The 72,089-nt window shown below is 40.9% G+C and overlaps 2 protein-coding genes across 5 annotated transcripts; both read left to right on the top strand.

The window, feature by feature from the left end:
- The first annotated feature begins 1,201 nt into the window (after nt 1-1,201).
- On the top strand, nt 1,202-5,322 carry ubiad1 (UbiA prenyltransferase domain containing 1). Of its 2 annotated transcripts, none has more exons than XM_041066402.1 (3): nt 1,202-1,376; nt 2,300-2,919; nt 4,375-5,322. In XM_041066402.1, the coding sequence occupies exons 2-3, from the start codon at nt 2,358-2,360 to the stop codon at nt 4,860-4,862; spliced, it is 1,050 nt and encodes a 349-aa protein (XP_040922336.1). In that variant the 5' UTR covers nt 1,202-1,376; nt 2,300-2,357; the 3' UTR covers nt 4,863-5,322. The 2 variants fall into 2 exon arrangements, with proteins under 2 accessions (XP_040922336.1, XP_040922337.1); XM_041066403.1 differs by lacking the exon at nt 1,202-1,376 and adding an exon at nt 1,421-1,780.
- A 2,181-nt stretch (nt 5,323-7,503) lies between these two features.
- Nucleotides 7,504-52,524, top strand: mib2 (MIB E3 ubiquitin protein ligase 2). 3 transcript variants are annotated; one of them, XM_041047306.1, is made up of 19 exons: nt 7,504-7,637; nt 20,206-20,601; nt 22,657-22,828; nt 30,595-30,701; nt 32,095-32,289; nt 32,737-32,879; nt 35,446-35,553; nt 35,720-35,824; nt 36,782-36,944; nt 37,618-37,751; nt 38,390-38,538; nt 39,137-39,293; nt 40,361-40,515; nt 46,636-46,762; nt 46,906-47,166; nt 49,695-49,873; nt 50,053-50,246; nt 50,561-50,626; nt 51,014-52,524. In XM_041047306.1, the coding sequence occupies exons 2-19, from the start codon at nt 20,379-20,381 to the stop codon at nt 51,253-51,255; spliced, it is 2,880 nt and encodes a 959-aa protein (XP_040903240.1). In that variant the 5' UTR covers nt 7,504-7,637; nt 20,206-20,378; the 3' UTR covers nt 51,256-52,524. The 3 variants fall into 3 exon arrangements, with proteins under 3 accessions (XP_040903240.1, XP_040903232.1, XP_040903224.1); XM_041047298.1 differs by lacking the exon at nt 7,504-7,637 and adding an exon at nt 8,701-8,843; XM_041047290.1 differs by lacking the exon at nt 7,504-7,637 and adding an exon at nt 13,284-13,608.
- The last annotated feature ends 19,565 nt before the right edge of the window (nt 52,525-72,089 follow it).

A 72,089-nucleotide genomic window follows, 5' to 3' on the forward strand; every position in this document is an offset into this window, starting at 1 on the left:
GACTGCCAGAGTAAGTGTGATCTTGGGAGCAAGATTATCAGAAAAACAAAACTGTACAGGAATTATAGGCCTGTATTTATAATATGAATGAAATGTGCGTTATTTGGAAGAAATTCGAGGTGACTTTAACCCACTAATTTCATTAGAGTATGTGTTTACATAACTTTGGTAAAATCTTTTGAAAGTGTTGACATCATGGCATATAAATGTAGACACTTTGTCATACGTTTTCTGTCCCAGTTGGCGCTTGGCCTGGTCTTGCTTTATAGACACACACAGCTCACAATGAATTACCCACAATGCCTGCCGCCCGTCCCTTCTGTCGCGGTCTTGCTTTATACACACACACAGCTCACCATGAATTACCCACAATGCCCGCCGCCCGTCCCTTCTGTCTACTGGTATTAGTGGTTTCTTGTTTCCCTGATAATGATAATGGGATGTGTAGTACACTGCTGGGTCCAAAATACCATGTTTCTCATTAAACATCTGTATGTTGGCAACTTTCACCCCGTCTTCAGAATGCAGGCGAGTGATTGCGACAGTTAACACCTCCACCTGCTCATCAGCATCTTCTGCCACATTCAGTTTGTTGCAGACAGAAACTTTCATTCCACATAAGACCTGGGAATGCACTGTAGGTGTTGGAATCATATACTCTGAATTGATTCACTTTTGGTAGCATCGTGACTGTGTTCAGCTTGGCCACATACAACTGGACCTGTCATTTACCCTTAACTCTGGTCCATAGCTTGGTTATTTAATTTGACTTCTTATTTTGGATTTACTACAGTAGGATTAGTGTCACTATGATCCTGTTGTCCCATTATTGTATTTTGTATTTGTATCAACTACTAAAGATTTTCAATGGCGTCTTAATGGGCCTTGTATGGACTGGGAATCATTGCTGTGGGCCCTTAAATCTCAGTGTGAGATTATCTGACCATGGCCCCAATATACAAAAAGACATGACTGAGAACATAATGTATGTGATTTTGATGGAGGTGGATTATATACATGGTCATTTTCTTTCTTTTTAATAGTGTCATTTCATGTTTTATTGTGTCATTGTACCTTTTTTATTTTTGTTTAACTTGATTAATTAATTAATTAAATTTTTACAAGAAAAATACAATGGTCGGAACCATCTGTAAGAGAGGCTGTTTCTTCGACTTTTGCGTGCTGTTGCACTTCAGGCGGAGGAAATGGCGCCCGTCAGGTGCAGCAGTGCTCACAGTTGCCAACCAGTCAAATACCCTCGAAGTTGACACGTAAGCTATCAAACTGCCTCTCAACGTAGCGGACTCGGCGGGCACAGAAATATGTTTTTAAGCGGAGAGGAGCTCGGTTTGTGTCGGAAACCGAAGACATAGCTGGTAAGAGCTGCTGTCCTCGTACAGAGATCATTAGCTTGGTGGCTAGCCTGTTAGCTCTAATCCCATAATCTCAGCAGTTAGCGTGAGGTTGTTCGCTCCTCTCGGGATCGGTGTCCTTATCTGGTTTCTCCCAAGAGTAGTTTCTTCCATCGTTTGAGAGTGGGTGGTATTTGCCGAAATGCCACGTGTGTTAAACAATTACTCACTGTTTGTTCAAGACCGAAGCCACCCACTTTACTTTGAATACGAAGTGTCTGGGAGTAACGTTACCGGTCAGCTTCTTTTACCGTTAGCGACTGTCACCGCTGTCTGCCCTCTCTAACGCTTGGGCCTGCTTTGAATCTCTAAATTAAAGGACGTGCTACAGAAACTATATTTGTGATGCAACTAATACTCAAACTAAAGTAAGTGTACTTTATAAACTAATTTGGACATGTAGGTGAGGGCGTATTCAAGTTCTGGAAAAGTCTTAACAGGTCTGATTATGTGTGTTAGGGGTAGGTTTTTATATTAGTGCATCTTTGCAATTTTAACATCAGTGCTAGTGTGATGGTTTCTTTGTTATATCACTGTGAAATATAAACACAGTGTGACCTTTCTTTTTAACAAAATATGCAGAGCTTCTGAATGCATCTGTGTTCATTAAAGTTTAATGCTATAAAATGCAAAATATAGTCCACGGTGTCCTGATTTTGTAACTTATAGAATTACCTTTTTAAAAACTAAGTGAACAAGCACCGGATTGATTCCGACCTATGGCATTTTTCCATATAAATTACTATATGCACATTTTAGATAGTCCTCAAAGTGTTTACATTTTCTGTGCTGTCCTGTTTTAAATAGGTGTGTATTTAACAGGGCTGTGGTGTGTTGTTACCTGTTACTTGTCTTGTAATTTTTCTGATTTGTTTTTATTGCTGCAGGAACTCCAGACTCTGACATTTGGGAATATTGCTGGTACTGTAGACACCTCTCAGAGGAATGGCCAAAGATCAGAAACAAAGCAGGGCAGAAACATTTGTTCTGGCTGGATCAAACGGTCACAATGGCCAGCAATGGCAGACGGGTATGAATAACTTGGTCAGCCACCCTCCAGTCACTAACCACATGTCGAGGATGGCCCGCGTTGCCTCAGATGTCAGGCATAAGTGTGCGGCATACGTGCTAGCACTGAGACCGTGGAGTTTCAGTGCCTCGCTCACGCCGGTGGCCCTCGGCAGTGCCTTGGCGTATAAACTGGAGGGCTCTGTGGACTTGGTCATCCTGATGGTGTGCGCGGTGGCTGTCCTCGTAGTCCACGGGGCAGGCAACCTTGTAAACACCTACTATGACTTCTCCAAAGGGATTGACCACAAGAAGAGTGATGATAGGACTCTTGTGGATGAAATATTGGCGCCGCAGGATGTTGTTATGTTTGGAGCATTGTTATATTCTTTGGGGTGCTTGTGTGCCACTCTGCTTTACTTCTTGTCTACACTTAGACTGGAGCACCTAGCCCTTATTTACTTTGGGGGACTCTCCAGCTCTTTTTTATACACTGGAGGTAAGTGGAATATTAACTTGAATATATTGGATTGGTACCTCACTGTTTATCAGCCACCTCAGTCCAGGTGTCAGCAAAAGGTTGTTGTTTGAAAAACAGGAGCTTGTGTTTGATGCCAGGAAAGTGCTCACAGCACATTCATGTCACTCTGTCTGTTTTATTACCAAAGAGCAAAAAAAAAAAAAAAAAAGACAGGTAAGTACACCTTTATGTGAACAGAGCAGTCTAATGGTCAGTTCACCCAGAACAGACTATTTCTAGCTTACTACTAGTGATTTCTAGCCACTAGATGATGTAAATAGTTTGGGTTTTATGGCCAAGGGTTTTGACATATTCACTTGTTTTCCTCCATCCTTAAAGCTTGGAGGTGACTTTCATTTTTGCTGCTCAAAGCAGTGAAAGTTATATTTGAAATGCGCAGGAGCAGCAGCGTGTCTTTGGTGCCTGAGAGATGCCTGAAAACCTGCACACACAGAACTGAAACTATTTGCACAACTAGATAGAAAACGAGAAAATGTTACTACTTGGCAGACACTGCTGTCTGCCAAGTAGCAGACAAGCATCAACCATCATCCTTACATTTCATGGCTGACTTTCTCTACCGACCGAGGTACAGCCGTCTGTTTTTTCTTTTTACAATTTGGATGAACTGGACCTTTAAGGCAGTTGGTGTCCTGGTCAAACATGACACCGATGTGTTACTTCATGAAGAAAAGTACACATCTGAAAGGGGTTAAAATGCCACTTCATCACTCCCTATGAGTGGAGAGTGCACACCTTCCATCAGAATTTCTTTTCGCAAAACAGGGAGAGCTGTGCAGCTTGTTTTAATGGGTGGGTGCTCTTTAATGTTGCAGCCTCGCTTTGTGATTCATGCTAATACTGGGGGTTTGATCTAAAAATATTTTCCTGATATAGATTTTCATTAAAGGGAGAACACTTGAAGGTCAGTTTAATTGTCAGGGTTAGTACTACTCACCTTGTGAAAACAATTGTACAGTTTTCTGTAGCTGTGGAGGAGCTTTGTCAAGTCTGAGAAAATAACCCTGATAATGTCATCAGGGTTATTTCAGATTGGGCTTTGAGATAACAAATATAAAACAAAAAACCTGTGTTACAACCTGGGGATGTGGAGGTTGAAAAACTGTTTACCAGGCAGGGAAGCTTTAATAAACTTGATATTTGTTACTTTATGAGAAGTGTGCGATCTAGTTTTCTGCAAATAAGGGAGTAAAAGTCATTATATCACAGATTCTGCAGCATTGATTCTGGCCATTCTTTGTATAAATGTCTAGTGTCCTTTGAGTCCCTGAACTTTATGAAAATACAGTGCTAAATTTTTGACTAAACACTGAAAACAGATGCTGTACTTCTTTACTTCGGGATTTAATGACAAGATGTTTAAAACCACTAATCAAAAGGTTAAATGTGGCTTCTTCTTACTGTCTTCCCCAGGCATTGGCCTCAAGTACGTGGCCCTGGGAGATGTTGTAATCCTCATTACATTCGGCCCTCTGGCAGTCATGTTTGCCCATGCGGTGCAGGTTGGCTACCTATCAGTGCTGCCGCTGGTGTACGCCGTCCCGCTGGCCCTCAACACAGAAGCCATCCTCCACAGCAACAACACCAGAGACATGGACTCTGACAAGCAGGCAGGCATCGTCACCCTGGCCATCCTCATAGGCCCCACACTCTCCTATGTCCTCTACAACCTCCTGCTATTTGTCCCCTACGTGCTTTTCTGCATCCTCGCCACCCGTTACACCATCAGCATGGCGCTGCCTCTGCTCACTCTGCCCATGGCCTTCCCCTTGGAGAGGCAGTTCCGCAGCCAATGCTACGCCAAGATCCCCCAAAAGACAGCGAAGCTCAACCTCCTCATGGGACTTTTCTACGTGTTTGGGATCATTTTGGCACCTCCTGGCAACTTGCCGTTACTGTGATTTATTAGCTTTGATAATACAAATTTTGATGTTTTAACACAGACTAGTTTATGTACCTCTTTGTATTTGTACAAAGTTATCTGAGAACTGTCACTGGCTTTAATTTATTGTTTAATTTATATGTTGAACAGAGATTTAGCTTAGATCCTCCTCTGTGACACTGACAGCATAATCAGATGTATTTTTTTTCTTTCAGTATTAAGCCCGCTGTAATGTGTTGGTAAAAGTATGAAGTGTTGGTGTCATTTTGTAGAGGTGGGCAACATTTTCATCAAGTAAGGCCAGACGAGAAACCTACAGTTGCCATATTTGTAGTTCTTCAGGACACATGTAACACTGATACCTGAAAACATCATTAAAACATTATCCTCAACATTGTGCTGTCTGTATGGTACATACTGCTAATTTTCTTTCTGGAGAGCCAAATAGTATTTGATCGGATTGTAATAAAACTCACTGATTCTGATGTTGCATGTTTTCGTTTTGTTTCAATGAGGTTCATCTTTCCTTAAACTGAAACTAATCTGAAAATTAAATATAACATGCAGGAGATACATTTTACTCTTGTAAGGACAAGTTGATGAAAAGTTTCTATTAAATACTTTTTGGTGTAAACAGTAAAAAAAATATATTGACACTGAGATTCCATTTGAGTTAATCTCAAATGGAATCTCAGTGTCAATATATTATTAAAATATGTAGTTTAAAGTGATAAGCTTTTTCTGCAGTCAGAGAGTTAAACATCAGGCATTGTAGATGGAACATGGACTGCAGAGTGGACACAGTGAATGAGAAAAGAACTGTATACTTCTGTACTGAAAACGAAGGCCCTTGTCCCTGCAGGTGTGGACACACAGTTACAGAGTATAATATATTCAGTGAAATAAAAATGTCCCTTTCTGTTGGTAGTGAGAGACATAAAGTTAGCAATGACAGTCAGCAGGATACACGCTTGTGTCACGTTGCAACATAAAAAGCTTCACAGTTTTAAGTGTTTTCATTGTTTCTGACCTTTGTCTCTTTGCTTCAAGTGACACTGAGAATGACACTTTGTGGTTACAAACACCACAGGAAAAGGGTTTCATTGCTTTGTTTCGTTTTGCCTGTGACTTGACACATAACTGGCCCCTTCCCTAATTTAAAAAAAAAATTAAGCTCTTGTACTTTCATTTGGTGTGAACAGTATTGTTTTTTCATGACCATAGATGGTGTGGATGGTTGAAGGATTTTAACATTTATTTTTCAGTCAAAGTTGCAGTTTAAAAAGAACAAATTTTCAAGAAAAAAAAAACCTTACTTAATTTGTGTGGTGGTGTGTCTGTCAGCAGGAGGCGGTATTGGACAACTGTTAAACCAACAGACACATGACTTACATGCATTGTGTAATTGCTGCTAATTTCCTTATCAACAGGGTCAGATACAAGAGTTCACCTGGTGGGTGCAGTGTTTAATTATTTGTACATTCTGTGTATTTGACAGTCAAACTCTCTGTTGGTACCACTTATTTTGATTTGACAGCATTCACAAGACCATGTTATTGTTTTTGTTATTTGTGTCTCTCAGAAACTCCTTAGATTCCTCCCCCTCAGAATAAAGTTATTTTGAAACGGCCAACAGTAGAAAGCACATACGGGATATCATCAACAGACATCAGAGTATGTATTTTAATAATAAGGACAATAATAACAGTCTTTGTGGTATGTCCTGTTATTTATTCTCTGTGTAGGTGCATGTGTTTGGCAAACATTTTCATCCCTTTTGTCTTTTCACATTAGTTACAGAGTTTGAATGCACTGAGACTCAAATTCTTCAATGGGGTTTTACTGAGAGGTTCGCCACAGGCTTCATTTAAATAATTACCTGGTCTCCCTCTGCATCTCTGTGGGTTGTCTGTTGGTGCTTTGGTTTCCATGTCTCTTAGAGTCCATGTCTCTAAGAGATGTGGAGCGGACAACTTGGAAACTGGAAAGTGCCACTCCCATTTTGTAAATGTTGTAAATAGCTAATTAAAATTCTTATAAACAAGCCTTTGACTGTGCTTCAGAATATACATATACAGTACAGTCATTTGGTTGTTTAGCTGTGTGGCTCCTAGCAGACATGAATGAAACACTTGGAGTGTTTATTTTACATGATGAGAAATGAGAAAGAGAAGCACACATATCAGGGCTGAGACATGATGCAACTCAGTGGCTGAGTGTTGAAGGCCCTTTGGCCACCAGGTATCTGACAGACCTAGGTACAAGTGAAGATTTGGGGAACTGTAATATTTCTTTGTGCTGTTTCCTTATTGGAACTGTCCACAAAAGGAGAACTGTACTGAACAGGTCACATGTTTTACACATTTAATTACCACTCACACCCTACTATTTTCCTACTGTTTTCCCATTCAAGTTCTATCTTATATCTATTGTATACAGTGGTCACTGCTGATGATGACTGTCTTCAAGTACTTTTAGTATCATTACTACAACAGTTTGTAGTGAAGGTTTGCATTTACACCAGTCAAGTTTTACTCAAAGACACCCCCGCCCCGTGGTTGGAAACTTGAAAATTAACCTGAAATCAGGATTTCTTATGTTAATTACGAGGAGCACGTGAAGGCACCATTAGTTGTGACGCAATGCATGGGCGTGTTGTCATGGCTGTGTGCTGCAGAACCGCTCAGTGTAGTAAACACTTATTTATCCTAAAACAAGTCATGTCAGTGTTGGTGGAGGACAGCGAACCGGAATTATATTTTGTCACAAAGTAAACATTCTTGACAAAGGCCCGGTAAGTAGCTACACCAATAGAGGAGCTGTGTTTTATACCGGTAAAGGATGGCCAAACATGAGTTAGCTAGCTAGCGTCAATGTTAGACAAGCTACTGGTACGCACAACCCCACCATCATCTCTTATTGTAAAGCCACGCAGGATTCAGTTCACAATCTTGCCAAATGAATGTTAAAGCGATTTTCGTTACATGCTACATCATATGACAGACTAAAGACACGTTTGCATGTGAGCCACCCTGCGGCGCTTCACTTCTGTAAGGATTAAACGTGTTCAGTGAATTTGTCCGTCAGAAATATTCCAGTCAGAAAAGCGATGTGTTATGGTGGGCGATAGGAGGCTGTTGATATGAACTTTGTTAACGTCAGCTGTTAATTTTAGCTACTGTCATGCAGGCTATTATAAGAAATGCTTCTGAGTGGTCACTGTAGGTGTTTGCCGATTACACCCATGAGTTTTCCATAAGGATTTGTCATAGGTCTGACCTTTTTATATCCTGTGGGTGCCTTTTCCAGTGTCCGAGATAACTAAATGGATTTTTTTGAACGATGTTTGGTTTAACATTGTCACCACACGAGAAAACTGAAAGCACCGGTTCTTTGTTTTTTCTTGACTAGCTGGAAAGCTAACTTAGGCTAGCTGACCACCGGAAGGTGTCGGCTGTTTTACAGTTTTACCTGCATTGGACAGATTATCAGTCTGTTACATTACATTGGGCTGGATGGTAGGAACAGCCGCTGTCACCTGACCTGAACTCAAAAAGACACAACTGAGAACATGGAGCACACCTATTTCAACTATGGTAGGAGCCCTGTGAGAGAAATTATATCGTCCTGCATTTGTTAACATGTGTTGCTGAACTCATATGTTAGGACTGTGACATTAAGGGCTGTAGCTGTTAAATGATACATAACCCTTTACACCTGTCATCCCTCTGGTTGTCTTGTAAAGATGAAGCCAAGCCCAGCTGCAACTGTACATAGTTAGGATTGCTGGCCACACCTACTTGGGCGAGAAGTTTCAGTCATCTGCTGTTTCGCTGTCTTGTTGTTCCTCCTTGGCTCCACAAATCTAAATCACAGTAATCAAGCTTGAAATGCTTTCTGACTTACATCACAGAAATCACTAGTGGCTCAGAGAAACAGAGGTGATCAGTTGATTTCAGCTGAGAAGAAATGGGGAAAATATTGTGTGGAAATTCTCAAGGTAAGACTTTCAACCACTTGAAATAACTTTTGGAAAGGGTTTCCCCCTGTGTTCATCTCTCTGTTGGTGATTTGAAGGCAACTAATGCAAAACTGGCCATTTAAGTTGTGATGGTTTAATGCGGCCTGTTTTTTTTGTTTTTGTTTTTGAATGCTTGGTCTCTAAATAGGTGCAAAATACCCACCTTGTGTATTATAGCCATCTTTTATTTCAGTGAGGAATGCTGACTGTGTTTCCGCGTCACTTCTTTATTAAGAAAATGATTAGACTGAAATGTAAACAAAAATGGCATTCCTGGCTGACAGACTGGAGTTGTATTGAAATGTGGAGCTCAACAGTTGTAGCTGTCACTACCTTGCAGTAACAGTTTTCACAGTGACCAGTATTGTGTGACTGAGGTTGCAGAACGCAGCATTTGTGCCAAATATTTGCTGGTTTTAAATGTAAAATCTTTGTATTCCTCAGTTTTGTAGTAGAATGTAATTCCTCTTGAAATGCGAACTAGAATGTCATCAACCTGAAGCATCTGTGTGAAGCAAAATGAAACATTGCCTTAGGATCAGAAAAGACTAAAGACTTCTGCTGGGCAACCAGTCATATTGATTCAGTTATGCAATATGTAATCAATAAAACTCCCTCATACCCATTATATCTCTACTGGATGACACTCTCCGACCAGTATCCTGCTGTGGACAGAAAGCATTTTTTGTTAGTTCAAAATATCAGCTTAAGCTTGTATATTACCAGTGTAGTTAGATTTATGCTGTTCACCAGTGAGATGCTGGGCTGTGGTTTGTTTAAGGTTAAGCAGGATGATGATCTGTCTATCAATAAAAATGTGCTGACCGTTTTGATTTATATCTGTTCCATTAATATCTTTGGTTGTATTAGACCATTGCCGACAATATATTTGAAACGAATGAGCTGGACTGCTGTGTGACAGTACCAGATATACAGTACTTTTAGATCAGTGTGATGAAGCACTTTGATCAGTCAGGCATCAAATTCTGTTGAAAGCAGATATCCTGTGAATCAATCAAAACAATCTGATTGAATTTCCATAAAATGTACCATATCATGATAGGGTTAGAAGGTTTTATCTATACCACTCACACCAAGCTTTGCTTAATGGCCAGAGGGGAAACTGCAAGTTTACTACTTCCCTACCAGGATCTTCCCAGCCAGACTGGGGGTTCAGACCACGAGCAATCTGCCCAAAAGGCCTGTAATAGTTAGACAGATGACTGTTTGAGTTGCAATCCTGATGTCCTTACAAAATCAGCACTTCAGAGTCATCCATTTTGATATAGACTGAATAAATGCCATTTATCTCTGTGAGAACGTCTGGTGCTCATGGCAGCAGTTTGTAGGATCCACTAATACAGACAGCAGAAGCAGCAGGTCCAGATTAGGAAACACTGACACCTTACTTCCTTAAAGGCTTATTATTCTTTCTTGAACTCTGTACAGTGTTGGACAGATATAATATTAAATATAAGTGATGTAAGGTTTGACATGCACAGATGGTATGGGCTTCAGTCTGCGCAGTAAGGATGGCTTCCTAAAGTAGATAAGGACAGATGTAGGGTAGTATTTGACTCGCTAATTGGATTTTGCAGCCTTAAACATGTTTCTTGTTCCCTCTTGTTTTTTATAATGTAGTAGAGGTTCGAAACAATGCTCTGTTACCTGCCAGAATGATTGGCTGATCAGACACACCTTGCAACCATATCCCAGCATCTGCGCTTTGTGTTTTTCCCCAGGCTGCAGCATGCCCATATTTCAGCTTTCCTCCTAGTCTAGTGACTGCCATGGTCATGTGTGTATGTGTGTGTGTGCCAGTGTCTGGTTGGAAGAGGAGCTGTGGGAATGAATGCTTCCTTTTTTATGATCTACACCAACAAGTCTATTACATGGACAGCAGCAGCTTTGTTTACAAGATGGGAGAGTGGTGTAATAAACTTCATTATGAGCCTGTGTCTCAACCACTTCCTAAGCCCCCATTCATTTGTTGTCTATTCATGTCCTGGCAGTGGCAGCTGTACGTTCATGTGTGTGTGTGCCAGCATCAACAGAGTGCTGTTTTGGCTGTTTTTTGGAACCATATTGCTGATGTCTCTCACAGCTGTGGCCACATTAAAGAGTATTGTTCGAGGCTCACAAACACACACACACACACACACACACACACACAAAATATATATGCCTCTCTCCTGCTACTTCTCTGTGTGAGCCTGGAGGAGACTCAGGCTTTGTATTGCCAGCTCACCAGCATCACTTACACAAACCAGTTTGCGACTGAAAATGAGCATCATGGCAGGTGCCCATTCATCAAAATCTCCGCCAACCCCACCCCTTTTCTTTCCCCTGAGCTCCCATCTCACCCCCCACCCCCTCCAAAAAAAAAAAAAAAAAAAAAAAAACAACATCCAGACCCTCCCCCTGAAATGTATGCCCCTCCCCCCTCCACTCTGTCCTCTGCTTTCCTCTCATTGGCAGTAGAGCGAATGGTGTCCCCGCGGGCTATGAAAGAGAGGGCTGTACATCCTTATGGAGAGCTTGATGCGCATGTTTTCATACATACTGATCTGTAAACAGTGTGTCGGCTTCACACGCGTGTTACTGAAGCTCACGTCTCCCCTGGTGATGGAATATAGCTTTAGAGAAGTCCTATGCGGGGCAGAGCCCATTGGCCTGCTTTTATGCGAGAGCAAGAGAACGTCGACCTGAATGCAGCGCTCGTCGGGCAGCCCCTCTCCCTGGCCATCCTCCTCCCTCTCCTCTCCTCCTCCTCCACGGTGGTAATCCTTGCTGACACAACGCACAAAGGACTAAATGCTGGCTGCATCCTCCTGCAGCAGGGCTCTCTCCTCTTCCTCTTCCAGCTCTGATCCTCTACAGCCAGGCTGTTTACCTTGTACAGCAGGACACTGTTTCTGTAAGACTACTTGCAACTGCATATCACATCTCTGGAATAACGGCCTGGCTGCCCTCCTCCTCTGCCCCCTGCATCCCGTTCTCCTCCTCGGCCGGTTCATTCAGGGAGTGCATCAGAGCACGGCTCCAGCCCTGAGGAGGCGTTTTTTTTTTTTTTCCCACTGGAAGCTGGTGGTACCACTGGTTACCTTATTTCTTTTTCATCATCTGATGTGTTCATGTAGCAGGAGGTAGGAGGTGCTTCCTCTCCTTCCCTAATTTTGTCGGCCTGTTTATTCACCCCGCTGCACCTCACAATACCAACAGGTAAATCAGCTAAACAGGACATGCTTTATTTAACAAGTAATGCATTTCAGCTTTGACTGTTTGGCTCGTATTTCTTTGAGACGGTGAAGACCATGTTGTTGCTGTTTATATTTTAAAGTAGAGCGAGAGAGTAGAATATATTCTTCTTGACAGCTTGAAGTTTTTGAAAATCAGTGACATTGGCATTTAAGAAATTAGGTTAGCCATACTGTGTCCTTCTTCTTTAGACAAAATATGGCTGCTTCTATTGTCATCAGTCTTTCATAGTGGACACATTTGCTGATCTCACTGTTTACTCCCTGGAAAGGTAAAACGATCATGTGCAAAGACAACATGCATGCAGCCGGTATGCGTCCGCGGCCACGTCATTACAGTTGTACCACATGTCACTGCAATCTGTAGTACAGCCAGTAGACGTGCTAAGCAGGCAGGAAGACACCTGGCTGGCCTGGCTGCTGCTAACACTATTTGTGTGACAGACTGGTGACAATCAAACAAGCAAAAAAAATGTCTTGTCCTGACCTGCAGACTCTGCATCACAATGATCTGACAGGGATCATGATGTCAAAGTTGTGCAAGCAGTTTTTGGTTTCAGTGTGTGGATTTTTATTTGCAGGCAGCCTGATCACAGAAGGTTTAGTTCGCAGGTTAGAGGTGTTTGAGTTTATTAGAAGTAGCTATTACAAAATCTGGTACTTGGTAGTTAACTGTATCGTATAGACAGTGGCAAGAGTGCTGTGAGAATCAATACCAAAAAGATTTTAATCACATAATGTAGGTGTAAGACTAGTTTAAGGAGGATGATTGTGTTGCTGAGAATAAGTGTATTAAATTTCATCTCTCAAGCACTGAATGAAATGATTCTATCTGGTGATAGCCTGGATAAGACTAAATGCTTTTAATGTTTGCTTCAGGCGAGGTTGGTCCATGTCGGTAGCTTAATGTGCAAGTAGCAACATGTGATTCAATATTGACTTTTGACATGACGTTTGAATTGAGGTCTAAGCTTGGACTGATAGAGCCTTGCAGTTTGGACTCAGAGTTGTGTGAATCTTGCTCATCCTAAAAGAGAGTAGCCTTAGCAAACACAGGAAATGATCAAAGCCTCCTCACACACAAAAAAAAAAACAGTCCCCTTGTAGGATCAGAACTGCTCTTTTGTAAGTCATTTCTTTGCCTTTACTCAGCTTGTTTTTTTCACGTAATGCAATAGGCTTCACTAGTCCTTGAGCAACATCTACCAGACCAAAAAAAAAAAAAAAAAAATCAAGCAAGCAGAGGGGAAAAAAACACACTGCGTGTTCGAAAACAAAGAGCAAAGTTCATATCAAACCAAATACTAAGAATGTGCCAAAAAAAGGTTCACTCCCCTGTTAGTAGGATGACTGCTTCATAGCACTCAGGATTTCAGATGGTCCTGCGGGTTGACCTGGGATAACAGCAGTGTAAGGCTCGTGGCGTCCTGACAAACTGGATCACACAGCAGCCAGCATGTTCAAAAGTGGGCTGAAGATCATGGGGAGTGAGTATGATAATTCACAATAATTTGATATGATAATCTCAGCACATTGTGTCCAAACATACAGTAAGTGTTCTTAGGGAGCATGCTTTGCTGCGGTAGAGTTTTTGTAGGAGGCTCCAGGGGTAAACTTTGCTGATAGGAAGAATTCTGCTGGTATCAAGTTGCTTTTTAAATATTTCGTTGCGGCCATCAAGCTTTGTAAGGATGGTTTTGGGCAAAGCTGACAAGACAAGAAATATTTAAAAATGGCAGTGTGTGTGTGTGCACTATGGATTTGTTGCAATAGTTGAGTGTTTACCTATAAATGATCACTATCAAAGGTTGCTTCTCTTAATGGAGAGATCTACTAGAATTATATGAAGAGTGAGATTTGTGAAAAGGTGGGTAGGCCAAACAGAAGCCTGAAATGGAGAGTTATTTTAGGCCTGTCGCCCACATTGAAGAAATCTTTGTAAATGTGTTATTTACTCAGGGTCCTTATTGATTTCCCTGAAAGCGTGTCCCCTGGCCACCAGATGTTTCTGACATGAACCAGTTGCAGCAGGCTGATATTAAGACTGATGTGGCTAAAGTCACGGAGCTTGTGTTTAGATTACACTTTGCTAAGCGTTCAGGCCCACTGGCTACAGCACAAAAAACAGTTCAGGCAAACAGCCTATTCTTATTAGACATTAGAGCGAGGATATAAGCCAGTCAGACCACGTGCCATAGGACGTACAGCCAAAGTAGGCCTTTGCTGCTTCACACAGCAGCACATATCTAATGGCACTGGTCTTTCCAATAATAATACTCCTGACTCATTTTCCATTTTGAAGCTGCTCTGTGATAATTGGTCCAGAACTGGGCCTGCTAGTGCTGGACAAAGAACTCCAAGTATGCTTATCCCCTCAGCTGTCGTTATGTGTGTCCCTGCTTGTAGTGAAACCATCAGTGTCTGAAGGTGCTCTGTCATGTCACCGGCCTGTTCTCCTGAGTCTTACATAAGACCGGCCGGCAGGGACAAGTGTGCCATTGCTATATTGATCGTAAAACATTTTGTGTGATCAAACCAACCAGATGGAAAAAAACTAACAGCAGAGTTCGGTGGTGGACTGTTTTTCAGCCCTGCACCTGCAGGATCTGCAATCATTAACGCCTACTCACACAGATCCACTGTCTCACTTCCGCTCGTTCAGCAGAGATTCTGATCACGTGGGACACGTGGGATCACAGTCCCGTCATTTGACTGTGTCTAGTCTACCAGCACTACACTACATTTTAAACTTTGTTCCACTTGGTAACACAGAGAGGAAATGTGCTGATCTGCTTTACAGCACAAAGGCAGGTTGCTGTAGAGCACAAATGGGAAGATGGTGCAGTTCAACAGATACAAATGGGCCTTAAGATTTTGCAGTGTGTGTCCTGATCGGACTCTACACGCCCACTGTGTTTTGGATATGCAATTGCATTACTCAGAGTTTCATATTAGTAACCCTGCTATTTTGCAGTTTGTTTAACATTTGTTGACCCAGCCTTGTTCATATCCGTTAGTACAATATGGTACAATAGACAAAACTGTTGAATATTAACACAGATGATTTCCAGCAATAGAGCTTTACATCATCTTCTTCACAGAAAGCACAGGGATTTATTGGAACTTTAGTTTGCTGATAATTTAATTCTGAAATACACTGGTTATCATTTCACCTTATTTATTTACAAAAAATTAAAATTATATCACAGTTATATCGTCAATTTTATGTTGATGTCTTAAGGGTGTCGCAGTTTTAAAAAGGGCTTTCAAGTTGTACCTTTAGTAGCATAATAAACCTACTTTATGGAAATTATGTAATATTCCTGAGCAGTTTTTGAGTGTGTGCATGTGTTGTTCTGATGGTGTGTGTATCGGTGTTGTGGCCAAACGCCTGGTTGTTTATGTGAAGGAGGTTGACGCTGCCCTCCCAGATTGGCCCTCAGCAGTGTGTGTGACGGAAGCCAGCCCATCTGTTATTGCAGGCAGAGAGCTGTAATCCTGCCTGTCTTAGCCCTCAGTCGCAGATTGGCAGCGACATTTCAGCAACACAGGTGGTCTGGTCATGGCCGCCTTCAACACACACGCGCACACACAGACGAAAGTAGGAAGAATGTACGCTGGGCAGCAAACCTCTGGAAGAACACTGCTCATGCTGCAGCTGCACCTGTTGTATCTAAATAAGTGTTAGCTGTTAGCCTGTATTGTTGGAACAAGAAATGAGGTGAAACTTCCAAATCAGACACCTGGAAACTCTAATCCATAATTTGCAAAGCTGGCGGTAACATTTGACTTTTGTGGATTTATTAATGACAGGGCCTGCCAAACTTTTTTTCATACAGCAAAATTTTAAAGGCTCATCCTTATAAAGCTGCCAGTCTTTGTCTGTTCTTCTTTTAACTGCCCATGACAAGCAAAATAATGGCTCTTTAATATACAGAAGACCAACTTGTTTGCCTGTTGTTGTGTCTTGCAGTCTACACAAGGTCATATAATTATCTCAAATCATTTTTCTGTGCTACTTGTACAAGCTACACTAAAAAAAACATGTAGTTTAATGTTGCAAACGGGATCTGATTTTGTACCAAAACAGAATGGAAAATGAATATGGTGACATTTAATAAAATATATTTAATTTTTTATTTTATTTTATTAATTTTTTTTAATTTAAGTTGAATCTGTTTAGTTTTGTAGCCTGTGACAGCTGAGTTACATATTTAACTTTGACACCCTCCTGTTGGACATTTGGATGCAGATGTATTCATTAGCAGATTGTATTTGATTTTAAATGATTACTTATCATTTATTAAAACAAAGTTTAGACTGTTATCTGGATATAAGTATTATCAGATATGTCAGATAAATCATCTGGCCTTATGTGTAATATTTGTTTATGTTTATTCATAATGGGTGCACTTTGAAAACTGTCTTTTTATTTATACAAGTGACAGTATTGGTAATTGCACTGGGCGCCTTCTTGCTTATTGCAGATTTCAGTGATTTTCAGTTCAGCATGTAATGTTCTCCTGATAGCTGGTGAACTAGAAAACATTCACAACGAATTTTGTCATCAAGTCCATGGGCACAGTCCTGGAATTTGGCCTGATGGTTGCTGCAGATAACGTTGCACACAAGATATGGAAGTGCCTAAGTAAACATGGAAGTGTAAATACCAAAAGTGAAGTCAGACTGCACGTTGTTCAGACCAGAAGCGTGTTTGTACAAACAGTGTTCTAAGAGAACTGTTGAACCCTGAGTTGTTTTTTCATCTGCATTTAAATTTTTTTTAGCTTTGCTCCTAGAACTTAAGCACCAGTCATTTTACAAACTTTCAAAGCTAGTGAGGCTGTTTTACTGTGAACTGATGGTCCCAAACTTCAACAAGAGGTAACCGTTTTGTTGTGAAGTACTGATTGCTCACTACTGTTAAAGATAATTTCTGTGCATAGAAGATTTTCTGGAAGGGACCATCTGTCAACACCAAAAAAAAAAACATGTATTGGGATTTAAAAAGATCGAAGATCTTTTTTTTTTTTAAGCTAAATTTTTTTTTGACAAATGCAGCTTGAACTGTGTATTCACTGTTTTTCTGGAGTGTACGTTTGCAATTATACAGGCAAAGATAAAACTCACAAGAAGAAATGATGTTTCTACAGATGTGGGATCGGAGCTTATTGTGTGGGTAGAGCCATCCTCTGAATCCCCCCGTGTTGCGTCTACTTGTCAGTACTAGTCCTGGTCTGTTTAATAATGATATCAGTGTGTTTAGCCTGAATTCTCTCTGGAGCACAAAGTGTGGGAGCAGTAGAGTGGGTGAGGTGGGAGGCGGTGGGTATGTGTGGGTAGCAGAACAGTTTTAAATGTAAAGTGGTAGGCTGATTTTTAAAAAAAAAAACAATTTTTTTTTTGTCTGTGTCTGTAAAACAGTTCCGCAACCCAGAATACAAGATCGTGGGCCTGCTGTACTGCAGATGTTTGTTTGTTTTTTAAAGTAAGGCTTTTCAGTGTCTTGGATTTATTGAACAAAATATGTTTCAGTGTGGGGTGTTTCAGGTCAGTGGAGGATTCATTGTGATTGTGCTCTCAGTTATTGGTAGATCTAGATCAACTTGGCATTTCCTGCATCCATCCACACCCAGCGTGCTGGGATCTGTGTGAAAGGCGTCCACTGTCCGTGACAGCTCCTCTGCTTGCATGCTCAAATGTTAAATGACAGGCTGGGATATTATTCCAGTGCATAAAAGAGGCTAAGCTGTCATTTTGGACAGAAAATGGAGTATAAGCAGCCTGCTTTCCCTCCTTTGATCCCCTACATCCCATATGTTTACATGCTTAAGCAGATGCTTTTAATACCTAAATGACATTGTAATCTTGATAAGCATGCAAGTGTAATCTCAGTCACATTACAGACACATCTGTCCGCCCTATTATTGAAAGATCTTTTTAAGTAAACCCTGTGGCTGAACTGTCAGGCTATAAACTAAAGAGCATGTTGGGTGAAAATTACCAGATGAATGGAGGGAGCTTAAGGATATTTTCATGCAAATGTGGATGAACTTTTAAACAGCATTGAAACATGTTGCAAGTTTCTTGTCTACACCACCACTTATAGATCATTTACTAAGCCTCTCTGTCCACAGAAAAGGCTTCATTGTGCTTCTAATTTAGTTTTGTGGTTCTTGTAAACAGGGAAATGATGGATTACCTCCACCATCTGTTAGGGAATGTGGTCAGATGTATGACCCTTTTGACAAACATGGCACTTGATTTCAGGACATGTGCTGTTATGTGACTTCAGACTATTTCTGTAATGACTTGTTTTGTGTTGCAGTATAGCTAGCCACACAGTATAGGTGCTGTCAGTGGGATTTTGCTGTCGTTTGTGAAATATCTTTCAAATTACAATCATACATCAGCGTTCTCAAAAAGTTAATTTTCTTCCTCTCCACCATAACACATGAGGCCTCTTAGGACATTAGTTATATGTTATATTGTTTGTATGGGGTGTTAATACAAAGCAGGACTTGTGAGTGTGAGCCCGTCCTTACAGTGAAAAGTCACAGCAATTAGGATGTGTGCTCCATTTTCTTCAGCGACTGTGTATTAGCCTAGTTTAACAGCACTTACCTGGGAGATTATTTATCATTGTTTGCCTTCCCCTCGTTGCGTATGTTAGATATCATCAGCAAACATCCCACTTTACTTATCTCTGTTCTAGGAAAAAAGAATGAACACACTGTGCATTCTGTGGGTTGTTATTCAGAGCTATAGTTAGATTGTTGGTAGCAGTATATGGACAAATGTTGCCTACTGTCCTTGAGTTTTACAGGTCCTGCAGTTTTTCCTTTCTGCTACCTCACAAATATTTTTTTTTTGTTGTGTGATTAGGCACAAATAGCACTGCAGTAGCAGCAAGGGACGCTACAAATTAGTTTTAAATCTTAATAACAATTATAAGGGTGGAGGTGTAGTGTATGAAAGAGTACCAGTGTATGAAAGAATATTTCTGATGTGTCACAAGTGATTAATGCACATGATTGGATAATTGCTGCTGGTCAGGCTTCTCAGCAAAAGTTCATTCCTATATTGCTGACTCAAGCTTCCATATAAACGCTGCCTCCTTCCTTTATTAGTTCTTGTTTCTAGCACCCGGCAGCATTCATTCAAACACTGCAGTCATCAGCCAAGGTCAAGGTTGTGAATCTGTGACTTCTCGTACATTTGTCCTTGCGATGAGATTCAGGAACGCTTTAGGATTCAAATTCCAGGTTTTCCGGGTTAATGTTTAAATTAGAATGAGATTCAGGAAGATCGGTACGAATCGATACCTGAGATGCGTACAGTGATGAGCATTTTTCACCTTTTCATATTGTTTTACTGTTGATAAATGGCCTCTGCTTTAGATGTTCGCTTCTCAATGAAAAATGCAAGTACAAAGTTTTGTGCAGAATTCCAGACTTATGTAAAAAACCGGTTTGTTTTGTTTCCTTTGGGACACTCACCTGGCTCGTTTACAGCTTGCGCATCATGATTTGCAAGTTTAAGGTTTGTTTTAAGGAGCTGTGTGTTATGATTGAGGTTTAGGCCGTGAACGAAGGCAACAGACTGCCCTGCTATGGATGTCAGTGCAAGTGTGTGTTTATGTGTATGTGTGTGTTTGTGTGTGTCAGGTCAAAGCTTGATTAGCTCAGCAGGGTGTAGCAGTTGAGTCCAGCTGCTCTCTCCAGAAGTGTGCCATGACACACAGCAAGGCCTCCAGTGAATGATCCACCAGCAAAGAGAAGAACACTGCTCTGAAATTAATGAGACATATGGCATGTTGCTTTATGAGTCCCTGAGCTGCCACTGACAGACACGTAGTCAGATAATACAACACAAAGCAGTGGAATGGACCCAAAGTTTGCTTAAGATACTACAACACCTGTGACATGAGCCCCATACAGGTTAGCTAGGATCAGCTATTTATGTGTATTACTAATGGGGTAAAAGAGGTGAAGTGAATGAAGATTTAGTTTATTCTAGTATTCTACTTTGACTTTGCTGTTTTCCCCAGTTTTTATTGAACTTTTATCTTCTCTTATCTCCAGTCACCCCTGATCTGTTCCCGGAAACACCCCTGGTGCCGTCGCTGCCCGCAATATCGTCGGCGCGAGCCGGCCCTGCCCCTCATAAGCCCCAGAGGCGCAGCAGCAGAAGTGACAGTGCTGCCAGGCCCCGCCCGTTGCGCTCAGCCCCCAGGCCAGGCCCCAACAGAGGCAGCATGGAGGTGGGCATGCGCGTGGTGCGCGGCCTGGACTGGAAATGGGGAAACCAGGATGATGGTGAGGGCCATGTGGGCACCGTGGTGGAGATCGGGCGGCAGGGCAGCACTACCACGCCAGACAAGACAGTGGTGGTGCAGTGGGACAGCGGCACACGGACCAACTACCGCACTGGCTACCAGGGTGCCTACGACCTGCTGCTTTATGATAATGCTCAAATAGGTAAGCACTCAGGACAAGGGTCATACTGAAATATTGGGTCAATTAGGTCTCATTTGAAATTTTACCAATACCAATATAATAACCAGATTTGGTATGATACCAAAACAATATATTTTTTCTATATGTTACAATAACAATAACTAACAAAAGTAATAAAAGTAACTAATAAAAATGTTGTTTGTTTGTACAAAATCTCTTTTCATCTTAACAAAATAAGCCAATTGTATTGTCGTTCAAGATTTATTTTGAAATGAAATGAAGTCCAAAACAAGCAAAATTATGTTTCAAATCAGGAAATATCTTATCAAAGAATAAATAAACAAGGCTCAGAATTTGACCAAGCATTCAATGATTCTTATTCTTATTCTTTTGGTGTTGAACAGTTTTTGATTTTTAGTGAGAACCTTGAACCTCACCTTAACATGAGAGGACTTCATCATCCCAGGCCTCTGTAGGGTTGTACAGCCCTACGGTCAGATTCACCAGTTAATTTTTAGCACAAAATATCAGCGTTTAACACATTTACAAAATGTGTTAAAGCTGAAACAAAGTTGGTTTCGGCTTTAAAAGCCCATATTCCTCAATGCAGACTGCTGGGGTTCACGATAATCAGTTCACTTAAAAAAAAAAGAACAGAAACAACAAAGGCATTTACATAAGTAAATAAGTACAAGATCCATCTTTCCCATATTTTCAAAAACATGTCCTTCTCCTGTCTAATGGAAAAGGTTGTTCTTTCCATTTTAAAGATCTAAATAATGTCAATCCAATCATCAGCTGTAGGTATTTCTGGTTTTACACTAATGGCTTTTCTGCCAGCAGCACTGTAACAGGTATCTGACCTCAGAGGCAACATTTTCTGAATGCAGGACTCCAAATAGAGTCAAATAGAGAGTTTCCAGTTTAAAGAGAATTTCAACCTGAAGGATTTTTTTTCTTCATGAAACCTCCTGCCAGACCAGAATGTATGTAAGGATTTGCCTCAGTGGACCCACAATGTCTCCAACAACTGGACAGTTTAGTATGATGAGTCCTTTGAACGGGAGTAATGAAGAACCTGCTGAGGTTTTTTCCAACAAATCGCTCTCCATAAAGCCGAACATGAAGTTTTCCATTGTGCCTCACATAAATTCTCCCTGTCCTCCTCTAAGTATATTTAGGGTTCCCTCCCTTTCCCATTTTTGTTTTACATACAATAAGTTACATTTTGTTTCTTGAAAAGCCTTATAAAGTTTAGAGTTTGAGTTCAAAACATATGCCTCTATGGAGACTTCTAGCAAAAAAAACCCCATGTAAATATTTTTATTTCCCTTTGTGAATTGCTCAATATAAAGCTGGAAATCACTAAACATCATCATTATTCTAGCCATACTTCATCCTCAGGTTTAGGAAGATTCTGCATAGACCTCTGATGGAGACAGGTATAGTTTGAGAAGCCCACCTCCTGAACCTAAAAGCTCACCTTATTCACTTCTCTATCAGCTGCGATGGTCACACGTTTCTGTTGAAAAGCCATTTCCACCTGTTTATCTTGCTTATTTGTGCCCGTTTGTCATTGTGGTGGCTCATGCAGCCTTCACAGTGCCCATTTTGAGTAAGTAATGGTACTGTAAAGACCGTTTCTCATCATCAGCCATCCAGCTCTATTTTGGACTTGAATGACACACACATTAATGTAGGACTCATTAGCATTTTGCTCCATTTAAAGTGACATTTTTCTGCCTCAGAAGCTGATCCTTCAATTAATGGAGCGAAAGAAGAGGAAGAGAAGGGGGGTGGGGGTATTTTTGTCAGGCTGTTTGTGCCTCAGTTCTTCCACATCTTATGATATTAGCCATTGTGATAAGTTATTTCAGTAAATTAATGACATATGCGTCAATGACTTGGATATCGGAGATACGTAGTACCTGCAATACAGGACATGACGAGTTCTGAAGAGAAGTGTATTTCTTTGCAACAGAAAAACAAAAGAGAAAAATAGAAATATGAACCTCAGACATGTTAAATTTATGACACCCCTTCACTTTTGTTCAACCACCTCTCCTTCCCCTCCAGGCGTGCGTCACTCCAACATCATCTGTGACAGCTGTAAAAAGCATGGCATCATGGGAATGCGATGGAAGTGCAAAGTGTGCTTCGACTACGACCTGTGCACCCAGTGTTACATGAACAACAAGCATGACCTGAGCCACGCTTTCGAGCGCTATGAGACAGCACACTCCCAGCCGTGAGTACTGCACTTCCACTTCCCCAGCACAGCCGATCCTCATTTACATTCTAATTACGGTGCCATCCATTACAACCTCTCTGTTCGAATGGCTCGCTCTGTTCAGATCCAGTTTGACTCATAGGAGGAAAGCCCTTATTAGTGTTGTTTCCTCCATTAAACTGTTATTAGTTCGAGGCTGGTCTTTCACAGAGAGATCTCCACTTTTGTTCAGTGGAGTTTCTGCTGGTAAACTAATATCTTGCTTGGCTGTTGTCAGGATCTGTTCTCGGGTAGCTGGCCAGATGCGGTGTTTCTGGTTTTATTTTCAGTAGACTGTATTTTTTAAATTAATGGCGTGCCTGCAGCAACATACTCTCCAACATTAGCCTGCAGTGTAAACATCAGTGGAATGGGATAACATTTCTGTTTATACAAAAGCAGAGCAGCTTCATTTCAGCCTAAAGCCTTGCTAATGGCCAGAGTCGCAGACTCGGGTCAAATAATGAGCGCTGAACCTTTGACACAACAAACACGGGTATTTCATGAGTCACTGCTTTATTTTGAAGGGGTTAAAGACGAGTGGCAGTGGTGCCTTGGTTTGGTTTTCTATTTTATTTATTTATTTATTTTTAATCTGCATTTTTCTGCACCCAGAGTACAACTTTCGACTAATAGCCATTATGTTGTCTGTGGTTACGTTGGGATTCACAGTAGCTAACAGACAGATGAGAGTAAGGGGTTTCCATCAGCTGTGATATTAACCAAAAGGTACTATTGTCTCTGTGTGTTAAGTTAGCTTAGTCAAAACCAGGCCTGGCCCTGCTGTGGGTAAATGTTTACTGAGCTGATTCCAAGTGTCCTATGCATCCAGATTTACTGGAGTGAGTTCTCCCTTCAGAATCCACTCTTCTGCATCAGTTCACAGTAAAGCTCCAAACTGCTTCAGGCACTGTCTGAATGTCAGCTGGATGGCCTGTTCTCATTTTAACGAGGTGATATGTATGACCCAGATTTCTTCTATAGTTTAGCCTGGTCCAGGTCCAACACAGTTCCATTTATTTTCCTGTGCCTCCTCCAATGAAGGCTGGAAATAGGTGTGTGAATCATGACTCGTTACTCTTTAGCTTCAGTGCGATTAAATCTGCACGTCAGCCACAGGGTTCAAGAGAGGTTATTTTTCTTCTCAAGAGTTTAAACTCCACTATTTGAATTGGCCAAAAGTGTATATTCATTAAAGTCCCTACGTGAAGGATCTGAGAAAAACAGCACTGTCACAGACAGAACAACAAATTCACAATTTTTATGTGTAATTGAAATAGTTTAATTTATGCAGCAGTGCATCAAATGAATTTTTACACCCCAGCTCCAAATCGCTCCAAATCTTGCTCTGGTCGTGACTTGAACCCAGTATCTTAGCCATCTCTCTGCTGTATTTATTTTCACTTCCTGCTATAATTTTCTGTGATCACGTTCTCAGTGAATAGGAAAGTCTCATTTTGGATTCAGGTCGGGTCCATGTTTGATTGTGTACCATTTGGACTCAAGATGGAAATGGAGCAGCAGACTTTGACTTTTTTTTAGGGAAACCTTGGCCTCTTCCAGGAAGATAAAATAGCACAGCGATCATTTAGCATTCTGACGGCAGTTGGAATCTCATTTCGTCTCCCTCCTCAGTTTCTCTTCAGAAGTATTGATTTGTCATTGAGGCCCAAATGTTGTTTGGCTCAGCAGCGTCCTTCATTAAGGTGATGTTTTATTGGTGTAGCAAACACCTTTACGTGACCCTCCAACCAGGTCACTGCTTCCCATCTGCGGATGCTGCACAAACACTGGCTCATTTTCACTGACAAGTCAATTTTAATTTTATTGAATTGGGAAAAATGTCTTTCTTTAATATTGTTGATAATTAAAATGATTTTTAACTATTTCAGTTTTAGGATACCTTTAATTTAAGTGGTTAAAAATTTAAATTGATTTGTTTGATCACTGTTGACACTCTGAAATATAGCAACCTGTCTTATTTGATAAATGTGTCAAACAGTGCCAGCATTGTGCCATCTGTATCTTTAATCTGAGTTATTTATAAGCTCTTTGTAATCCCACGCAGCTGTGGTACAAAACATCTGAGTGAGACAAAGCTTGATTTTCACTTTAATTGACTGCCTGGGCTGTGATGGTATTCATGATGGCTGCTAACCTGGTGTTCTGGGTGGTACCACAAATTACCTCTCTGAGTTTTCTAAATCTGTCTAAACTTAGAGAACTAAAGTACCTTAATATCAGTGCTACTGTTTAAGTAGTGTAATGTTATGTATTATTATGTGTTAATACCACAGCCAGAAGTGTTATAAAGACTCAGCCCTGCTGTTGTTTGGTAGTCCTACACTATAAGAAGCTTTTCTTCTGCTGTTAACCTTCGGTCATAATTGTCCTCCTGCTCAGTGTAATTAATAATACTTAAACTAACACTGGTAGAGATCACAAGTAAAATGTGGATCAAACTACAGTTACATAGCACATTTTATGTGTTTGTGGTAAACACACACAATAAACATTTAGAGAACTTTCAAGATTGAGATTTGTAAGACTATTGTAGGAGATTCATTGGAACAAGGTTGAATATGGCCTTTCGAAACACTGACATCCCTTTAATTAGTTTCACTAATCTGAATGATATTGAGAAAATTGAGCTCCATTCAAGAAGTTTGTCTGCAGAACTTCTGAATGACTTGACGTCACTGATAACGCACTGTGCCTCTCTTCTCAGTGGCTCTCAGGGAGATTATTTTTATGGAGTCTGAAACATGAATGGTATATTGATGTCCATAAGTGGCATAAAAGACTGTGACTCAGCTGAAGCCAGTCAGCCATGATGTGAATGATGTGGATGAAATGCTCAAACATCACTGGTCCTTAGCCTGTGAACAGAGCAGCTATGACTTTTTAGACTGTGTGTAGGATGTTAGTTTGGTGTTCATCACTGACCACTGTAAGTGTACAAGTTCCAGTATTAGGTAAGTGAGAGCATTGTTGTGAACTCATTTACATATACTTCATCATGATTTGTCATATTTTCAGCCACTTGGCTACAGCATTGCTCGTTCTGCTCCACTCAATGTTCTCATTCCTTTCATTTCTCCAGTCCGTGTCCCGTTTGCAATTATACACCCCCTAGAGGTGAAATGAAAATGAAGTTTCAGCTTTTTGAAAGCCTATTTCCATCAACTGTAACATGTTAGTGAATAAATTGTTTCACACTGTGGCGTTGAATTGGATCTAAATTTCACCCACAGAGTCAGCCTTTCTTGAAACTGCAGATTTTGGATGAAATGAAAATCCAAGAGCAAATTTTAAAGAACAATTTATAACGTTTTTTTTTTTTTTTTTACCCTGTGGCTTATTTAGCTTTTTGCAGATTTTAAAATGCAAGTGTTTTTAATTAGAAAAAGATTTCTTGCTGTTTTGCTGTCCTGTATAAAATGCCCATGTACCTGTGATGTGTGTGTCTGTGCTTAGGGTGCAATGTTAGATTTTACAGAGGAATTTCAGTCATGCATTTGTATTCAACACCGGTCAGCGCTGAACTCGCGTGGCAGTGATGAGGGAACAAATGAATGTCTGCAGATTTTGCACCACAACAAAGATAAATAAATCAAATGAGAGATTTTTTATCAATATAATTCACAAATTGCTTCTCATCATATTAACATGAAACTATCCATTCATAGCAGCACATCTCTGCTTTCTCTCTTCATCCTTTTATCAAAGACATCTTTGCATAATTTCAGTGAAAATGTAGTTGTGATTGTTGCCTGGCACTGGGACAGAGAGTATGTCTGGGAGAGCATCACATGAAAGTCATTTCTTTCCTCATCAGATGAATGAAAAAGAGGAACTCTGTACAGTGTGTGGTACTAAACACACAGCACTTCTTTATTTTCAGACCACACTGACCCATATTTCACTGACAGCATTTCAAAAGACTGATTTATAATCTGGCAGTCATGAGACACTCTGATATTTGCCTGGAAAGCGGAATTTAGCTTGGTTTCATAATGAGTGGGACTTCTTGTTGTGCCAGCAGTGATTTATGTGAGGAGACCAGGTTTGGGCTTAGCATAGTCAAGTGGACCAAACGTGTGAAGGTTTAGTGGAAACTTAAGCAGCGTAGATCTGTAGGCAGAAACTTTATTAGTGTCCTGAGGAAGCAACGGGAAGCTGTCGACACTGTAAAGTGCTGTAGGAAGCTGACACTCAAGCGGTACTTTCATGAACATGGTGTGAGAGACCTGAGCTGGATGTACTGTGCACGAATGTTCCATTGTAATTACAACAGATTTAACTGGATTAGCATGCTAACATTCTCAGATGCGCAGATTAGCATGTTAATATTTTCAACTTCCTAGAACAAACGAATTAGATAACAAGTGTTGGACACAGAGCAAATCAAGGTGTATTAAACTGTGTACCAGTGTTACGCTACGCGACTCTGTTGTGTTTCCTCAAAATTGCCTGAGGGCATTTTTTCTTACTCGAATCTTGAGGAAATGACTTTGATTAAACTATTGTTGCAGTGTCGTTATTCTGAACTGAATGCTGAGAGGTACTGTAGATGGCTGTTTACTGTGTTCGGTGTTCCTAATGGCTCGCTGTGTCGTGCATGTGGTTATGTCTCGTATGTTAAATAGTACAGCAAGACGTGTGTTCATGCTGACAGTGCTCAGGGCAGCATATGTGTGTGCCATATGTTTACGAGGAGATGGTTGGTATGCAGTTGGTTAATCGGCTCTTCAACACACAAACAACACACGTGCACTTTCTAGGGAACATATCGGGTCAACTAAATTCCTAATCCTTCCCTTGCACGTCAGGCCGCACTGCTCCAGCTGACCTCCTCAATTCCTCACCCTGTAGTCTTGTTTAAGATACATCCAACCTGTCACCACTACATTCGTGCACAGTTTTCCTATCCTCGTTCCTTATCTGAAATGTGTGTATGTAGATTTTTACACTTCTTCCTAATTACCACTCCCACCACAGAACTGCTGCCTTCACAAATGTATGTGAAAACGGTTTCAGAGCTTTGAGATGTAGGTGTGGACTAAAGCAAAGATGGTACAGATGATAAGTCAGTGTACTGATATGTTTTTTAAAAGCTGTGTCCAATTAGACATAGTCTGGTCTAGCCTGGATTTGTGTTTTTACAGTTACGTTTCCATTCACCCTTTAAGTACAGGGCAGACAGATCTAAGATTTGAAAACATAGCCATCTTACTTGGAGGTGAAATCTCTGAGCCATCATGCCACCCACACCTGTTATCATTACATAAACATATTAATACCTGGCTTCACTTTTTTTTCTGACGGCAGTCACTTTTTTCATGAATTCACATTTTCTTCATATTTTGTTGGTGCTTTTGATTCCTGTGAAGAAACCTGTGAATCTGTGTATCCCACTGCCTTAATTACAAAGAGTAAAGCTAACCCTTGGCTGACTGTTGACCTTGCTGTCAGTAGGTGTAGGTCTCCTGTCCTGATCCTGTCTGGGAGCAAGGGTGACATTTGGCTGAACAGGATTAGAAATCTTGATCCCTTGAAAGAGCTGTTGTGTTTCTCAGAGTAGCTTCACTAAGAAACAACATGCCAAATACTGAGGTCATGTTTGTTTGACATGAAACAGGGACATCTGACAGTTTACATCCCCTTCTGAAATAATTTTGGGTCAAGTTTTAGGAATAGGCTCTTGTCTTGCTGAACTAGCTCTCCTGTTATAAACAGTTTTCTTGGTTGTGCCATCAGGAAATTGGCACAGCTGGCTACATTCTCTCCATGGCCCTTAATACTATGAATTCAGGAAGTTTGTTTCTATAACCAACTTTGTTGTTGTTGACCTTATCACAGTTTTACCATATACATCCTGAATTTCTTGAAAAGCTCTAAAAACACATATTCATCAAAGTGGTATCTACAATATTTCTTCTTTTATCTCCATTCTGTAAATATAGAAACACAAATACACCCATGCACGCACTCATACATGTCAACACGTATGCTTTGCCCTGAGGTGGCCTGCTTTCTGATTGCTCTTCTGTCCGGGGATTAGGCTCAAAGCTCTGTACTCCATTCTCAGAACAGACCTGTCCAAGCTCCGTCCCGCACTAAGATTTACTGTTAGTTGGCTCAGAGAGCCAAATGTATGACTGTTTCCTGCTGTAGCACCCAGGAACCTGAAAAATCTGGCCAGTGACAGAGGATGAAGTTAGCCAAGGCTAACTTTACGCAAAACCCCAGTGTTAGAGAGACGTGTGGAGGCAGCCAAGCCTCTATGAGGCTCCCTGAGGACTACAGCTCTCGCAAGGCTCTTTTTCTTTTGATCATACTGGATTTCTTGTGATTTTGACTTCTTCCAAAAAAGCTGTTAGCTTGAAATGGAAGCTGGGGTTTGATCTCATCAAGAAAGTATGGGAATAGGCAGCTCCTTTGCCCCAAGATCCGATCAAATATTTACCATAAGGTATGTGGGATGACTGTCTCACCTGAATGTCTGAATCTGTGATTGCACTTGAGGCTGTTGTTCAGTGTGTTAGATATTAGGGTGTTGACTCTGGTGTTGGCGGCGATGTGTAGAAGGTTTCCTGAGTGTGTTTTTTGAGCTTATCTGTTCACAGTCCTGAAATACTATCAGGAAAAAAGACCTTGTCTCAAGTTGGATGTCCTTCTCATCTCTTAACTACTTGTGAAAGAGCTACCACAGAACAGACAGCATTCAGCACACTAATGTCGTCTTCCAGGCAGTGGAGGCTTGGAGACATATCAGTATCATTATTGATAGTTTGATATGAGAGTGGAAGTCATTGAGGATTTGGTTATCATTAAGTTCAGCGTGTGGTTTTTAGAGGCGGGACTGGCGTATCATGAACAACAGTGATCAATGTCAGCAGGTCCCTATATGTTCTACCAGCTTACCCAGTAGGGTGCACATATATGTCACTAATGAGTGAGAGAAGAAACCTGATGTTAACAATTGTCATGTCATGTCATTGTCATGTCAAAACATTCAAAAACCGATTTTGCAGGTTTTAATAAGGTCATGAAAACTCCACAAGATGCCTTTTTAGTTGTGAGGAGATCACAGCAGCCTGCTGTATTTTCAGCTCAGTGTACAGTAGTAATTCTATTTGAAAAATGAATGGGTTAGGCTTTAAGTGTTCTGAATGCTAAGTCTCATCGTGTGTGTTCTTAAGGAAACCTTCACGTTCCACAGTATTGATCTGTTGAATTTTGCTCTGCCCATCTGTTTATCAGATTTTGTTTTGGAACAGTGTTTTGTTCATTTGATTCATGATTCATGTACCAAATTACGTGGGTTATGCAGCAGATATAGCCAATGTCCTCTCCACTGGTCAACAATGCTTTTCCTTGTTTATTTGCATTTCATAAGATTATAATGATTAACTGGCTATCAGTCTGTAATGTGTTTAAACCTTAAAATTTGGCATCCCTAAACATGACCATTGTCTACTGTAGTAAATATATTTACATAAAAATATCGTGTCAGTGCATTTGTCTGTGTTTTCTTTGGCTTGGCTTGTCACAGATTCAAAGCTGTTTCATTTGGCATTTCTTACTGGCTTTATAATCAAGACAGGAAATGTTTTGTTGGGGTTATAACAAGCGTACTTGATCAAAGCGTTGGATTAAAGATTTCACTGCATGTCTGAAATTTGTCTTAGATGGTCCGTAGACCTGATTTGTTCAACTGTATCTCCATGCTCTTATCACAGAGTGAGCTTGGCGCCGAGGCAGAACCTCCCACGGATCATCCTCAAAGGAATCTTCCAGGGGGTTAAAGTTGTTCGTGGACCTGACTGGGACTGGGGAAACCAAGACGGTGAGTGGTGTGTTGGGGGGACTGTTCATTACCACTAACCTGGCACTACCAACTCAACAGGCCCCCTACCTCCCTGAGCACAGAGCTGTACCTCTTCAGAGCGTTCCACTGTCCACAACTCATGACTACAGTCTAATATCACGTCTCATTAACCTGTGAAATGTCCAATTAGTATGTGTCTGCGTGCACTTATATTGCCAGTGAGTCATCTGAGTCTGTTCCACAGATGTGCCTGTCTGTGTGTCCTCACAGAGTCCTTGTTCAGTAAATTTATGCTCTTTTGTTTTTCTTTTTCCAGCCCTGTGTAACGGCAAAAGCTGAGAAGCCCTTTGACATAAAATATAGTCTGTGGTGCAAGTGTTAAGAGAGCAAGGAGTGGAGATTATTTCTTGCTTGGAATTGTGTGTTGTTGGCTCCCATGAATGTCTCCACTTTTACATTATGTGATAAACAACGAGTCTACACTGTTGCTGTTTTGAAAAATGTGCTGTCTGTCAGTCTGCACTGGGTGATGCTTGAAATAGTTTAAATAGTAATTGAAAACAATCTTCCACATCAGTGGACTAAATTAAAACCCTTGAATGTTCCCTTTAGGGAAAGAGGGAATGTTAATATGTCTTTATGTTTCCTGGTCTGGGGTCATCGTTGTCTCTGAGAATAGCAGCCCTTTTCTGGGCTAGAGCGAATGAGTCAAAATGTCCTTTTGGTGTCTTTGAAATCAACGCCTTGGGGTTTGGTTAAGTCACTCATCAGGCTTAAATGGTGTATGCTGTAAGTGCGTACAGGATTCTCTGAGCATGCTCACAAACCCCCAGCCCACCATTTAGTCTTACGGGTCACTGGTTTAGTTGGTGTGGTTATTCCACTGAGGCAGATTGAGGACTTTAATGACCTAACAAGGGTTTTCTTTCTTCTTGTAAAACCTGATGGAACTAAAACCATCTTGTGGTACAGCGTGGACACTAACAACGTGGCTTGAAAACAGTTAATTGTTTAATGATGATTCTCCTTTTGTACTTTGGTGTTTTTGTGTTTGAATCAAGCAGGGAAACTGTGTTTTGTCAGGTGTTTGATTTGTGGAAAAAGCATGAGAAATGAGCTACCTCTAGAAAATGGCACTTGGCAGTTATGTCCATACAGGAAAAATGTTTCTCTGTGTCTCTCATCTCATTTGTCTCATGTTACAGTCTCTGTCTTCCATTCTTACGAGACGTTTAAATATTTTTCTTGTCAAATTTTTACAATGGATGACTACATATTCACTCTGTTTACAGATTTGCTTTCAGAATCCACCAAAATCCACTCTCTCAGTCTAACCAGCTTTTTTTCTTTTATGACCTGATATATGTTATTGTTTCTTGCTTCATATTTGTGTGTATTTATGTGTGTGTAGGCGGGGAGGGTAAGGTTGGGAAGGTAGTGGATATTCGCGGCTGGGACACAGAGTCTGGTCGCAGCGTGGCCAGTGTCACCTGGTCTAACGGCACCACCAATGTCTACCGAATGGGCCACAAGGGCAAGGTAGACCTCAAATACGTGTCTGACGGCCAAGGAGGCTTCTATTACAAAGACCACCTACCAAAGCTTGGTAAGACAGTTAGAGTCCTGTTTTCAAAGTTTGCATTGCTTAGACACTAAGTCATGTATTTCTCAGTTGCTCAGTAGATCTCATTGCAAAATTAGGAGTGAAGCTGTGTATTAAACAGATATTTGCCTTAATGTAAAATCAGATTGTAGTCTGTTATGTATAAGTCTACCCTCTGCTTCATCCCCAGCCTGCAAATTATTTTTAATCAAAACTGTCTGTATGACAGTTTGTAAATCCCTGTCTTAAAGATCTAACAAAAGTACTTACAGTCATTTTTTCTTATTTGATGTTTGGAGATATTTTTGCATGACAATGATGTAAATATGAATGTCGTCAGAAAATAGATACAGATCCATTTCAAGCCCAAACTATTCTTGGTGTTGGTTTTGAAAAAAATCCCCACATAAGATGGGGCCTACTTGTTGATGCTGACACCTGTCCTTCCAGGAGAGCACGCGGAGTTGCAGCGCCAGGAGAGCGCTGATGGCCACTCCTTCCAGCAGGGCGACAAGGTCAAATGTCTCTTGGAGGTGGACATCCTGCGACAGATGCAAGAGGGGCATGGAGGGTGGAACCCTAAAATGGCAGAGGTACTAAAGTCTTCCTTTGTGCCAGAAAGACAAATAACACAACTCCAGCCAACAATAGACAGCTGTGACTCCCTAATGTGTTCTTCTATAATGCAGAAGTACAAAGTGTACAGTGGTTTCAGGAAGTGTTCAGACCCCTTCACTTTTTGCACACTTTATTGTGTTGTAGATTTTATTTTAAATGGATCAAACAGCATTTTTTGCCTTTCTAATCTAATCTACACTTTGCACACCTGGATTTGGGCGGTTTATCTCATTCTTACGGGCAGATCCTCTCACGCTCCATAAGATTAGATGTGACGCATCTGTGAGCTGCCATCTTCAGGTCTCTCCGCAGATGTTCTGTAGGGTTTTGTCTGGGCTTTTGCTGGGTCACTCAAGGACAGTCAGAGACTTGTCCTGAAGCCACTCCAGTGCTGTCTTGACTGTATGCTTTGGGTCACTGTCATTCTGAAAGGTGAAAGGTTTTCCCAGTTTCAGGTTGCGTGGATTAAAACATTCTTCTTTATGTTCATCTGTGATTTCTACTGAAACAGTTGTAAACTCCCATGCAAAAAAAGGGGGAAATCACAGCCATTTCACATCACAGCCAGCCATTATTCAAACCAGGCAATTGCACACATAGGCTTTTAAACAGCTGATAAATGAAAATAATGGCACAATGTAGGCCTGCATACTGTAACCTAGTTCTACAGAGCTCAAGCTCTGCACAGACAAACAAAAACAGAGCTCAGAGCAACAAAAAGGCGCATTTATCCAGAAACCCTGAGAAAGACATTTCACAACAAACACTGTGACAAACCACTCTGCAGAACATCACAGCAGCCACATCACAGCAGTGTGAACTGTGTGTATTTGCATGTGAGTGTTATTTAACACTGATGTTTTAAGTGATGTGAACATTAAAATGTGAAATCAGTGGAATGTGATTCAGTGATTGTATCATCAGAGGAGGACGCAGACATGCAGGGTTTCAGACGTTCTTCATTTAGCAGTGGGCGGCTTTTCAAATGGTGAAACAAATTTGTGGTACCGCTACTTTTTGTGGAAATGGTTTTCTGCATATTTTGCAGATAATCGTTGTTTGTTCAGCATTTTCCTTCCAATACACAAACTACTGCCAGACGATGGATCCAGTGCTTTTTCTTTGTGCCTGCATCTTCTATTACTGTTTCCGAGCTCAACACGTATAAACTTGCTTTTGCTCTTCAGTTTTTTTTCCATGTTCCCTCCAGATACAAAAACACACGTCTCACCTACATACATCACACACACTCACCCAGGAGAGTAGTCTGGATGGGTGGGTGAGTGTGTGTGACGTATGTATGTGAGTTTTTTCTTTGTGTGTCAGTGAGAGGGAGAGAGTGAGAGAACCACACACCAAAGTGAGTCTCATACTGGCAGCTTAAGAAAATGACTTGACAATTTCTACTCGATGTTTGCAATATATTCATTTGCTACATCCCATGTAGAACAAGCCTCAATACATCGATATATACATATGAGATATTGCTGACCTCTACATCAGACCATTGAATCTTTTTTCTTATGCTCTCAGAGTCACTTAAATATTGTTTGGGAAACTCCAAGTGGGCTTTCTGTCTGTGGTTTCCGTCTGTCTGCTCTGCCATAAAGGCCTGATTGATGGAGAGCTGCTGAGATGGTCGTCCTTCCGGGAGATTCTCCCATCTCAGCAGAGGACTTCTGAAGCTCTGTTAAGAGTTACCACTGGGTTTTTGGTCACCTCCCTGGCCCAGGTCCTTCTTGCCTGGTTCCTCAGTTTGGCTGCACAGCCAACTCTGGAGTCTGAGTGGTTCCAAACTTCTTCAGTTTCACAATTATTGAGGTCACTGTGCTCCTGGGAACACTCAGAGCTTTAGAAATGGTTTTATACTCTTGCCCTGATTTATGCCTCGCCACAATTTCATCATGGAAGTCTGCAGAGAGTTCTTTGGACTTTATGGTTTGGTTTTTGTCCTGGCAGGCAGTGTGAACTGTGGGACCTTATATACAGAGCTGTCTGTCTTTGAGTTTACCACCGGTGGACTCTATTCTGGTTCTAGACACATCTAAAGGATAATTAAATCAAACAGGATGCACCTGAGCACAATTTAGACTGCCATAGCAAAGGGTCTGAAGACTTTAAAAAAAAAAAAAAAAAACATATTAGCATACATTTTTAAAAGCATGTTTTATCTTTTTTTGTTTTGGATGATTGAGTACAGATTGAGGGGCTAAATCTACAGCACTGTGCAAAAGGTAAAGGGGTCTGAATTTGTTCTAAAGCAACTGTACTTCACATTATTTTTTTTTCCAACAAATTATGAAATCTTTGTACTGTGTGCATCATACGTACTTTTTTATGCTTTAGACAAACATGGCCTCACATGCTACTTGAACCTGGTATACAGAATATTTATACAAGTGGCTCAGATGGACATTGGCGTGCAGCAGAGTGAAAAGAAACAGAGCATCCAACTCTCAAATCACAGCTGCTAAAGGGAACATTAAGGTCACAGCCATGCAGAGGGAGACCCAGGGTGAAACAGCCTATTTGTGTTTGCAGTACATTTGCCGGATCGGGACTGTTCATAGAATCACTGACCGAGGAGATGTCAGAGTCCAGTATAGCAACAACATCCGCTGGACTTTCCATCCTGGGGCCCTCACCAAGGTACTGAGTTACAGATAAGTTTCTACTAGAGGATCTTACAGCGTGTTCTGACACAGTTCACAGCTTCAGTTTAACAAGAGTGTAGTTGGTTTATCAGTATGTCCTCAGCTGATTTTAACAGCTCGTCAACTTTGTTAATAATTTGTCCCTCTGTCTTTCCCCCTAGGTGAACACTTTTGGAGTCGGTGAACTAGTAAGAGTACTGGAGGACATGGAGAGTGTGAAGAGACTGCAGGCTGGCCATGGAGAGTGGACAGACAGCATGGCTCCTGTATGCTCATTTAGCCTGATAATAAATGGTAGCCTGATGATACTAACTCTGCATGGTATATTACGACTTGGACCCGAGTCAGACTCAAATTATGAATCTCATGACTTGACAAAATCAAAAAAAGATTCAACTTTGACTGTTACACCAGTAATGTGTGACTTCACTTGGACTATAGCTCCAACACTTCATTTTTCCCAACGATTGATGCTTTAAAGTGATTCGATAGTAGTCACTCACATTGCATGAACAGAAGGGATTGTTTGCTAGTGGCAGTGTGCCCTAGAAAATGCACAAAAAATGATACTTTGGATTATCACATCCAGATGGAAAGACCACACTGTGGTCACCAAAAAAATGATGAGCAAAATGCAAAACATGCTTCTGTAATTGCAAATGATTGCAGGAGTGTTGTAGATATAACACCAATGTACACCTAATCATTTTGTTTTTAATATTATAAAAGACATTTTTATGTAATAACAAACAAAAAAATGATTAGAAAAAGAATAACAAATAAAAATTTACTGTATTTTAGTGCATTGTTTTGGACGTGTAGGTCGTGACGTGGCTCTTTTCATAACCAGACTAACGCTTAACTTGCAAAACGATGACTTTGTCTTACCTCTGTATTGTGGTATCCTCAGGTTACTTGTTGTCTGTGTGGATGATATTAACTGTGTCACTTGCTAAAGTAAGGCCTTTAGACATCCCTCTAAATTAAGAGTGACCTACTTCACCAAGATTGGCTGTACGTCAGGAAGTAATCAAGTTTAGAGCCGTTTCCTCAAATGTGTTCTGGTCATTTACCCAAAATTAAAGAGGCGCAGAAACTGGTCCTGTAAAAACCAAGAATAGTTGCTGGTTGATTTGATTTTTTTTTTTTTTTTTTTTTGTCTCTGTAAACACTTTCTCACCCACCAATGCCACATCCACTTTACTTACTGTTTTTTGTCCTAGGTGCTTGGCCAGGTTGGGAAGGTGTTGAAAGTATATGCGGATGGAGACCTGCGGGTGGCATTTGGAGGTCAGACGTGGACGTTTAATCCAGCGTGCCTCTCGGCCCAACCCGTGGAGGTGGACGCCAACCTCATGACGGCCGAGAACCCCAGCGAATCTGGAAGTAAGGCCTCTGCCAGGACGAGGGGGCTCATCTCTAACACTCCAGCTCCAGCTTTACCCTCTGCATGCAATCACTCATCCTCCCCTGCCCTCATTTCAGCTCTGTCTCTGCCATGCATGCTTTCATATAAAGGCTGCGGCTGTGGCATTAAGGGCCACAGTCACGGCCGTTCCCTGTCTGTCTTTTTCAGCAACGTGCGGTCAAGGTGTCCATTTGTTGAAATGTTCTTCTCTGTAGCATGTCATGATCCTGCATGTTGACAGCGAAAGGCTTTGGCAGCACAGCAGACATTTGTCATCATGTCAGAAGTTCTCAGCAGTCTCCTAATCATGACTAAATCTATTCTGTGCATGTGTGTTCACCTCAGCGGATGGGAGGCTGACGGCAGAGTAATGTGTGTGTATGTGTGTGTGGTCAGATTGCACTGTATGGAGGGACATTTTGACTCATTCCTGTGGTTTTTGCATTGAGCTCAGCCTTGACAGTTGTTAACCAGTGTGATAATGTGGTGCTGTTTTTGACCATCTGAAAGTCTTAAGCCTTTGCGACAACATTTCTGATTATGTGGTTCACATGAGACTGATTAATCTAAATGAATCCCTTTGTCTCCCTTGTCTGTCCCCCCTTTTGCAACACCCCCCCCCCTTCTCCATCTGACTATGTCTGTTTCCAGGTACTGTCATCTCAGTGTTGGAGAAGCTGCTGTCTCAGTCCACGGAGCAGGACAATCCCAGCCGGTTGGTCATTGAGGCAGCACATGGCAGTGCCAGCAAAGTGCGGGAATTGGTGCAGAAATATCCTGACAAGGTTAGTGCAGCACTCCTTCTCTTTGCTGCAGTCCACTGCCCGTTTCAAGAGCTCCTTCCACCAGGACACCAAGACTAGGGGGTGGGGAATTGAGGGGCCAGAGGAACTTAGTGAGCCAGATAAAGCAAGGGACACTGGAGACACTGGTATTTTCAAGGTCTGTCAGATGAATTTAAAAATGTAAATAATGGACTATTAAAATTTTCACTCATTAAGAGTATTTGTAGTGTGCATTTGTAGTTTGAAGCTAATTAAGCTAATATGAATCATCCTGACTTCCTATAAAACCTAAATGAAGTATGCATTTATATTTACATATTTTTTGCTTAACAAAATGTTATGACCTAAGGTGGATTTACATATACATTAAATAAAGTATAATATTGTCTGAGATAAGAGTAAGAACACAATTAAGCACAATTAAATCAGAGTAAATTTTCCTTTGGCATGTGTTCTGGACTGCATGTCCTCTTCTCCATGCTAACGATTACACAACTTACTAGGATTATGTATCAGGTGTATGACGCTAGTTGCTGTTCATGCTCAGATTATTTCCAGCCAGTCTATGTTCAGCTGTGTTAGTGTGCAGGCCTCCATCGTTTGTAATGAATCTTCAACCATGTTTGTGTTCCTGGCAGGTGGATATAAAGAACCAGGGCAAGACTGCGCTGCAGGTCGCTGCTCACCAAGGCCACATGGAGGTGGTGAAGGCCCTGCTGCAGGCCAACGGCTCCATCGAGGTCAAGGATGAAGATGGGGACACAGCGTTACACTACACTGCCTTCGGGTGAGGACGCAAACCCAGTTTTCTTGCATACATACACTCATTTTGGAATACAGAGGTGCAAAGGTAACACACAGATCTTTAGTTCACAACAAGATGCAGCTCTGCTCCTTGTGGCTTTGGGAAACCTTGTCTGACAGATGTACGGCAGAGCTCTCTCCTGTCTCTTTCCATGTAATGTGATAATCCATTCACAGAAGTGACAGCATTAAAGTGTTGCCTAATCAGCCAGCCATGTCTCCTCCTCTCACCGCATTAACACATGCTCAGAAAGTCAGCGTTTGACAAAACCTCTTTGGGAATTTATACTTGTTGAAAATAACTTTGTGTTGCTGATGGCTTGCAGCAGTGGTACACCATGCCAACCAAATGGCAGGGTTGAAAAGGATATTTGTGTCAGTTAGCACGCAATCCTGGAGCTTTGTGCAGCTCCCAGTAGGTTTTCAGAATAAAGCATGTCACATTCTATATACTGGTCTGAGTTAACTTAATTCAAAACACTGCTGAGACAGGTTGAATCGCTCATCAGGAATGAAGGACATTGAGGATAAATATGTTTGTGTGTGTGTCTTTTTCTGATTGTGGTGTCTTTTGGTTTTAGAAATCAGGCAGAGATCACACGGCTGCTGTTGAGCAAGGGGGCAAACGTCAACCTCCTGAACAACTCCATGTGCACGGCGCTCCACATCGCTGTCAACAAGGGCTTCACTGACGTGGTGCGAGTGCTGACCGAACATTCGGCTGACGTCAATCTCCAGGTGAGAGGGCAGAGCCTGCCTGATACTGCACGCTGGCCATTGATTAAAATTTGATGCTGTACAAACCCCATCTTAAGGTTTTGGTATGATTTTGTTTTTTCAGTTCATGCTCTTGCCTGTATGTTTTTAAGTCATGGAGGAATGTGTTTTACTAAATGTGAGTGGTCTCAGTAGACAATGTGTACAGTAACACAGATACTGTACCTTTTATGCCTATTTGGCCCAAAGTGTTTTTCTTTTTTCATATTTCTAAGTAAATTGCCTCTGCAAAACCCTCATCGTACCCTTATCTGGCCAATCAGGACTGATTACAGAGTGAGCTCATGTCTAAGGGACTGAGAGTTAACCACTGAGTGAGCATCCGGATAGCAATAAGCAAGCATCTCTGGCAGCGTCGGTCATTTGTTCTATACGTCATTGCCCTTTCAAATAGTTGTGAACGCACACAAATTAAAATATTTATGGTGTTTGACTGTGGCCCTGCTTCACTCCAACTCTCAGCCTCATTAAGGCAGTTTAGTTTCTCTTTCAGGGCGTTTTTCAGATTGTCTAACATGCCTGCAACCAGGCCGGGTATTCGCTAACTAACTCATTTTTTTCTGCTTGAGTAGTTTGGCTGCTCAGCCAAAAACACGCAAGCACAGAGTTCATTTGTGTTTGTGTGCAGCAGCTGTGCATGTGGTCTGTTTGTGTGTGTTTTTATGACTAAAGAGGCAAATTGATAAAAAAAAAAACAAAAAAAACAGGATTACAACAAATTCTAGTGAATAAAAACAGGTTAAGTTTACAGACTAACACCTTTGTATTATAGAGGATATTATACTGTAGATTTTCAAGGGTTAATGATGCTGTTTTGAAAACAAAGTTTCGCCCTGTTCCCCTTGACTAAATCTCTGTGGTTCATATAATAACATCATAACAAATTTCTAACTGTTTTTTGCATTTTGCTGTGTCATGTCACAACATGTCTTAAGAAAAAGCCTGAAAACCTGCAGCACTAATTTTGTAACGTGTGGAACAGCATCACTCACTGTGCTGCATGTCTGTTTTTTTTCTCCCCCATCCAGGACTCGTATGGGGACACACCTCTCCACGACGCCATTGCTAAAGATTTTCGCAATATCATTGAGATCCTGGTCGTGGTGCCCAACATTGACTTCACTCAGCAGAACCACAGAGGCTTCAACCTGCTGCACCATGCTGCCCTCAAAGGAAACAAACTGTGAGTAGAAATAACGAACAGTGTGAAAACCATCCAAAGATTTCTGCTCTTGAATCTTGGATATTGATCCTTATGACACACATAGTAGAAGAAGTGAAAGTAAGAACTGACCCCCAAAGACCAATAGTGGTTAAAAACAATGAAGTGACTAAGAGAAGACAGGTTTTTTTTATAGTTCTTAAATACAGTTGGAGTTTTCTTGGAGCTAACATCTAGTGGAATCATTGAACTGGATCTTATGGTATTTTTTGCAAAGCCTTAAACATTCAGCCTTTGTGGTTGTCACTTGGTAGAGAATGACATTAAGACACATCTCACATGTGACCTGCTATAATTAGTAATGGTAACTAAACACCACAACGGCAGATGTGGTTAAAAAGGGTCATAGTAAGAACAAATCAGCATTAGTTTGGAAGGCTGTTTATGATTAATTTAATTTTTGGATTCTCACTATGGACAAACACAGGTGATAGCCACAGTTTCCAGCCGTGTGTATTGCCCAAATCAAGCTTATTATCAGGCATGTGCTCACCAAATGAATCTCAGCTGCTGGTCAACACTGTGCAAAACTCCAGTCCTTGTAAAGACTGTCATGTCCATTCCTTTTAGTCATCTCAGTTGCTCTCATGTTCATGGGTCTGATCTGAGTGTTGGAAATGATGGCTATGGGCGTGCGTGTGTGGGAATCTCTCCTGTGTGTTCAAATGAGGACTCAAAGGTCAACTCTCAACACTATCCGTTACAAATAGAGAGCTCATCTCCCACACAGCTTCTGCTGCTGTCAGCAGGCTGGCCGTCAATATCAGGCAAAAATGCAGCAACTTTTACTTTTGCACCCTGTTTCCCTGCACAGTCACTTGTTCTCCAGAATTTCTGGGTTTTTCAGTGATGCAGATTTGGGATTCATGAGTGGACAAAAATTCCAGAAATCCAAACAAACTATAAACAGTGTGCCAGATACATTTTTCCCCCAGGAAAAACCCACAGTACTTAACACAGCAACCATAAATGCTTTCATGACTTGGCTATAGGTTGTGTCACTGCTGTGTCATGGTGCATTTTGAGAATCAGAAGGAAAGAACAGTTTGTTTTTGTTTTACTTAAGTTTTTGACTTAATTATTTCCAAAATGGCTGCTCCATGTATTGTATTTCTCACTGCAACTAAGTCCTCCCAGTAACACCAAAAGGGAGCCGGAGAAAGATCAGCGCAGCTCATTTTAATCTAGATCTAAGATGCCTGAGGCCAAACATCAAGGCTGCCTCACCTGACACCTGTCACAAAGGCTCCATTGTCTTCTGGCTGTGTTCGTTTTACACCGGTTGACACTCAAGGTGCTTCATCACAAGCTGATCCGAGACGAGGCGCTGAGCAGGTCCGACAGGAGCGCAGTAGATAACTGAATGTTCTCACAATGATAAGGTTTGATTATGTCTGCCAGTGTCCTCCTCCGTGCGTTTTACATCACATCAGCTCCCACACACCCTGAATAGCTTGGATATGTGTAGAGAACACACCAAAAATGGAAGGTCAGTGGTTCCCCTTTTATTTATTTATAAATTTATTTTGAATTTATCACAGTTCTCAGGAGGAGTCTTTGATACATTCAAACTCTAAACGTCATGTATTAATGCCATTAAACTTTAAACTAGCCTCTACTGTGCAGTTTGTCTTAGATGCAGTAGAGCAGCAGTACAGTTGATTAATTATTGAACAGTGACTCAAAAACCACAGTGACAGGTGTTTTATTCCCATTATTTATACATAAATTGTTATTCTTTAAGTGAAAATCTGAATAGAGTTGTTTTCAGTGCAGGCAAGGATTTAAAACAAGTCAGAGTGAAGTAGATTTATGTGCTTGGATCAAGAAAATATCTTTCTTTTCCACCTGTTTGAAAAATGAATAAAATAGTAAGTCTCCTTAAAGCTCTGAGGGATTTCTTAGTGTTGATATTTTTTACAGCGGACCAAGTCTCCCTGACCATGGTGAGATTCCTGGTTCTTTGCTCCAGGGCTTTTACGACCTCATGTGAACTTTCCATCCCAAATTATAACAAAACCATGTAATGGAAAATTGTCCCTGGCTCTTTTTTTTAAAGAGGTGCCATGAAGGAAAGGAAGCGAGAATGAAAAACTTCACCATAAATTTCCTTCCTGAAGTGATGCCACTTCACTCAAGGTTTCAATTAGAGACTTTTAAAGGGTTTTTTTTGTATGTAATTTGATGGATAATATCGTGGAAATTTATATTCCAAAGAGTGGGATCACTGTTATTGTCATCAGTAAAGATTTTCTGTCTGTGAGTAGATTACCATAGCTTGATCCTCTGGTTATATGCTTGCAGACTCTCCACAGTCTTTTTATGCCATCTGTCAAGTACTGAAACTAGTCAGAAATGAGCATAAGTCTGTCCATTTTTCTCATCAAAGAAAAGCTTTGAAGTGCTAACGGCTGACCTCCTTCCTGTGGCCCACATGTCCTCATCACTCCGACAACAACTACCCACCCACCCCCCCCCTCCAGAAATTATTCTACAAAAAAACATAACTCAGGACAGCCCGAACACGAGTATAATATGTGGACGAATGTCAGCTGAGCAGGGGAAAGAAGCCTGTCGGCAAGCAATAACTGCAAGTGAGAGAGGAATAGGAACAGGAGTGGAGGCCGCAGTAGACAGTCATTTAATAAATGTCCAATCTGTTCTGGCGAGTGTCGTATGTGCAGTGCTGGGAGTTTAGGCTGCTCTCCCCAGCATTCATTTACCCTGACATCAGCCGCTGCGCCAAAAGTAGAGACGCAGGATTTACAGTGTTCAGGATCAGTTCGGTTCACCAGTTCGTTCATATATCATCAAGTAGACCCACACTGCATTGATACAGTCCAGGTGCAGTGGGCTTTCTGTATGTTTTCCTAGTTTGTTTTGGCTTAAATCCAAATTGTTATCCACAGTTTGAATATACTCAGGCATTAGATTGTGGGTGACTTTAAACTTTGTGGAGTGAATTAAAGACTAATAGTATTTTAAGGGTTTTCTTTGTACCAAAGTGCCTGAGGTTTTTTTGTTCGATGCGTCTGTTTTGAGTTCATGTGAGCAGCTGTGACCCTTGTTTTTTTTCTTGTATGTTTTTTTTTTGTGACAGAAAGACGAGAATGTTTTGTTTATTAGAGTATTTATTTATTGTGAGGAAATGGAAAAAGAGGGCTAGAGGCCAAGTTCACAAACAGTCCTGGGAAAGAAATGAAACAAGGCAAGTGGCCAGATTTTTTGGCTTGAGTTTTGCACGAGTTTTCAGCTTGACAGAAGAATCAAATGGATGTACAGAATGGTTCATCTGTTTACTGTATTTACTCGAGAAAAAAGTACACTTGGCTGGATTTCTCCTTCTTTCCTGTAATCTCACCTCATCGCAGCTTCTTTCTTTTCTCTTCACTTTCACCAGATCCCTTTTGTTCCCCAACAGTTTCTTCTGTTCTGTCTATTCATCCAACCTCGTTTTCCTGTTCTATGTTAACTGTCTGACGCACACCAGATGAATTTCATTGCACATTCACATTCATCCCTAATTATACATGAAATCAGAATCCTTTATTTTCATTTCCTTTGTACATTTCAACTGCTTTTATCAAGCTTTAATCAATTAGCAAGTTCCAAACAAGCATGGTGTACACTCCTAAAAATAACCAAATGATGACTTCAGTCTCCAGAAAAGTCATTACTAACATCCCCAAGTTGCCTCTGGTTGTTGTTTAGGAAGGCATGTTTGTACAGAACTGCCTCAGAACATCAGCCCAAGTAAGAGATAAGATAGACTTTATTCATCCCACAACGGGGAAATTCAATTGTTACAGCAGCATATAGAAAAAGGTAGAAAAACGGCAGTAACAGAAAATATAAAAATAACAATATACAATCCAAAACACAATGGAGAAAAACAAAGGCAAAGGCAAGTCTGAACATTCTTGAATATTGAATATTCACAGGAGCAATGATTATGGAAATAATACAGAGAAGTGAGGCATTGTGGGTACAAAGGTGACACGAATGACACGGCTGTTATGTAATCTGAAAGACTACTTCAGAACTGCGAGGGCGAACTCTTTAAGCTAACAAAGGTGTCCTGGAGATGACTCAAAAGCAGGAACAATATTTCCTTCTATCACTACCTCCACTGCACACACACACACACACACACACACACACACACACACACACACACACACACACACACACACACACACACACACACACACAGCTGCATTGCAGGTACCAATGACCTCCAACACAATGTCTCCCCAGCAGCCTTCATTCTTAATAATGCACCCAGAGGAGATCCCTGTCATATTTGACTACACATGTAACAAAGCAGCCTGTGCTCTCAGCGGTCCAGCCCTCAGTAATGCATTTAAAATGCATCAGCAATCAGCTGCTAATGAGCCTGTAAACGGTGGAGTTTGTAAGTTATCATAATTAAAGCTGCATTAAAACTGTCCCTGTTACACTGATGAAAAAATAATTGCATTTCTCATGTTTCCTCTACAGCACTGGGGGCATTTATTCAGAGTAATGTAAGAATGATAGCAATATGCTGATGCATCATACACACACACACACACGCACAAATATATTTTGAATTTTGAATTGCTGGAAGAAGGATAGTTCCATATGTCCTAGGTAGAGAGATTTATTTATTCATTTATACAAATAACATCTCATAATGAGGTAATCAGAATTATAATGGAAATACTCTTACAAGGTAAAAATTCATAATTCATCTGTGTGTGTTTCAACAGTGAAGTCTGAACACTTTGTGTATTCTGGACATGCTTTGCTTCCTATATGTATGTATTGCTCATTTATTGACTGTATTTTGTTATATAGTAATAAGCTGTTTATACCCAGATTGGCTGTGGAATATACAGTTTACTGTTGAAAAAAATGTCACCAGCCTCATCTATCAACATGAGCAGCACCAGCATTTTAAAAAAAAAAAAAAAAGTAAAATCCAGCAGAGCCATCATTAAATTTAAACCTAACATCCATAGAAAGTTTGGATCACATCACACCGAAGCTTCCATGGTGGCAAGCCAGCTTCCTGGGCAGCCACTGAGGCTGTCGGCTTCAATTTCACACGTCATAAAGCAAACTCAGCTACAGAGCAGAGGACAACTCAACAGTGCAGCCTGGCCTCGTGCTGCAGCATCACCCAGTTGCATAAATCAGAACAAAAAAGTTCCAATAGTCTCACCTCACTGAGTGTGGCCTCATGATGGAACGGCAACCGACCTTTTTCTCCTTTGTTAACTCTCATATTGAAGACACCATGCTGTAATCCGACAAAACTAAACAGATGCCAAAGAAAAACATTTTTGACCTTGAAAGATGTGAGCGTCCATTGTCCTCAGTCGTGTCGGGCATCGATCTGAGAGGTGTTGATTCTGTGTGACACTGGCTGAACACTGAATATGATGACACCCCACAAGGATGATGATGATCTGCTATTTTTTAAGGTTTAAAGCAACGATTTGTGTGTAACACTTGGGGTAGGGGAGTACTACAGAAAGGGCCAGTCCTTTTCTTCTTGGTTAGTTGTACATCAGGAGGTCAGTTGACTATATTTAGCGAGAACTGGCTGCCTGGTTGCGCCTCAGTGCTTTCTTGTTAGATCGGCTTGTTTACTGTTCTGCGACAGCTGCGTCTCTGTCCAGGCTCATGTCAAGTGCACTGTGACACAGGATGAGCTTCATATTCTGAGAGGTTTATGTTTCGCTCATGTTATACTGTCCTCTCTGGTGTTATTGCAGATACACAGTCACTGTGTCTGATGGGGTTCATGTATGTAATCCTGGGTTTAAATTAAGATTTGGGTACAAAATTAACATCTAAAATATTTAATGTTGGCCAGTCAGAGATTAACATGAAAATGATCTCATTCAGTGATGGAATATTGTTTTTCCACTTGATGGCAACATTCAGCAGGCTGCCATTTGTTAGTTTGAGATGGTAAAAATCACGGGGGCAGATATTATAGACAGTATAACTGTTCTTAACTTAAACCACAAGCCATGAGGACTGTTTTGCACATTGACTAATTGAGTCTTGTGTTGTTTGTTTTGACGACAGGGCCACAGAGAAGATCCTAGCCCGAGCACGGCAGCTAGTGGATGTTAAGAAGGAGGACGGCTTCTCCGCGCTGCATCTGGCTGCCCTCAACAACCACAGAGATGTCGCCGAGATCCTTATCAAGGAGGTGAGCTGAGGACAGGAGCCTTAGAAACCGGTTTCACTGTCTTTTCTTTACTGTTGCTTTTTTTATTTTCAAATTAATACACAGTACAGTATGCTACCACCACTTTTTTTACACATTTAATTTAACATTTAATGCACACACAGGGACGATGTGACATAAACATCCGCAACAACCGCAACCAGACACCGCTGCAGCTGGCGGTGACGCAGGGCCACACGGACCTGGTGCAGCTGCTGGTGGCCGAGGGCGCAGACGTCAACATGGAGGACGAGGACGGTGACACAGCCATGCACGTGGCCCTCCTCCGCCCACAGCTGGCCAACGTTATGCTCAGTCCTATTGTGGGAACCAGCAGCACTGAGGAGAGCAGCGAAGGATGTTCCTCCACGTCGCTCTACTGCAGGGTGAGAAATGATAGGGAAGCTACAGGGGAAGTAGCATGTTGTTGACTTGTTACTTTTTTGTTTAATATTTCTCGTATAGGAAACAGTTTTATCTGGTGTGATGGGAAACTAATGGAGAATGACTCTGGTCTAAAGGAAATAAGACAAATTAAAGCTCAAACTGGCCTGATTTTCTGCAGTGTTTTTTAAAGTAAAGGCAATATGCACATATGAAGACAGTACTTTTACTACTTTACTGTACTTCACCAGACTTGCACAGGATGTGGCTTTATATACTTAGAGACCACAGAAAAACAGCAACAATTTTAATTATGTACTCAGGATTGTGAATAGGCATTACTCTGTACTTACTGACATTACTCAAATCAGAATGGGAAGGAGTTGTGAAGTGACTATAGCTGTATTGCTGCTGAATTCTGCGTATTGTTGGGACTGAAAGAACTGAAGACAACTCAACTTTAAGAAGATGACACAGGAAGGAATAATGGCTAAATACAGTCTGGTGGCAGGGTAAATAAAGAAAGTTACTAGAAGAAGAGTACAAAAAACATTAAAAGCGAAGTGAAAATAGATTGAATAAGGACAGAAATAGACACCTAAAGATAGTAGATTAAGACTGAAGGAAGGAGGAGGGATTAATACGGTCTTAAGGACAGTATATAACAGAATAAGGCAGGGATAAGGAATGAGGCGAGAATGGTAAACGAAACCTGAGGTAATGAGTGTTAGGGTATTTGCCTATAGTCTGAGGGGTTAATCTAGGATAAAGGAGTTCGTTTCCAGGTACACAAAGGAACGAAAGGTAAGAGGAGGGAAAAAGAGTGAGTCAGGCGGGAACACATTTAAGAGAGGGTTAAGTTTACTGTGTAAACACAGCAAGAGACCAGGGTTAACTGAGGAGAAAGTAATCACATAGGAATGAATTAAAGTGGCATCATATGTCCTTCCTCTCTCTCTCTCTCTCTCTCTCTCTCTCTCTCTCTCTCTCTCTTTCTCTTTCTTTCTCTCTCTCTGTATGTATGTATGTATATATACACACACACACATATCTTCTTTAGCTTTAATCTCATGTTGCAGCTTTAAAAGAAAGTACTGGCAAAAGACTAAGTGATGGTGTAATGAAGGGAAAGAGGAAGTGCTGAAGGGTTGAGAAGTGAAGAGGGCCCTCTTAGTGTGCCAATATAGATTTGGCAAAGACGGAGCTCTAGTTAAGATGTCTACGAATACGGTGTAAACACTCCATGTCATTTTTCCCCAGAGGACGTCTTGAGCTTGGATAGGACTGCACTCCATTAATCCAGGGAATCTAAAAGCAGTCATGTACTATTATTCATCCTCAGAGGCACAGAAATTACTAACTGATTCCACAAGGCTCCATCTAGTCTCTCTAACCTGAATGTGACACGATGACATTTTGAATTGTAGTCTGTTTTTCTCATTTTGTGGAGGGAAGATTCCATGTATCACTACTGCAGTCAACAACAACAGCAATTTTAATATTCATTATTGCAAGCAGGGATAATGCTTCGACAACAGAAAGACATTTATTTTAATTAAGTGCATGAAGAACTTTGACGAAACCAAAGGCTGCATGTGACTGCTCACTGCAGTTTAGTAACATTAAACTGCCATTATTGATTTTTTTTTTTTTTTTTTTTTGCCTCTTCGGCAAAAACCAACAAGCTGTAAATCAATTAGAGATCACCTTATAACGCCATCACGATAAGCGTGTTAGCAAACAGTGCACACACAGAGCAGCATCATAACAACATTCATTTGGAGCTGTATTTCACATGATGGAGCAAATCTAAATCCAATGTTCACTCTCCTTTTAGCTCTGTCTTGCTTTCCATCTACTCCTGAGGGAAATAGCGTTTTAGCAGGTAGCACCCTCTGAAGGATTTGGTCACAAGATGTTAACATTGTAACTGTATCCACCAGATAGTGGGAATCAGAGTTTGAATGTCAAACTTGTCTTTTAATCTCCTTCATGCTTTTCAGAGAGCCATTAACTCACAAGAACTCGTTTAATGTTCCTCATTAAAAGACTGTGACTCCCTGCTTTGTGCAGCACTTTTTATATGAGCACTTTAAGTACTGTTACACCAGTTGGTGTTGATATCATTGCACCAGTGAAGAACGTCCTTTTCAGTCTACATGACCGCAAACACTGCAGCTCCACTCAACATCCTGGGAACCTGCCAAGCCAGCACACACACACAAATACACACACACACACACGGCCTTGAAGGTGGCTAGACGTAAGTGCTCGGGGATGTTTTGGCCACTGTCAGCAGATGAGTTATTGGGGGAGTTCTTCAGTACTGATTAGATTTGGAGTTATGTATCAGCCTTAGCTGAATTGTACTGGTTTTTACTTTAATTACCTTCTTGTCCTTGACTACCTTTGTTTTTAACCATTTGCACAAGTCCTTAGCCTTATTGAGACATTTTTGTAGGATCTGCTTAATACTCATGTTCAACTCCAATTACTTCTCCCCTCCCATCACCATCATGTGTATCCACAGCTGAGCGCTTCGGGTCTTCTGGGGAATACCGAGCTCAACGTCGGAGTCGCTATGGCTTGTTTTCTAGCACAGGAAGGGGCTGACATCAACTATGCCAACCACAAGGGCAAGAGTCCTCTGGACTTTGTGGCAGACAGCACAATGTTGCAGCTCATCAAGAGCTTCTCTGAGAAGCACAGGTAACTGCAAAAAAAAAGACCAGAAATTCATAAAGCATTTTTTTGTCAAATATGTTTCACTGATAAACAAAAGAGTAGATTTTTTTAAGACCATGTTGACATTGTTGTTCTTGTTTGAACCTGTCTGGTCCTTTTTACATGCAAATGAGTGAGTGTTACACCTGCGTGCTGTCTGTCAGGTTGCAACGTTTGCAGGCCATCACGTGTGGACAGGGCTTGAGCAGTGCTAGCCTGCGGCGGGTCCACACAACACCCAACACCATGACCAACCTGGTTCTTCCCACACCGCCGGGGCCCAGCGAATGCCTCATCTGCTCCGAGCTGGCTCTGCTGGTTCTCTTCTGCCCCTGCCAGCACAGTGTGGCCTGTGAAGGTGTGTGGAGACTGGAGTTAGTGGAGGGCACTGGGATGGGTGGGGAGTTGATGGAGCAAATGACAGCAAAGGGCTGTTTACAGTTTGGCAGATGGAGGGTGTGTATGTTTGAAAGAAAATCACTGAGTTAAAAAAATACACACTGAGAACAGTGATAGTAGAGATAGAAGATGAAAAAAGAAAAGTTTTCAGTTGTACATGAGCAAAAACAAGGTGAGATGTCACGCTCAAATGGTCTCTAACGTCTCTTAAGCTGTTAAATTGTCATATTGTACTCCGTTTGTATGTCTTGTGTATGTCTTTGCTCTAAACAGAGTGTGCCCATCGAATGAAGAAATGCATCAAATGCCAAGTCACAATCACTAAGAAAATTAGACAAGGTAAGGCTAAGCACATTTTTTTATGTTGCCGTTTTTTTGTATATGTTTTAAATTTTGCATTTATTGTTGTAAATGAGTTTCCTAAAGCTACATACAGTAGGCATTTTGGTTAGTTTTAGCAGTGATCACTCGTTCTGACTGGTCGTCAGTACAGTGTTAATGTTGGCAGCTGGTTTTGCAGCTGGTTTTTGGTTTTATACAGCCATCTTTCAACCAGTACCACAGTGAAACCGCAGGACAGTGTCACCTTGTACAAAACTGCATAGCTTGTATAAATGGCATTTCTATTAACACCAAAAGGCAATATCCTACAGTTATTTTCTAAATATGTAAAATCAGTTCTTCATTGACATTTTCATTCATGTTTATGCCCTCCCCTCCCCACAGACCAAACAGAGGTGGATTGCAGTCCTGGCAATGAGAACTCGGAGCAGCACAACCTGCTGGAGCAGCTGCAGTCCCGCTACCGCCAGATGGAGGAGCGGATCACCTGCCCCATCTGCATCGACAACCACATCAAGCTGGTCTTCCAGTGCGGACACGCCTCCTGCATCGACTGCAGCGCTGCGCTCAAGACCTGCCCAATCTGCCGGCAGACCATCCGTGAGCGAATCCAGTTGTTCGTCTGAGCTTCTCTGTCGTCTCAGCTCTGAATGGCCCAAAGAGGATGTGAGTATGTTGGAGGGGGTTGGAGAGAAGTGAGGGTGAAGGTTGGAGCGGGCAGCTGTTGCCTTTGAAGACCCAGTGACCTGCATCTGCCTGTCGCACCCTCCTGCTCATCCCTGCCACAGGTAATCAAATACTCACTCAGCCCATGTTGCTTTACTATAAGACGCTGTGTTACATCGCTGAGAGTCCGCTGTTCGTTACATTTTGAGTAGTTTCCCTCTCGAGCAGCGCGGGCAGGAACACGTCGATCACTTTAACTTTGTTTTCAGTGTCAGAACTGAGATTCTGCCGAGCTCGGCGAGACGCAGACGTGGCGAAGTTGTGAGGCGACGCTGCCACTTTGAATACTCTAATTGTTAAGCCTGGAGAAAAAGGCCCCTTACTTCTTCTTTTCCACCTCCTGTAATCTGTCCTGTCTTTGCTGCTTTAAGTGGATGTCTGTTACCCATCATCCTCTCTGGCTGTCTGGCCTCTTCTGTTTACAAGGCTGCACAGAATCAGTCCCCATGTTTTCGCCCCCTTGGCCTGTCCTGTGAATTCTGTTTGCTCTCATTTGTATCAATCTCTTAATAATCAGTGTTAGTCTCTGCAGAGGGAGTTGGTATAACTAAACACTCTCTTTATAGTCCCCAGCCACTCGCCTGTATGCAAGGGGAAATACACACTATATATGCATGAGTATATGCATATTGTAAAGCTGAAAATGACTGTGTCGTCATGGGTGATTTGTTGTTGTTGTTGTTGTTTAATTTCTCTCTGGTTACATTTGTGGTTTTTAATGTACCGATAAGTACAGATTTTTATTTATGTGTGAAAGGTGGTATTACTTAGTAATGTCCTTTTCTCAGTTGGTGTTTGCTCGGCAAAAATGTTATTGTTTCTACTGAAATTCACCCCAAGCCTATGTCCTCTACTCAGGGTATCAAATTATTGAAAGCACTTGTGATATCCATAAATGGTTGATATCCCCCCTCACCACCCCTCCGACCCAACAACCACTATCATGGAGCTAACAGTGTATCACATCATTTTAGTGGAGGGTCACTGAAAGAAAAGGTCATTAATAACTAATCATAAATCTGTGGATGGTGTCTCAAAATTCAAGAGAAAACACTCAATTCACTTTATTAACCCTGATTTTGTTTCTTCTCATTAGTGAAATGAATGTTTGCAGAGGAGTATCTGCAACAAACATTTTATTCCATTTTTACTCCAAAAAAATGCAAGAAATTAAAAAAAAAAATCTTAAAGCATCCCAGAAACACCCCTCAGATATATTTCTGTTTAATTTTAGTCAGAAAGCATCGTGTTGGTCTGCCTGTTTGTCTCTGAAGACCAGAGTCTGTCTGTCCGTCTGTCATGTGACTGGTGTACAGACCCCAAGGAGCACCAGGTTCACATTTTAAAGGAGGACACTCGTGTTTTGTTACTTCTCCACCAGATGTATTGTAAGATATAGAATCAGAAGGGCAAAAACATGACACTGTTGCGTTGCATCTCTAGTTCCTCGTCTACCTTCCTAGTCGAGTCATTTCAGAAGAAATGCCCCTTTCTCCTCTGGAGTTCTGGATTGTATATCATCTTCATCCTTTCTAATGTTTTGGTGTGTTTTCTTGAAGGGCTTACGCATATGAGAAAAAAAAATCGTATCTATTTTAATCTTTATTTAATTTTTATTTTCTACAATAAGCTTCCAGAGACAGGAGGTGTTTTTTTTTTTTGTCTTCTCCAAATGTTGGGAGAGCCAATGTTAAAGATGTACATTTGAATGTCGGGGAAAAAAATGTATCCTGTCTCACTCTGCCTTTTTTATGTGTAAAGAAAAACGATGGAAGAGAAGGAGCTGGAGAGGCGGAGATGTGTTTACCACGAGGTTTACTTTGAGGAAAGAACTTTTACATCAGTGCCAAATCGCATGAGGATGTGCATGGGCATGCACGCCCGAATTTATCTAGACGCACTATGCTAAACCCCTCCAAGCTCAAGTGAGGGTTCAATTATTCCAGCAGTGTGAAGTAAATTAAAAGCAAACTTTAAACATTAATGTTTTGTTTAGTTTAAAATCAGAAGTATTATCTCAGCACACTAAGTTACAGTACTGACATTAGCAGTTGAGCTAATGGCGTTAGCCTCCTAACTTTTAGCTGTAGTGCTCCAAACATCCTCATGTTCTCAGTGACAGGTGATGCTACACTCACTTCCAAAATATTATTAGTCCCATATTGTTTGGAGCTTTTTACAAGTATATATATTTATATTTTGTGAGACATTATCAATGGAGCAACAAGTTTCTTATAGAAATTTAACCATTTTGATGATTGTTCATTGGCGTTCTAAGTTGATGGATTTACAGGCAAAGGCAATAATGTTTTAGAAAAATGGGCAAGATGTTCGAGTTCTTTTTTTTTTCTCCCCCTTAAGGAGGTTGCTGCGAGGGAGGGAAACAATTTATGTATAAACACACTATTAAAGCAGCAAATGTTACTATTGGTGTTTGTACAGTTCAGCTCTTGGAGTTCTGATGTTGGCCTTACTGTCCATTCCTCCTCTGTTGATGTTTTTTCAGTTGTATTCTGTACAAAAATATTTTGCAATAAATATGGAACAGTTTTCTAAGGACTCGATGTAGAGTTTTGTTTTAATTCATTTTTTTCAGGCGTGTTCTGAAGTCATTCAGGAATTGACTCATAAACGTAGGCCTACTGCCTAACCCCGTCCTCGTTTATGCAGTACCTTACATTGACCACAACTGATTTTATTATTTGAAGTAGTTATATACATTTTTATGTCATTTAACTTAAATAACACACTGTTAATGGGACATTAGACTGTCAACGTTGTATATTGGAGTCTGAAGTGTCTGTTATACATACACTGTAGTTAGAGTAAAGAAATTACATCATGCTTCCAAATCACCATTATTAACAATCACATGATTAATAGTAATAGTAATAGTAATAGTGATAATAAAGTTTTGAAACCCTCTACTTGTTGTCCTCCCTCATTGTCAACTTCAATATTAAGACTTACTGAAAGGTAATTTTCGACAGACAACAAATTTTCAGATTTGACAGGAGAATCAAAATGAGACTTTAAAGATTTTGGTACATTGTTTTTTGTTTTTGTTTTTTTTTTTTAGATGTGTAACATTTGAAAGTTTCTTGACCTATTTCACATTCTCTCTCTCCAGCAGGCGAGCAGGCTGTGTTTTCTGTAACCCATTTAGACTGGCTGGTATCTGTGCAGCGTCTCTTGTTAAATGCTGCCGTGTGCCACTTCTTAGTTCTAATTGTCTTACGGCTCAGATGGCTTTGGCATATGACTCAGCGCTTTAGCAGTGACGTCCACACTGAGGACAGGATGACAGCTTTGAATTCTGGGAACAAACACAAAGCCACAGCACTCTGCCACAAACTTCCAAACTTGTTTCTATATTCAAAATATCTTACACATATTTGTGTTGATATTTTGAGAGACCAGTTGCGTCAGAGTGACATGACTTTTAATGACCAACCTACTGGCCTATATAACTGTATTTTATGGAATGCTAAACAGTTTTAACTTGTACATATGTATTTATTTATTTATTTTCTACTTCTCTACTGTTTTCTACTGTTCAAATTTACCTCTTTGTGATGAGATAGAGTAAGTGCTTTAGTTTATTTTTACTGTAATAAAGAACAGGTGGATATCATAACATTAAATAAAAATGCAGAATCAAACAATATCACCACAAACAGTTGAATCATCTTCTCAGTCTCAGAGTCTTAGACTGACTCAGTCTAAGAAAACCTTTACCTTAACTTAAGTTTTACAGCTGTACTTTGCAGGTTAGATGTTCCTATTATTTTGTCCACCCTGTGTATGGCAGACTATCAGAGCTTGTGTGGACAGGATGGGGTGAGAGCACCATCTAGTGACACATGGAAAACAAGGAGATGAATGTTGTTTCCTGTTGTGTAGATCTGTAGACAAACCAAAAACCATTTTGTGTAAGGACACACAAACAGTCATGGAGCTCCTGAACATGTGATTCTTATAATGATGGTAAGTGCACTTCTACTGTCGGCTTGTGTTATTATTTGTATTTTTTCCACTGCGCATGCACATTTAGGTGTTTACTCATGTAATTCTCTTTACAGGACTGAGCGTGGAGCTGGAAGCCATTTTCAACAGGTGAACAGGAGCAGTCAACCATCAGGCCTCGGTCTCAGGTCGTCTACAGGGGGCGTACTTGCTCACAGAACTGCTCCCGAAACCTCATGTGAGCTGAGTCTTCCTCCTCCTATGAACCCAGTGGCTCCTTTATTCCCCGTATTTTCCTTTTGTCTCAGTATCAGTATTTACTTGGTTCTTTCTCTTAAACATCTTGTGCCATTCTTGGTATAAGTCCACCCTGTTGGAGTTAATCACACACACCTGACTGTGGGAAATGAAGAAAGATTTGAATCTGTAAAAAATAGTTTTTTACAAACTACTTTTTTTTTTTTGCCAGCATGTTTAGATTATGTTTAGATTAGGTTGCACCTAAAGTCAGGTAAACAGTTCGGACAGGCTTTTGTTCATTATGCCTGTGCAGCATGAAAACAGAACATATCCTGAGTGTGTGCAAATTAAAAAAAAAACAAAAAAAACAAAAAGGTTGATGAGCTGTTTTCCCTTGCCTCCATTTTTATAACTAAGTTAAGCTTATGTTCCTTTAATTCCACAGGGATCCATTGGTTTCTGATTCAACAAGGAAGAGAGGACTTCTCTACACTGTACTGAATGTTGAAGGATATTACAGATAAGCCTGTGTGTTTAAAGCTTTTCTAGATTATGGGTTATAGGTTATAGGATTATAGGTTATCTTCCTGCTGGTGTTCTGTCGCATATTTACTGTTTTCTTTATTTGAAAAACTCCAACATGGATGTAAAGCTAATAAGAGGAAATAATTTAGTGTAGCGGTTTTATGAATCTCACTCAGATGCTGAAAATTAAATGAGGAACTCCTTCTTAACAGTCAGTCAATCCTAAATCCTGTTAACATCTCATCAATACAGTTAACTGTAAACTGTAAAGCAGGTTCTGGGTCCCATTGGCCCAAATCTGCTCATTATTGTTATCAGCTCTCTGGACTCTGGCTCTGTGCCTGAATATTTTAACTGTTCATTATCTTTTTAAAGAAACTAACCCTTGACCCACAACTTCACTTTAATTACGGACTTGTTGTTTCCCAGTATTTGTCTAAATTTACATCCACACAGGGGCAGAGTCTGGCAGATGATTGGTGTTAAAGCCTAATGCTGGCTTTGATTCTGTATGACAGTAACATATTGGATGACAAGCATCTGTGGTTTCAACAGGAAGTTCTCTGTTTTTATGAGAAACTATTCCTCTGCCACACACACACACACACACACACAAAAAAAATCCCCTCTCGTCCCTTTTTTCCCTACAAGCTCCCGTCCTCCACCAGAGGCCTAGGAGCTTGAAGGTCCTGCATCTTAGCTTCTTCCTAGGACTGCACTCTTCTGGACAGAGATCTCAGATGTTGATCCTGGGATCTGCTGCTGTACATATGTCCAGTCTTTATAGTATTTACATTGTTAGCTCAACACACTAGAAGAAACCAGAAGCTCTCTCACGCGGCTTTTCTTTCAACTATAATAATAAAGTCTATTCTAAACGACTCTCTTTTTAACTGGTTTAAAAAACTGGTGGGTGACACTGTGGCTTAGGGGTTATAAAATTGACCATGAGCTGCAGTGTCCCCACTTTGAGTCTGGCTGGAGACCTTTGTTGCCTCTCTATTCCTCATTTTCTGTCATCTCTCCATCATTTCTGTCTAATGAAGGCATAAAAAAGTAAATTTGTGTGTGGAGAGTCAGCAACACAATATGTTGTTTGATATGTTCAAAAGCACCACTGTGTGTTGAACCACCACGGTGTGTTTGTGTTGTTTACAGCAAGTCGAAGTAACAAATCTGACTTTACATCTTGTACAGTAATACTGATAATATTCTAGTTTTGTTGTTGATGAATTCAGTTTGTGAGGATTTGCTGGCACATGAGTAAATAAAAAAAAAATTAACTGCCACAAATTTGTAGGCAGATCCGTGGTCTCCTGACAATCAGATATGTGTTACAAGGTGTGGCACCCTGAATCCACGTTTGCTAGTGAGTTAGTGACATAATGTTTGGTCATTTATCACACTGGCAAAATACTGTCTCCTCAGCCTTTGCTCCTCTTTGTCCTCTGAACTTTATACAGTAATCAGGTTTGGATGTTTTGGTGGAAAATACCGTAAGATGCCGGGAGTCTTCTGTAGCTGAATGGACTCTCGTGCAGCAGGAAGAAACCAGCAATTCAAGATGAGGTGGCTTTGTTTACAGTGTCACTAAACACCTGTTGTTCCATCAACAAGTTGCCCTGCATTGGTGACTTTTTATTCCACATACAAACAAAAAAAAAAAAAAAAAATCACCAGCAGCTGAACAGTCGTGAGGATCTGCTGATGTGGTTTGTGTCGTGAAACTGGGTTGTTTGGGTGGAGGGAGATGGTGTTGTTGCTATTGTTTTGTGAATGCAGCGGCTGAGTGTTTCCCCCACGGATCATCTTACTTAACTAAAATGTCTGAGACAACAGAGCTGTAGCTGATGTAAGAGATGGAGGCGCTTTCTTTTCCTGATTTTAAATGGTCAGACCTGCCTCATCAGGTAACTCCAGTCACTCAGTAAAATAAGACAAAGGCAGGAGGAAGATGAACAAAGGAAGGAAGATGTGACATGATTACTCCCTTCTCATCCTCCACCCAGTAACCCCCTCCCCATCCACCCACCCCAATCAACAGCTTCAAGCAAAATAGCTTAATACTCTTTTATTTATTATTTCCTGACACTCTTTCTGATCCATTGTGTGCGTCTGTTGTCAGTTCAATTACATTTTAGGTATTTTTACATCAGATAGGAAATTTATTTGAAAGAATAATATCAGTTTATCATTTCAACACATTATTAAGTTGTTTTTTTTGCCACTTGACATAGAAATGTCATATCTTGAATCTGTGCTCCTCATTCATCAGTTACTGTTACTGAGGGCAGACACTGAGAGTTGTTCTAATGAGTTGTATTATGAGAAATGTAGGATCCAGGAGTTTTTAGGAGCTTCACCTATATTGATGGCTAAAAGTTGGGATATATATATCGGGTGCTTTATTCTATTTCCGACCATGTTTATTTTAATTTGTTTCTCTGCTGTAATGCTACATGTCACTGTCACATACTGACCAGAATCTGACACTGAAGTTTTAGTACAATCACAGCTGTAGTGTAACTATATTGGCAGATTGAGACTTAATCTGCTTTGTAGACCTCAAATATTAAAGTGAAAACTATCCCATTATTCTGCCTGTGATGTCACATGAGTAATATATGAACCTTTCTAGCTTACAGCTGAGACGATGGATGCCCTGATCCACATTCAGCCTTGTATTTTGCTCATGTGGACAAAAGGGGAAAGACAATTCAGAAATATGCCAGGAAAAATGTCTGTATGCTGCTGAAAGTGGGTAATATTTATGGCCTGACTATTGGCAGTCACAGTTAGTTCTTTGTCATTTGTGGTTAATGATTAATGACACACGGGTTTATTGTGCTTTGTTCTACGTTGCTGTTTCCCAGTCAGAGTACCACCAGTAAAACAGAAACTACAAGTACATTAGATATGAATAATCTAGGAGTTTGTGTACATGTTGACATTACGAGTCTCTTCATGTTAAGGTGGTGAGATGTAAAGTAAGCGCCTTGTTTTTCTCCTTCTCTGTTTCTCTGCAGCGTCCCAGGCTGATGGCAGGCACCTGGTTGCTATGATGGGATTCCCACTGATGCAATATCAGCCGAGCTCAGCTCCACTCTCTGGGTACATGAGCACAGTCTAATTTTGGTCTGAGGTGTTTTTGCTCACAATATACAACTGATTCTAAAAGGACTGTAACAGAACCGGTTTCTTTGTGCGATTTCCAGCAACAGCAGATCATTTTCATATGACTCTATTATTGCTATAAAGTACATATCACAACTTTATTCCACTTCAAATGCTTCAGTGTGACAATGAGTCACCTGAACAGCCATGTTTAGATGTATAGCCGTCTTTTAACTCCCTGCAGACCAACCCCACCTTTGTGTTCCTGCTTAACACTTCAATAGCCCGCCCATGCCACAACTCGCGCACCCCCCCCTTCCCACTCTGCCCTCATTGTAATCAGCCTGCTGTTACCTCGGCCCAGAGGCCCCTGCTACTGCAGATTTGTTAAGAAGGTGGTCATTACATTTCCTATAGGAGAATACAGCCCATATGTAGAGAGAGTCACTAAAGCAGATGGGTACATTGGATTTGAAGCAGGTTAATTAATGCCTGATGACACCCAGATGACATGTGTCGCCCTTTCTTTGGAGATTACTTAACTTAAATGAAAGTATAGTGTGGGGGTTTAATGTCCAATCTGTTAAACTGTGTGGAAACCATAAATAATATCAGATTATGTCTCATCAGGATTTCCTTTGCAGGTCAATTTGGTTCGCATTCATTTTTAATTTTAAAATATTTTAAACACATTTCAAGAAATCCTGTTGCTGTTAACTTTAAAAAAAAAACCCCAAAAAACATACATATACTGATCAGCTCAGTTCAGAGTCACTGTTGGTCATGTCAGTCAGTTTCCATATACAAACTGTAGCAGACAAAAGGTGTTGTCTTAGTCATGTCTGCTGCTGCAGCCAGTTTTGCATCCTGGTTTGATTTGAACAAAAGAGGTCAGGAGGAGACCTGAGCTCCACAGAGCAGCCTTGTGTCCTGCAGCCGTTACTGCATCCGCTCAGAGAATGCAAAGTTATTTGCATAGGAAAATTCGAGCGAAGTCTTTGGGTTCAGGGGAGTTGGGAGTGTGACCCATCTCTGGACGATTCAGGTTAGAGAAAAGCTGATGTATAGTAATACTAGTTATGTACTGCACCATGGCAAAGTAATGTATCTTATATTGTATTACACATTACTGTGACTTTAACCATCCTTATGCAGTTTAATAAAAACAGGCCATCATATACATGTGAAAGACAAAGGGAAAGAGTTACTGGGGGAAACAGGTTCAGGAAGATATATGTATCCTCACTACTACAGAACATATGGCTTATATGTGCTGCTTGTAGCTGCAGCTCTGCAGGTAGACACACAATCTCTCCCTCTCACAGAGGCTGACTGATTTGCCTCTGATGCAAATATCAACTGAAGATGTGCTGCAGAGATGACGCAGCTCAGACAGCTGAAAAAAAAAAGTTGCTTCAGGCAAGAGAGAGAGAGATTCGACTTTCAGTATCAGTCAGGAATTTTCTGTTCACCTTCACTTTTACTGAATGCGTGGTCTTTTAACCATTATGAACTAAGTTATATCAGAGTCACACAGAATACATGTGACAGTCATGTTAGGGGATCTGTACACTAACTCAGTTATAGACATTAAATAGTAATTTTTGTTTTATCTTCACATTATTTTTAGACCTCTGACTGATGAATTCCTAGTTTATCTATTTTTCTGACGTCATGCCAACAAAAACATATATGTTATTTGTTGATCCAAAAGTTTTCTGAGACCAACATTGGTGTGGAGTTGATCCCATTGAAATGAATGACAGGGCTCTGTCTGAGCATGGCCTATAATATAAAAGATCACAGGTTTAACTACACACCTACTTCCTATGATGACAACATCTCCACAACTTATAACAAGGTATTATTATTATCCAGTTTAGTATCACAAAATTAAACATTCCTTCAACAATGATATGTGAGTTTTAAGCTCAGCGATCAGATGTTTCTTGCCTAAATGCACCCTGGGAGCTGTAAATGAATGGGATTTTAACTGGAACTGGAGATAGCTCCCCCCACCTCTCAGCTGTATTAGGGGAGTTTCATCCTACAGTTTTTGAAACTTTCAAAAAAAAAAAAAAAAAGCATTCAATCCAACAGTCGAGTTCCCAACTGGCTGGGTGAGAAAGCAGGCAGGGTGGAAATTTTCTCTCAGTCTCTTTTTTGAATTCTTCACACAACTTCTTCCATTATTTTTCATGACAACACCATGAATGTCTTTGAGGAAAGAACTTTTGCCTCTATACGAGGTTTGAGATCACTTGGTACAAACTGGTTTGTTGGTGCTGCATGAGTCTTCGCTGTTTGTCAAGAAATACTGATCCAACTGTGTAACAGCTTCTAAATCCTTAAGCTTTTATTTTAACACAAGTGAACAAGATATACCGTGTACCGTGTTTAAAGCAGTAACTGAGCTTCTTCCTGTCTTTGTGCTAGGCTAGCTAAGCTAACATGTTCTGTGCCTCAACCCACAGAGATAAAAGTGATCTCAACCTTCTTACGCAAGACAAGACAATAAACAAGGGTATTTCCCTAAATGGTGAACTGTTCCTTTAAAGTGTGGGGTCTGTCTGAGCACTCGAAGTAAGCTATCAAACCTGTCAATACAGAAGTACTGTGTGTCAAGTACTGCTCCACACCTTCCCTATAAACAATACATTTATGGTTATGTGAATAGATGTACGGTTCTGATTACTTTGTGAATGAAGTAATGTGCTATGATTGTAATAATAGTGTGAATCTGTTGGGAGAAGCACTGAGTTGCACACACATGCGTACACACACCTTCCTTTGAAGTGTGTGTGTGTGTATGTTGGCGTGGTCTCTGTCTGCGGTCCCCCCCCACATGAATAGAGTTGGGCCCTGTGCAGTCGACAGCTGTCTCCTTTGAACGCCCAAAGACAAAGAGCCTTAAATCCAGCGACCTCCCTCTTTCATGTGTTCATCTGATACCACTCTTCCTCACCTTACTGTCACTCCATTCAGCTCTGTGGCCCGAGGCTGCAGCCTGTTAACACACAGCGTTCAACCTCTGGAGTCCGTGGATTCATCTGCTCCCCCTGAATGTTTACAGGAGACAGAGACAAAAAAAAAAAAGCCTCCACAAAGAATAAAGTGCAGCTGCGTTCAAAATGAGCTGTGTTGTAGAGTTATCAGAATACTTCTTAGCTTGTGAGTTTAGATTTAAACTTGTCCTTTGGTGTAAAGAGACACAAAGAAATTAGACTCACTTTTCATACTAAAGCACAAACCTTGACTCACAGATTTCACACACTTCTCACAGGTAAATAATACGAAAGATTATGTACAGCATAGTTTGTTTGTTTTTTTGTCTCTATAAAACTGCAGTGGATCTGGAGCACCAAGAGTCCCAAGTGATTAAAGTGATTAATTGATCCTGTGTGATCATATATATATATATATTTTGGAACTGTCTTAAAGAGGGGAGCTAAAAAACAGCAACATTTTGTTGTTTTACTTTTCTTTTTTTCTCATTTCACATTTACATGGAACATTTTCCTAAATCAAGTTGTTTTACTGAGACTTAGACTAATTCAGACACAGAAACCCTGGGGGACATGCTTCATAGGAACAGAGCTACAGGGCTCAACAGCAACCCAACAGCAGAATTTTCACCCTGAGGCTTCCTAACCTGTTAATCTGGCCATGCTGGTGAGACACAAAATGCACAGTGTAATGGACAAAATGAAAAGGGAAGCTTGTAGCCGAAATACAAAACAAACCTGAAAAGTCTAAATGCAAAATTTATCCAGCTGAGGCAGAGGCCTTCCCCTGTTTCTGACTTACTAGGTGTTTGTTAGTTTTCTTTTTCCATTTACTTAGATCGAGCACTAGTTTTTCTGAGACTCTTACTGATGATCGGTAGTAAATGCTTTAAAGAAAAGCTTTAATTTTGGCTCATGTTACACTTAAACATGTCTTCTCCTCTCTGTGCCTCCCATGCACCTCATACACTCTGAGGAAAGAAAAAGTCATAGATGAAACTTCCGAAGAAGAAGGGGAGTCTTAGTGGTGTGTGTGATAACCCAGACGGTCAGTTCTCTGTGTCTGACTGCCTCCCATTCACTGAGGGTAATTAGAAGATCCTCAGGGCAGGATCTGCTTGGCTCTGTGAGTGTGTGTGTGTGTGTGTGTGTGTACCAGCATGCCGTTGAGTGTGTGTTTAGCCTGTGCATAAGGAGGCTTCCTAGACCCAACACTGTACCAGGCAAAGGTTTCCACCAAACTGTTCTTGCATAACTCAGTGAGTGATAACACTGGTGCATTCCACTCACACACACGACGCAGCTACCAGCATCTTTGCCTTGGTTTCTCCCAGTTCACGGTTAAATGCAGCCTGTCTCACAGCCCTGGGTGAGCTGGAGAGTATGCGTTTCCCATTCAAGAGGAGATAGGACTTAAGGCAATGTGTTTGAAGATCCTCCTCTCTGCTCGCTTTGTCTTGAAGATGCGGAGAGATTGGGTGATCTGCCAGGGCAGAGGTCACGTTCATCAAGAGGTAGGTCGTCTTGGGTTAAAGCTGAAGGTGTTCCCATATCTCCCCTCTCCCTGTATATACCTTGCGTGGGAATAGACCAGGGAGGTTTGACTCATGGGAAATGTACAGACAGGGGTACCGTTGGCAAAGTCTGCTCATATTTTCTTCTTAAGATGCTGGTATGGACTAGATGACGCTCGGTGATGTGCATGTTTTTGTGAAGTCAAGCTGTTTTTATGCAGCATAGGATGGTTTGTGCTGTTTTGACTGCACTCTAACATCCATTATGTTGAGTCAGAGACTCCATTGACACCATTGTCTTCCTGAATGATCAGGGATTAGACACTATGAACACACTGCCATGTACAGTATACTGGCTATAAAACAGAAGCATCACAACCAGGTCAGTGTATACACTCCACCTGCACCCTCAACACTTCCTCACGCATCACTGTTCGATGAACAGCTGGTCTCCATGGCTCCTGCTCTCCTATAGGCTCTCACGGGACCGTGTCGCACCCAGCTGCTTCGTTTCTGATTGGCCGGGAGGACTAGATGAACCTACGAGACTAGCGTCTGGAGACTGCAGTGTTGACAGAGCGGCACCCAAATCCAAAGGGTGTGTTTGGATGGTTGTAAAATCCTGGCTGAGCTTTGAGAAAGCTGGTGTGTTGAGTGTGTTAATGTGTAGCTCTCTTACTCACAGTGACAGGTCTGTGTAACAGACAGGCTCAGGTAATGGGTAGGCCCGTGGACTTTGATACTCATTTCTTCCTGATTCATACGAAAGAATGAAATGTGCTGATCATTTACTTGCACACTGACTGATACTATGAATCCAGGACAGATTCAGAACCATTCAGGGTCTATATGATGTGGTGATTTATCCAGAGTGGGATGTCTGTACTTTGGAGTTTACAGCTTCAACTTCACTTCCATTTAAGTTTTTTAAGTTTAAGTTTATTCCTTTATTCATCCCTCAAGCTGGGGAATTGTACCTCTTCGTGTAAGCCTGATATTTTGTCTGTAGTTCATAGCTTTAGACTATACTTTACGCTGCTCTGATGATTTTCTTTACATGATAAACTCGTTATACAAGCACTGCGACCATTCGAGGTAGCACAGCAGCTGCCTACATTTTATGCCCTCTGTATTGTAAAACAGGTGCGTTCCTGTGAATTCTTGTTACACATTGATCTCCTGGTGTTCATCAGATGTATGGTGACATAACTGCAAACCAGTTTCCTCCTCAACAACCTTTTTCATCATTTACAACTGAGGAACCCGAGCATTGTCTGCATGAGGAACAAAAGCTACAGATGTAACCGAAGTCATTAACTTTATCTGCAGAGATAAGATCAAGAAATCAGTGCTTTCCTTTTCTGTTTCTCATTGCAGGTCAGATGAGGTACGGACAGACCATAATAAGCTTTAATAATGAACATAATCAGGAAGAATCTTCGCTTCTCTCTCTTTATAATCTCTCTCTCTCTCATATTCTCCTCCTTTTAAATAATTTTGTCCTTTGAGTGGACAGGTTGAATAGCCTGGTATCTCCCTGCCCACCTCGCAGCTTAGGTCATATGTATATTTTGGCTGAGGATATCAGGATTACTAAGAACAGTAAATTTCTCTCAGCCATAAATCTCAATTAATTGCAACCTTCCTACATTGCTCAGCAGTAATTCACTGCCAGCGGACAGTGATGAGAAACAACACTTTCATGATGGTTTCATGTGCTGAAATCGTTCAGAAACATAAAACACAACAGCACAAAAGTGGTTTGTTAATAGTTTTATGTGAAGTATGTGAGGAGCAATAAACAAGTGCATCCAGCAAATTAAACAGTAAATATGGAAAGAACAGGCTAACGGTGGCGTGCATGGAGTCAGTGTCACCTGCTGTGTGTGAATGGGGAGCATTTAGCCTGATGCAGCAGCTGAAGCATCTCAGCAGGCTGATGATCTTCTCGGAATGGAAACGTTGAGTTTCATATGATGGTTCTGTGGGAAGTTTGGTTGTTTTGGACGGTGCATTGAGTCCCACGCTGGACAAACTTTTTCTTAGAGAACACTGGGAGCATTTCCATTGTAATTGCCCTGTTTTGGGGCAATACAATATGTCTTTTGGATTATTTTAACACCAGTAGTTAAATATTGCAATAATTAAGGATTAGCAAAGTAATTATCACATCATATTGTGTGCAGTCGGTTTGGATGTGAGGGTTAAGCTTCTGCACTGCTTTACAATGAAAACAGAGGAAAGGTGTTTTTGAAAGGTCACTGGAAAATCTGTCCTGACATGGTGATTGTTTTCAGTGAAGCAAATGATGCCGGAAGGGCTGGGGAGAGTTCTGGGAAATGTGGTCATATGATAGTTATACTGTGTTATTGCTTGTTTATTTGACGATGATCTATAGATTTTTAAAAAGTTGCACGTTTAGCTAGATTTAACTTCAGCGACTAACTTCAGATTTTCTTTAGCCACTTTAAAGTGTCTGATAAAGTCTATGATTTTGTTTTTGTCACGGCCCTCGCCCTGACACACACACACAGGAAGTGTAGAGGTACAGTGCAGGGGAGGATGATGGGTGGTAGAGGGCTGCGTTTCTTGGTAACTGGTCCCAGCGGGCCACTTCCTGACTCTGTCTTCACCTGAACCCAACATCCCCAGAGAGTCTCCACATCATAAACATGTCTTGCATCATTAGCAGGACCTGCTGTTATCCTGCAGCCAGACCCCATGATACACTCTGTGGGAGAGATCAGTCATTACCTATCACACAGTGAATGTACTGTACATGTCATGGTTTTACATCAAACAGTAGAAACAGACAGAAAAACGCAGCTTTATACTGAAGGTTGCAACATTTTAAAGCAATATAAAGCACTAAAAATAAGATAATTCATTGCACTCAGAGAAAAGAGTCCTGTGATTAGCTATGTGATGTTTGAAGGAAATTTCTTTTGGGGAATTTGGATTTGCTCTTAAGATTTGCCATGACCTCCTCCTATGTACAGTACATAAAGATCACAATGGTCAAATGCATTACATGTGTAAGAGATCTCATACCAGTGGCGTGCAAAGAACCAACTACCCCCCCCTACTGCTCTGCAGTGTGTGAACAGACTTGTCCACTGATGTATCGACTGACATTAACAGAGATGGGATGTCATGCTGACAGTGAGCCACAATGAGCCAGCAGAAATCTCTCTAACAGATTATTTATTTATTTACGTTTCTTTGTTATTCTTGGTTGTCTTGAACATGCTGCCTCTGCAACATTCACATTTAGTTTCTGTTTAATCTTTCTTACCTAGAGCATCTACGGATTAAAAAACAGAAATAATGAAGTCAGTGTTCACATGGCTGATTGATGATCAGGTTGTCAATGGTTACAGCATTCATTCAGAAAGGATGCCAGTAAGTAGTGCCTGTCAGTGGTATTAGTAAGGGAGGACATTTCTTATAATGTTTATTGACATTCAAAACTCATGTCGTGGACTTCCTGTCAGTTGTGTATGAGCAAACTGCAAAAAAAAAAAAAAAAAATTGGTGACTCTGCCCTCTTGTTTCATTGTGAGAAAGAATTGCAACTCAAACCAAGCCTTCACTGAAAATTAAAATTAGTGACATGTTTTTATGCCTGATAACCTTAGCCATGTTTCTTACCATGAAACTTTGATCTTACCATGAAACTTTTCCCCACCAGTTCTGCTTCCTATATAAAATGTTTCAGCATAAAATCAGTTCACTGGACTGACCTGGATGAGAAAAGAGTTCTTTTTAAATGTAAATGAAACTGTAAAACAACTGACTGTTGAGCCAGATGATTGCCAGCTGTTTGTGCAGCTTCACAGAATGACGTTTCCCTGCCCTGAGGACTCAACAGGCTCGTGTAATGGACACTCACCCTCTGTTAGTGACATTCATACTTTTTCATGGCTGGATGAATTCAACATACACATAAACCAGAGCATGTAGCTCTTTCTCTGAAAATCATTGTCATTCCCCACAAACTAATGCCTGAGCAAACACATTAGACAGCGAGCTAATTACATGAGGCCAAATAGAAAAGTCTTATGGAAGAAACAGGCAGGTGTGTTTGGAGATGGTACGCTATCATAGCACCTCATAATGCCCTCAAAATGAACACACACCAACCCTTTACAGCCTGACAATGCCAAATTTGGCCATGAGGCACGCAAAGCTGACATGCTATTTAAGGCTGGGCACAATGAATGATGACCTTGAGGTCAGCATTTACGCTCATTTCCTAAACAAACTGCAACGTCTCAACCGTGAATGACTGAAACTTGACCCAGCCAGCAGCTCTGCAGGTGTGTTTGACAGTGAGTGTGTGTGTGTGTGTGTGAGTGAGTGTGTGTGTGACTGTTTGTGTGAATGTGTGCACACGTCAGTTTAACAGAGACAAGAATCCATTCAGGGACATTGAACTTAACCAACAAAGACTTTCAGAAGATTTGCAGGTGACAGCGACAATGCGTCTTTGTCCTTGTTCTTTATAATACCATCATGCATTTCTCCACTGAACTTTATGGCTGTGTTTAAAACCATTAACTTTACAGAGCAGCTTTTTGTTTTGCTCAGTTCTCTGGAGAAAACCATTCCAACCTGTGCACTGGACACCAATTAAAACGCAATGAATGGAAAAAGGTGTCGTGCACAGCACATGATCTGAATAATGTCTAATATTGTTATTGCCATCTGACACACAGATTTACCAACAATTTTACATGGATGATTCCCTTTCCTATTGACCTAATGTCCTTAACCTCAAGTTAATGATTATTGTTGGGCATAAAAGTATTTATACTTGTGCTTCTATTTAAATGCTCATGGTCTTTTTTGTGAATTTCTTCAATTTCTGGCAAAAGAAAATATGAGTCTGGGCCACCTGTATGCAAATATATCTAAAAGTGACAAGATTACATAAGTGTCTGTGATACATCCTGGCATTTCACTGCTGCTTCTGCCCTGTGAACAGAATTTGTATTACTATTATTATTCTCATATATTATTTTTTAAAGTGAATTAGTCCTTGATGCATGTTTGTATTTTTATCCGTCAGTAGAGTGGAGGAGACATGGAACAAGGGCCCAACACCTCTGTTCTTTTCATTCTTTATTTGTGAATGTTTTGTCCACAGTAGAAGAAGCAGAAGCAGATACTGAAATGTAAAGCTGTATCTGGAGTTGTGTTTCTCACAGAGGGGGAGTGTCCATCACACGAGCATGTCGAGTCCTCAGGGCAGGGAAACGTCATTCTGTGAAGCTGTAAGTACAGCTGATGATCATCTGGGGTCAGTTCAGTGAACTGACTTTATGCCAAAACAAAAGAAACAGAACTTGTGTGGAAAAGCCTTGGTATAGTCATGGTTTCACTGTAAGAAACATGGCCGAGGTGTCTGGTTTAGCCTCTGTGGTTGTCAGGCATGAAAATACGTTACCACTTTCAATTTTGATTTTTAGTGAAAGCTTGGTTTGAGCTGCAGTGTTTACTCACGATGAAGAGGGCAGAGTCATCACATTGTCCTTGGTACTTTCCCAACTTTTTTTTTCTTTTTCATAATTTTGGCTGGCTGTCCAAGTTTCTGGCATTTTTCAGTCAGTTTTTTTCAAATTCTTACATTAAAAATGCAATGGGCAATGGAAAGGTAGCTAATGTGGAAAAAAATGACTTCACTTTCAGAAAATGGTGGCTTCAATGGATCATTTGCCTTTAAAAATGACTGATTTTTATAAAGTCAGCAGTGAATGTCATTCAGCAGCAATGTTCAGCACCATGTGGAAAGCATAGTAGCATTTATACAGCATTGTGCTCTGAGTAGAGAGTGTGGTTGAGGTCAGGGTGGTGGATAAGTATTTGCCTTCAACACCACTGTCCCAGATCACATCCTGTTTACGACTAGTTCTCAGTGCTTACATTTTGTTTTTATATGTAACTATGACCAACTTCTTTCCCTGACGGCAAAGTGATTTTAGCTCTGAACCTGCACGTATCTCAAAATGTGATTTACAATGCATTAACATTCAAGGAATAACCAAGTGTTGTACTACACATTTATATATCTTCATTAATAAACATGGGCAAGTTTCTTTATTTTGATAAGTGAATATAACTGAATTACTGAACATTGTCTCATTGCTTGTCCCTGACGTCAGACTCATCACAGCAGCAGTCTGGCTCTAAACCAGCAGATGAGCCAAACAGGTGTGTTGTGGAATAAGATGCAGTAATAATTGGTATGCCTCACTCTGCTTCTCTATGGCAACATGCCCCACTGGAGATTATGGGATACGGCCGCGCCATCCACACACACCATCCCGCCCTAAATCCTTCGGGGCCAATTACCCACTGCTGGTGGCAGGCGGCAAGTCAGAGCACGGCTGTGGCTGCTAGACCGTTTGTGTGCACGCTGCTCCCTTGGTGGGTCTCTGGCTTTGTGAAATGAAATGAGGCTTGAACCACCTCACAACCAGGCAAAGGCAAAAGTTCAATATGCAATTTTAAATACTGTCAAGTAGAAAAAATCCAACACCTGAAAGTCATGTATTCCATATTTTCTTTATCTAGTATTTACTGACATGCTGAGGGGGCTCTGCTGTCCCGGTAGTGAGGCAGACAGGGAGCTAATTGGCGAGAGACTTGGTAAAAATCAGTGGTTGAGTGCTGATCAGTGTAATGAGGGGCCTTTAAACATCACACCTGGGCTAAGTCCTCCAATTTCCTCTAAGACAATGTAAATCTCTGTAATTATCCCATAGTCACCTGAGCAGAAGGTCAGGCCAAGGAGACAGGTGGATAAAACAACAGAAAGGATTGAAGAGACAGATGCTGCATATATAGAGTGATAAGGCCTCTAATTTGGGGAAACCTACGGGGATAGCTGCCATTGATGGCTTAACATTGTGTCTATGACTTTTCAGAGAGCATGGAAAGATTGTTATTCATTATTCATCACTGATGAATATGTTATAACACATAGTTCAGGATCAGTTTCATGTGCTGTCTGGTTTACCGAACAAGGTGTCTGTTTACTGTAAGACATGCAAAGCAAAGTATCGGCATACAACCTCATCAAAGGCGTGTTACTTATCCATTATACATTATAAATTATACATTTACTGGTTTAATAATTATAATCCATTTGAGTCCATCTGCACTCATACAGTAGTCTGACTAATAGCTGTCATGCTGGTGAAGTTTTTTTAGAGGACAGCCTCAGAATATGTGATTAGTAATATCTTTAGTTTGTATATGAAGAACCAAAATATTTATCTATCAAGAATAAATCACATTGTGACAATCATTTTATGAGAAGAGGTAAAATATATTTTATTCCAACTTTATGGGCAACGGTATATTTTTATTTATTTATTTATTTATTTTTGCTCAGAGTTGTAATCATGTTTTTAGTCATGCTAGCAGCGGGGCTCTAATCATGGGACTGTTGGTCTGTCTGTCACTTCAGTCAAGCGTCTCAACAGCTGTTTAAGGCTGGACTGCTGGTCCCCATCATTTATGACATTCCCATTTAAAGTTTTTGGCACTGCCATTAATTATTTTACCATAGATACTGACTTTAGCATTTAGCTCAAAGCATCACTGTCTCACTCTCAGTGTCTCCTGTAAATGTAGGCAGATTTGCTGTATGTTGTTTTCTCTTTCTATCACATTTCTAAATCCAAACTACTGTACTGGATCATCCATCCATCCATCCATTTTCTATACCGCTTGATCCGTCAGGGTCACGGGGGAGCTGGAGCCTATCCCAGCTGACTATGGGCGAGAGGCAGGGTACACCCTGGACTGGTCGCCAGTCAATCGCAGGGCCCTGTACTGGATCACTGAAGTAATATAGAAGATGGCTCTCAATGTAAACAGTAAGACAACAGTATGAAGAACTGAATGGGCCCTATTTTATTTATTTTTTGGTCTTTTGAACTCAAAAATGCTCAGACTCGGACTACACAAATCAAATACTGAGTGCATTAAACTCCTGCCAACCAATTTTCTGAATGATACTTGCTTTTAATACTATTAATAATTAATATTAATATTTTCCCTTCTTTGCATGCTGCACCTGGTTTCAGTTTATTTCAGTTCTGTATGAAAATCAAGTTATAGAGGCTTGTAACTTCACTTCAGACCATCAAATAGATAAAGACTTATTCATGGGCTCAAACACTGTTGACTGTGAAAGAAACAAGGAATCCTGCACACTGTGAATCACTTGTCTTGGTCCTCAGACCTTCATCAAAATACAGATGTCTACCTGACAAAACATTGTTCATAAAATAAGCACAGAAGATAGACAGTGTGCTGGATGATTAGTTAATGCTTCTGAAAGCACACACTAATTTGAAA

The sequence above is a fragment of the Toxotes jaculatrix genome, chromosome 2 (genome assembly GCF_017976425.1).
Source record: "Toxotes jaculatrix isolate fToxJac2 chromosome 2, fToxJac2.pri, whole genome shotgun sequence".
Lineage (NCBI taxonomy): Eukaryota > Metazoa > Chordata > Actinopteri > Toxotidae > Toxotes > Toxotes jaculatrix.

What these genes read in the sequence shown, in the direction of transcription:
- ubiad1 (XM_041066402.1), top strand. Translation starts at nt 2,358, where the DNA reads ATGGCCAAAGATCAGAAACAAAGCAGGGCAGAAACATTTGTTCTGGCT. An exon ending in CTCTTTTTTATACACTGGAG is followed by an intron (nt 2,920 to 4,374) that starts GTAAGTGGAATA and finishes TGTCTTCCCCAG; the next exon opens with GCATTGGCCTCAAGTACGTG.
- mib2 (XM_041047298.1), top strand. Translation starts at nt 8,813, where the DNA reads ATGGGGAAAATATTGTGTGGAAATTCTCAAG. An exon ending in GAACCCCAGCGAATCTGGAA is followed by an intron (nt 36,945 to 37,617) that starts GTAAGGCCTCTG and finishes GTCTGTTTCCAG; the next exon opens with GTACTGTCATCTCAGTGTTG. An exon ending in CACTAAGAAAATTAGACAAG is followed by an intron (nt 50,627 to 51,013) that starts GTAAGGCTAAGC and finishes CCCTCCCCACAG; the next exon opens with ACCAAACAGAGGTGGATTGC.